At 44.6% G+C, this 69,575-nt stretch overlaps 1 protein-coding gene and 1 long non-coding RNA gene across 3 annotated transcripts; both read left to right on the forward strand.

The window, feature by feature from the left end:
• Positions 1–34,200: 34,200 nt before the first annotated feature.
• Positions 34,201–53,485, forward strand: CBR4 (carbonyl reductase 4). Its single transcript, XM_082842791.1, has 5 exons — positions 34,201–34,630; positions 36,214–36,334; positions 37,070–37,206; positions 39,816–39,950; positions 51,046–53,485. The coding sequence occupies exons 1-5, from the start codon at positions 34,489–34,491 to the stop codon at positions 51,222–51,224; spliced, it is 714 nt and encodes a 237-aa protein (XP_082698917.1). The 5' UTR covers positions 34,201–34,488; the 3' UTR covers positions 51,225–53,485.
• Positions 53,486–53,958: 473 nt separating this feature from the next.
• LOC309963629 lies at positions 53,959–56,205 on the forward strand. 2 transcript variants are annotated; one of them, XR_014326301.1, is made up of 4 exons: positions 53,959–54,040; positions 54,803–54,926; positions 55,500–55,545; positions 55,795–56,205. It is a non-coding gene; the product is annotated as an uncharacterized lncRNA (long non-coding RNA). The 2 variants fall into 2 exon arrangements; XR_014326302.1 differs by lacking the exon at positions 55,500–55,545.
• Positions 56,206–69,575: the final 13,370 nt, after the last annotated feature.

Below are 69,575 nucleotides of genomic sequence, written 5' to 3' on the forward strand. Positions count from 1 at the left end.
GCATTGCCGTGGGTGACGACAGGCGTCACTGTGGCTCCTGGTTGCCTCCCTTGGCTGGTCTTTAACAGCTCAGCTGAGCTCCTGACAGCCGCGCCCCACAATTTGGGGCAATTAAATGTAAGCGGAAGTCGGCCAGACGGTGTATGAGAAGGCTTTAACGTGCCTGCTCAGGCAGGCAGGGAGTTGGGGGTGGGAGACAAACGACATTCTGCCTTCACCCTGCCTAGAAGACGGATGTGATTGCTGGTGAGGCGGCAGCCATTGTGTGAACATAACACGAGAAGCCAGTCCTTAAAGATGCTGAGAGGAAAGGTCGAAGGAGCTGCATTTTGGTAACACAGCTGAGCCACTGCAGAGCCTCCGGATGCCTCTCCTGGTACTTCTTGTGCAAAGACCAGAAACTTCCATAATGATTTTAAAGCGTATCCACAATCTCTTTGATTCTCTTCCTCTCAGAAGGTAAAGGCTAATGCCCTTCCCTTCAATTATGGGGCAGCTCTAGCGTCTTGCTCCTAATAGAACACAGCAAACAGGGTGTGGAGGCCAGGTTACGGAGCGTGATTGGAGGCCAGGTTACGGAGCGTGATATGGCTGTGTCTCTCTGTCTCTGTCTCTCTCTCCTATGCCTTGGGGGCCCTCAGCGGACACACGGGATGTCCGGCTGTACTGAAGCCGCCATGCTGGAGAGACCACGTTTTTTTTTTTTACCATGAGCACGACCCTACTGCTGCTGACCGTCTAGGGGAGGGGACGGTGAATACGCGTCGGGGCTGGGGACAGATAGTGGAAAGTTGAGAGCCAGGGTTTGGATTACTCAGGGTTTAGCGTGAATCATTCTCGGGGGCCTGGGGAAGACTAAGGAAGGCTGCTAATTGGCCTGCTAAACAGTTCTCTGTGACTGGAGGCTATTTGGTTGCCGAGGCAATGATCTCTTTATTATGTACGGACCTATGGACATGATCCACGTGCGCATGTGTGGCCGGTTAGCCCAGGAGCACAGACATCCGGGATAATGACACGCTGCGGACTCCGGCCCTGCCGCTTCCTTCTGTGCCCGGGTCATCGGCCACCCTGTGGTACGAGGTGGCCGCCCGGTCTGGAAACAAAACGATCTCATTATGTAGAATTAATACATTATTTATCATCTGTTGATCCGTGCTGCCAGAATTTGGTGGCCACCCTGCAGACATTTTGGGGGGTGTCTTTACCAAAACTCAGCATGCCAGCCCTCAGTGCATCCCACCTTGTCTGAGAAGCGTCCGCTCCACGTGGGTGGAGACGGTCACGTGACTCGCCTGCCGGCGTTGATGGCTGAGCAGGGGTGGAGCCTGGGTTCAAAGCGGGGCCGCTTAGGAGGAGGGAGAGACAGCCGCTGGGGCGTGCTTGTGGCAGGAACGGCCACAGAGGGGCCGGCTGGCTATGGGGAGCTGAGAGGAGGAAGCAGGAGAGCCCGAGGGGACCCTCGGGAAGGCAGATGCTCTCTGCTTCCCGACTGCAGCCCCTCCTGCAGCCTGGCTGCGCCGCTGCCTGAAGCTCCCGGGGACGCTGCATCCTGGTCCCACGTGCCCCGGAGCCTGGGCGAGTCCAGTGGTTTCTGGTACTTGCCTCCAGACACCCTCAGCATACCTAGCACAGCTTCAGCCGCAGGAGAGGAAAAGTCATTTTCCCTCTGCCCCTCTGAGTTCTTCGCTGAGACTCCTGGAAGAAAAGTCAGGCTAGCAAGCACCACACACAGAAGTTGGGTGACATGCTTACCTCGTGCGTACTTGGCAGGTGCCGGGGGAACATGAGTGGCTGCCGCAGTGGCTTAGGAGCCGGGCTCAGACACCAGGTTAATAGGGAAGGGGAGGGGGCGGGACTCTGGGAGAGAGTAGGTGATTTTTAGGAAAGATGAAAGGGCCCTTACAATGGGATGGGAGGGGTGATGGTTTGTGACAAAGTTCTCCCGGGTGCGGTGTCGACTTCTAGTCACCTCCCCTGTGACAAGTGGGACCCCCTGGACTGATGGAACTCCCGGGGAGGGGATTTATGACAGCTGAGGTCCTTCAGGGGAGGACCAGTGTCTGGCGCCAGATAAGGAGGTTCAGGGAAAGCCTCTAGCTGCCGTCGCTCTTTTTCAGGTGCCTGCCTGCAGCTCAGAATAATCAGCACACCAAAGTGGCATGTTCTGGGGCGGGGGGCAGCATATTCCACCGTCTCCCCAGGGGCTGCCATGTCTCGAGGGTTAGGAACGGACAGGGACGTGTAGATAAGGACAAATCTGTTGGTGGAAGCGTTTAGGAGCCCCCTCTCCCAGAAAGGCACCAACAGCACCAGCTGCGAACACAAAGGGCCGTGCATCTGTCCTGCTGAGCACGGGAAGTCCCTCTTTCTACTCCAAAATTGACCTTTTTTGTAATAGAAAAGAGCTTCCCTGAGGTACTGAGGGAAGAATCTGCTCTTTGAAAAACAATCTCAAATGCTCACACTCCAGTAGATCTTTACTAAATGAACAGTTGTCCTCAGACACCCATGGCTAAAGTGTCCTCACCGGGTATTGGCACTGCCCTTCACTAAAACGATCTCCACACAGTATAAACCACAGAACGGCTTCCCCAGGCTTGACGCTGCGTGCAGTACCCCAAACCACATTTTATTTGATGTTTCTGGTGTTTTCAGTGGCGAGCAGAAAGGGGGCAAAACGTGGCTTCTTACTTCTCGCGTCTTACCTGGGTCAACTTCTGCTTTATCGCCGGTCACCTTATAAGGCTGGGCGAAAGTGGGAAACAATGGCAAAGGGCTTTAAATCTGAATGTTTAAGGCAAGAAGGACGGAAAGAGAAGGCTTACAAGAAGCAGAACGCGGGGAGCAGGTGGGTGGGTGGGCTCTTTAGGGCGAGACCGATTCACCCCAGAGTCAAGCATGTGGTCCGGAGCAGAGCAGGAAACGGGGAACGTTTATGGGACTGACGGAGCGAGCGAACAAAGGACTGGTCAAAGGAAGCCCCGACGACTAGCTTACCCGCTGCTAACGGGACGTGGATTCTTTTCCATCGAATTTCAAGTATTCAATCCTCCTGAGTTTGTCCGCTCCAAGTAGACTCTGATGTGGCCTCTGGATACAGAAAGTAAACTCCTGAGAGCTTGTCAGGGTCCACAGTTGATGCTCTTAATACTGTCTTGGATGTAGATACAAGTCACAGCCCTGACGCCCCGCCGTATGCCAGAGGAGGCTTCCCTGTGCCTTCAGGTGAGCCCTGGCTGTGACCGCCTGTGTTCTGACGTCTGCCTTACGGCCTCAAGCACACCGGGAGATGAGTGAGAGGCAGACCTCTGGCCTGGTCTCCAGGGTGACGCCAGCCTTGTCATGGGGCGTGGGGACCACTGCCACCCCTTCAGTTACCGCCTATGGAGGAGGAGGCCGGTTCTTCATCGTCTCAACAATAACGAGTCCCAGGGCTGCAGCAGTGACAGACTATTCCCGAAGCAGTCGAGGTGCTTATCTGAGAGAAAGACAGTATCCTTCCATAATGGATGTGAGCACTTCCTCAGAGCCGAGGGTGGGGTGTGTGCCCCCCGGGAGGGGACACAGCGATGGGAGATAAACCGCTCGGAGGGCCGTGTTCTCAGGATGGCCGCACGATCATTGTGAGAGCCAGGCGCAGGGAGGGGACGCAGGAGATTTTGTTGTAGTTATTCCGCCTGAAGGAAAACAGTACTTTGTTCCTTGTACACTGAAGCTTAGAGAGTCGTGAAGACGGGATGGTACCTGCCCTTCTCAAACTGGCAGACACGGCCGCCCTCCTTCTGCAGGAGGGGAAACTGAGGTCCAGGTGGGCGGAGCTTCTGTTCTCAGCAGAGTCTGCAAAGGTTCACATAGCACCGCATCCAGCAGACTTACATCTCTCCCCTCCTCAACTGCTCTGATCACTGTATCTGAAAATCCACCCGAAAGGGGAGAGATTAACAGAAGGCAGTGAAGAAGGTGCCAACTTCTTGATTCGCTGTGACGTGTGTGTGTGTGTGTGTGTGTGTGTGTGTGTGTGTGTACGCAGGTTTGGGTTCTGCGAGGCTGTGGTTTGGTGGTGAGCATCCTTTGCAGCCGGCGACCTGGGATGGCAGACATGGGAGCTGGGGGCCTGGGGGACTGAAGAAAAAGCTCCTAAGTCCCAGCTCTGTCGGCCGAGACACACTTGGAATAAAATCTTCAGATTTAAAGAAAAAACCTGTTTCCTTGTTGATACAGGGCCCCTGTCGGAACCCATGCGCTGCCCAGAGTGGCAGGTGAGGATGAATTGTCGTTCAGGGCTCGTGCTGCAGACCACCAGGAGGGCCGCTGAGACCACACGGAGAGGTCACGTCCCCCTTTGCCATTTCTAAAAACTGAAAATCAGATCCATTGGAAATCCACAGATAGGCGTCTGCAGCACTCCCCACAAGAAGAGCTAAACGTTCCTTGGGAGTCCACTTACTTACATTCCCAGGGATCTGTGACTGCAGCACTGCCATCCGCGCTTCTCAGACGAGCTCCTCGCTCAGGGCGCCAGGCCATCACGCTGCATTTCTGCACAGCGCTCAGCCCCGTGACACTCATCGGGGCTTGGAGGAGTTCCCCCCAAATTCAGAGGAGCCTTGCTTCAGCTCACTGTTAAAGGAGGAGGACACAGAAATTATTCTCCTTAGAAGAGTTTCTGGAATTTGGTTATTTATATGGTTTGATAGTTTTAAGGGAATCAGGTTGATTCCCTTAAATCACGTTGACAAAATCACTGGCTAGTTCAGTGAAGCCATCAGCTTACATCATTGTTGACAATCAAATCAATTCACTGCTCTTGTCTGGGTTTCTTGTTTCTGTTTGTTTTAGACCTCGTGTAGGCAGGGCTCAAGTGAAGCAAACCAGACAATCTTGTCAATGCTTCGGGAATAGAAGTGGACAAGAAATTTTAAAATGTGAGAGCCGTGTAGAAAACAGAGCCTCATTAAAGAATTAGATGGGATTAAATGGGTTACGTGCACCAGAAGGAAAAAAAATTGAAAGGCTTTTCTTGCCAGGGAATCAAGTCTCTGCAGAAGGTGATTGTGTGGAGGGTCCCTCTGGGCCTTGCAACAATTAGCTCTCAGAAAATGAGAAGACAGCCTTGTGTTTCTAGGGATTCAGACGTAGCGGGTGTGCCCTGCCTCTCAGCAGGCCGTTCACTCCCTCCAGCCTCTCGGTTTTTGGCTGCTTGACCCTGCGGGGCCAAACCCAAGCCCTTGAGAGTTCAAGATTTTGAGTCACGGAGAGTCTGAATAAAAATTGGATTCTTGGAAGACGTTACTTTGGTAAGAATTCTGCCCCAGATGTACTTCCTGGGGTGTTTTCTGTCAAAAGGATAATAAAAAAATCCCTTCTCGGTACTGAGAAAAGGCAAGAACTAAGAGGCTGTATTTCCTAAGGTGGGCACTGCGGAGGGTGCTGTTTCTGTCCCTTCACCGACTTCTCTCTGAGGACAGCGTGAGCGACGAGAGAAGGTGACCAGGCTAATCTCGCCGCTGCTGGGGGATCGTCACGTGTGGAGGCAGCATCTCCAGTGTTTAGAGAAGGGCAGAGGCGAGGTTGGGGGCGGGCCCGGGGGAACGTGGCCACGTGGCCACGTGGCCGGCCAGGGTGAGTGCCGCTCTCGCTGCACCTGCTGGGTGTAGGCCAGGGTGTGTATCGTTAGCCGATGAGAGGCGGCCTGACAAAGGTGAACAAGGGATGGGGCTGGGCAGTAAGTCAGACGGGAGGGCGAGGGCCCCCCCAGCAAGCAGGCAGCTCCTTCCGTCGTCCGGTAGGGTGTGAGATCTTGAGGCAGAGGCGCCCCTGAAGCTGGGAGGCCGCGCCGGGCTCCAGGGCCCTTACCTGCCTGGTGGCGGAGTCCCCGAGCAGAGCAGAGGCTCAGTGCAGAGGGATGGCGTGTTCCAGTTGTACTGTCTTGTAATCCGACGTCTGTGTGCGCTGCAGAGCGACCACCAACTACGAAGAGGGCCCTAGGACGGGCGCCGTGTCTCTCTGTGGTCCTCGTGGCCCAGCTCTCACGTGGGGCTCCTTCTCGGTCCCCCCGGGACCAGCACGATGGCCCGTCCCTGTGGCTCTGGGAACCTCAGCTTTGTTTCTGAATCTGAACCTGGCAGACTCGGGCCGCTGGTCATCGATTTGGGAATATTTAACGGGCTGTGGAGACGGTGAACAGAAAGCACGGGTCCACCTTCCTGACGAGAAGGAGGCAGTTGTGCATGAAAAAAGACCGGAGTTCGCCAAGCCTTGCAGAATGAGAAGAGAATATTGCACGAGTGCGGCCTTGTCAATTGGAAGGTTTTAAATCTCAAATGCTGCAGACCCAGCAGAAAAGGAGGCACATAGACCGCATTTTGCTAGCTTATATTTTCAGACACTTAAAGGATGTCCTGTATGCTTGTGTTGATTGAGGGAAGTGATCAAGAAGGGTCACGCAGGGCTTGGCATCTTCAAAATGGCGACGGTGCTTCTGAGAACGCCGCAGAAAAATTAAATGTGTTGTGAAGGATAAATTACAGCTGGACGTGGGTTGTTAAAACGTCATACCTCTTCCCCGGTAGCCTCCTCCTGTCTCATTAAGCCAGCTGACTGGCTCTATCGAGACAATTACGATGGTGATTTACTGCATTACTGCTCGGTTGTTTCTGGGAGCTGAATGGGGGTGGTGGTGTCCCATCTTCTGTGTCTCGTGGTGGGGGATGCTCAGGTCTCAGCTGCAGCATTAAACACAGCACCAGAAAGCAGAGGCGCAGGAACGCACTTTCCCTGCTGTTATGAGCCGAGACATAAAATGAGATTTATTTGCAACAGTCTGATAGAGAAAACTGAGTCCTGGGAATTGATGTCCCAGAAGGCCTTTCAAGTCAGCCAGGAGTTACTGCAGGATGTGAGTCACAGAATAGGCAGGGGTCAGAGGAGAAAAAAATTGGCCCCTGATACCTTCTGTGGCCACTGTTAAGGGTAAAGTGATTGACCAGTTTGCACAATGTGAATCACTGTCTCAGTTACAGACTGCCCTATCCACTCTCTCCTAACAGTTGCATGCCTTGGGCCCTCAAATTGGTGCCGTAATTCAGCTTTTTAAAGATGTAATTCTGGGCTTCCCTGGTGGCGCAGTGGTTGAGAGTCCGCCTGCCGATGCAGGAGACACAGGTTCGTGCCCCGGACCGGGAAGATCCCACATGCCGCGGAGCGGCTGGGCCCGTGAGCCATGGCCGCGGAGCCTGTGCTCCGCAACGGGAGAGGCCACAGCAGTGAGAGGCCCGCGCACCGCAAAAAAAAAAAAAAAAAAAGATGCAATTCTTCCGCAGACTTGCTGCCAGATAAAACCCCCCGATAGCTCTCTCCTTTTCCCGAAAGTTTTCATCCTAGTAAATCATTTCATATTATTGTGATGGTTCTTCTAGCATCTCACAGTTTAGTTCTTAAATTTTCTGAAAGTTACTGTTGGAATTTGAGGATGCAGCAATCCCCAGTTCATGTGTTTAAATTCCTGTGGAAGTTAGACGTTTATGTTCAGTTTTGTTTACTCGGGTGTTTGTTCAGCAGCCAGTATTTGTCACAATTTTAATGTGTATCTGGCCTTGCAGGACCACGATCAGAGAAGGTACATGGGATTTTTCAGTTGGTACAGCTTTGCTTCCAGAATATCGTGCAAGTCTCTACGTGTTTGCACACTGCCAAAGGTGGCAGGTAAAGCTAAAAAAAAAGTGGAGGTTCATGACTGCACGAGGACTTCACAGAGTCAGGGGACCCCTTCCCTGCAGGGCTAATTTCAGGGCTTTGGAATAAGCCAGCGTCTGAGCTCAGGACAGCTGGAGAGGGAAACCAGCTTCGCTGCTGAATCCTCTGTTCCCCCCGAAGGCAGTCCCACCCCTGCTCCCCCTGCCTGGGCAAGAGAGTCATTGTTTCAAAAGTTACAGCAATCGGGACACCCCCTCCAACTCCTGCGATTTTTGTCCCTAATTTATAGCCACTTCCATGAATAACCAGATGATGACTTCCAAAGAGAAAACTTTGGACAGCTTTATTGCCCCCTCCAGACAGGAGTGAGGGTGGTGACAGCCTTCATGGTAGCTGGCACATGGGACTGTCACTCACTGCCGTGTCAGCTGCAACCAGGGTGGCCCCGGGAAGAGTCTGTGTCAGAATTGTGCAATCGTTTCTTCTGCTTGTTGCGAATATGTACAATTTCTCTTTCCAGGGAAAGTGCATGAAGCTTTTGTGTAACTTGCCTAGTAGTCACAGTTTGGTCATTTCATCTTATTTTCCCAAGAGAGGTGGGAAAAAAACAGTAAATTGTGTGTTAGGTGACAGGGTCTTTCTTTGGCACATAAAGGGTAATTGAATCAAGAATTTCTCAGAACATCGATGTTGACTTAAAAATTCAAGTCTGCACTATATTTATGTTTACTTTTTTTTTTTTTTTTTTTTTGGCCGCAACACGCAGCCTGCGGGATCTTATTTCCCTGACCAGGGATTGAACCTGCGCCCCCTGCAGTGGGAGTGCAGAATCTTAACTGAGGGAAAGGCAGGGAAGTCCCTGTTTATCTTATTTTTTGACCCATTGCTCTACTTGAATAAGACCCTCAAGGTCAGTTTTTTCACTAAGAATTTCAAAATATTGAAAATATTTTCATTGTTTCATTATCGCCCTCCTCTAAGTCCGAAGGATATGTATTGTTCCCTGCTTTCTTCTTCCGTGCCCCAAACTTTGTCTTCCTACAGTTATGCCACGTTAACTTCGTTGATGGAAAAAGATGCGCTCCCCAGAGGTAAGAGAGGAGCCAGGATGTACAGGAGGTTTTGCAACAAAGACCAGGTGGTCAGAACATCAAAAGATTACTGTTAATTAAAGAAAACCAGACATCTCAAGTTAAGGAACTTAGCGCTTTTCTGTGTATGGGAAGATGCAAGAGTCTGGGCTCACTGGAATCATTCCTTTGATGTGCACCTCAGCGCTCTGGGGCCAGCGTCCTGTGCTTTCCCATCCTGAGTGTCCTCGGGGTGCACCATCGGGAAGTGGGGTAGAGGGAGGTGGGGAGTAGCTGCAGTGGCTGAGGGCTTGATGGCCGGCATCCCGTCTCCATCCTGAGTTCCCTCAGGGCTCACCTTCGGGGCGGCTGTAATGTGATGGCTTGATGGCTGCAACGTCCTTTGTTTACTGATACGGCAGGTGATATTTTTTCATTCACAACTTTAATAAGGCAGAGTTTCTATCCACCTTAAACTGTATGAGAAATTTGAAGGAAAATGATTGTAGATTCCATTCAAGAAAGATATCTGCATAGTCAGTTTTCTTTTCTGCTGATTACTAGGACTGATTTTTGTTTTGTTTTGTGTTTTGAATGTTATTTATTTTTTTATACAGCAGTTTCTTATTAGTTACGTATTATATACATATTAGTGTATATATGTCAATCCCAGTCTCCGAATTCATCCCACCTCCACCACCCTCCCCCTGCTTTCCCCCCTTGGTGTCCATACGTTTGTTCCCTACATCTGTGTCTCTATTTCTGCCTTGCAAACCAGTTCATCTGTACCATTTTTCTAGTTTCCCCATATATGCGTTAATATACGATATTTGTTTTTCTCTTTCTGACTTACTTCACTCTGTATGACAGTGTCTAGATCCATCCACATCTCTACAAATGACCCAGTTTCGTTCCTTTTTATGGCTGAGTAATATTTCAGTGTATATATGTGTGCCACATCTTCTTTATCCATTCGTCTGTCTATGAGCTTTTAGGTTGCTTCCATGACCTGGCTATTGTAAATAGAGCTGCAATGAACACTGGGGTGCATGTGTCTAGGACTGATATTTTCAAAAGCTTTTGTGTTGAAATAATCATAGGCTCACAGAAAGTTGTGAAACTAACACACAGGGTTCCATGCTCTCCTCTCCCATCTTCCCCAGACAGTGACATCTTAGGTCTCCGCAACCCAGTATCAAACCAGTCAACTGGTAACAGTCTGGGAGCCTTACTCGGTTTTCACCAGTTTCTACAGGGGTGTGTGCGCACGTGTGCGTGTGTGTGTGAGACTGGCCTTTTCACTCAGCGCAGTGCCCTTGGGTCCATCCAAGCTGTGTGGTGTTCATCATATGGACGGTTCCAGAGTCCATTTAACCACTCATTCTTTGAAAGACATTTGGGTCATTTGCAGGTTTTTGTGATCACAAATTAACCCTCTATGAACATAGGTTTTTGTGTATGTATCTGTGAACGTGAGTGTTCATTTCTCTGGGGTAAATGCCCAAGCATATGGCTGTTGGGCTCTTGGATTGTATGGAAAGTGCATGTTTAGTTTTATAAGAAACTGCTGAACAGTCTTCCTGGGTGGCTGGACCATTTTCTATTTCTACCAGCAGTACAGCAGAGGAACATATTTTCCCAGGAGCATCTTCTGTTTTGGTCACATGTCCCTGGATGTAGCCAGGTCCCTCCTGGCCCGAGTGGTGGAGGGAGAGGGGTCTTGGAGAACCGCTGAGCCAGGCAGCCCTCTTGTCCATGCAGGGGACAGTCCATATCACCTGTGGGCAGCGTCAGGCCTCACCTGCTGGGATCGCCGTATCCTCAGGGGTTTCTGGGCATTACTGGGGGTCGTTGGTCTGGGTGTGTCTGCACAGCTCTGACACGTGGCCCTGCAGTGATCTGGTGGGCCTGGAAGACTCGATGGTGTCCACAGAGCCCAGGCCTCGGCCATGGTCTCCTCACTGTCACCCTCGAGGAACGAGCCCTCCCAGTGCTGGGCTGCGGTTCTTGCCCATGTGGGAGGACAAGGCAAGCGTCTCCTGAAGCCCCTCAGGGACCCGTGTCCTCACATGGCTGGCTAACCTGCACTCCCCAGTGGGTCCCACCTCATCCACGAGCTGGGCAGCAGGGCGGCCATTGGCCACCCTTTCCACTGATGAGTCTTTCTCGGTCTTGACATCACACAAAATGTACGTGTGGCTGCCCTTCCTGTGGTAATCCTCTAATGTGAATAGAAGCTGCGGAGAGAACTCACCTGGCAGACGGGAATCTCAGCTTAAGCCTGGAAAGGACCCCTGTGTGCCCTTCCTGTCTGATCACCCGGGAAAGGACGCCCGTGCACCGTCCTCCCACCTGATTACCTGGGAAAGGAGTCCCATGCACCGTCCCCCATCTGATCACCTGGGAAGGGACCCCCGTGCGCCGTCCCCTGTCCGATCACCTGGGTAAACTCGCCTGGTCTAACTCTGTGGGTCACTGACTCACTGCTCCATAACTGCTCAAGGCTGTTCCCCTGGGGGTAGTATTAGAACAAAAAAGGGGCATTTTCCATTGAAGGGTGGAGAGCCAGTTGGGACCTTCCTTAAATTCCAGTAGGACAAAGAAAGCTCCTCCTGTCTTAAGCTCTACCTTCTTGACTTAGTGCCTGTGCCACTAGTTGGGATTTACCTTATTTAGTTAAGGTGCAAATGCCAGTTGCTGTAACAAAGGCCCCAAGGTAACAGTGGTTTAAGCGAGACGGAATTTATTTTTCCCTCTGGCCGCACACAGGAGAGGACCCAGCTGTGATGCAACGGCACTGTGGTGAGAACCCTTGTCTTAGGGACATGTCTTTAGAAAGCCTTAGCCCACCATGTTCTGGGAAATTTTCTAAGGCTAGTGTCCTCTTAGGTGAAATTAGGGAGGTATCAGTGTGCTTCTAGTAAGTTAGAATTAGAATTTGCTATGGCCTGAATGTTTGTATGCCCCCAAATTCATATATTGAAAATCCTGCCCAATGTGATGGTGTTCGGGTGCGGGGTGGGGTTTGGGAGGTGCTTAGGTCATAAGGGTGGAGCCCTCCTGAATAGGATTAGTGCCCTTATACAGGAGACACCACAGAGCCGCTCATGCCTTCTTCCATGTGAAGACACAGAGGAAAGGTGCTAGCTATGAATCTGAATGAGGCCCCCCCACCCCCGCCAGGCTGGCCCCTTGATCTTGGACATACAGCCTCCAGAGCTGTGAGACATAAATGTCTGTTGTTTATAAGATGCCCAGAACGGACTGAGACAGGATGTAAGGTGCTGTGGCTCCTTTTGCCATAGGTAACTTTAAGGATGGAATGAAACTTTGCCACCCACCAGACATAGTTCTGCAACAGCTGTTACCAACCCAGCTTCAGTCCTGAAAGTGAAGGCTTCCTTGTCTGGGTTTTCCCAAGCTGTATAATAACATGCAACATCCCACTAACCCAGAGGAAGGAAGGAAATCTGTTCAATTAAAGACAAGTGTAATTTTGTACACTTAATCATAGTCTTCTTAAGTGAAATAAAATAATTTGTTTTTAGTAAGAAGAAACCAGTAATTATTTGGTGAGGGAGGAAAAACCACCCGTTAGCACATTGTGTTTACTTTGAGTGTGCGGAGACACACTGCAGCTTTTGCTGTTAGTCTTGGGCATGAAATACTGTGTGTTAAATCTTGTCATTTCTGGATCTGACAGTCTGCTTGGATGACAGATTAAACATGCCGTTTGGCATTTCAAGACATAAATCTCAAATAATCAGCCTGAGAGGATGGCACCAAACCCTCCCTGGAGGTTCCTACCATGAGACAGTGACCTCCTTAACAAAGCCAGTGTAGTGATGTGACTTGTCTGTGGTTCAGCTGGGAGGAGCAGAAGGTGACCACTCAGAAGCTGTGTCCTGTGAATCTGGAAAACCAGCCTCTGGAAGTTGTCCCCTGGAAATAGGACACGCCATGTGTCAGCCGTGCCCCACGGGCACCTTATATTACTTCAGGGAGCTGCTGGGCATCACACGGTTTGCTGCCCAACAGAAACAAGCCGAGTTCCTCGTTCCTGTTTCCCTGGCTCTGAGAGACCTTCAGGTCCTTCATGGGATGTCATGGTCACCTCTGTTAAAACATCCATTTCACAGCGAGTCACACACACGTCTACATTTTTGTTCCACCTCTAGCCTCTACTTTACTCTTCGTCTTTCCAGTTAGGCAGTAAAAGCCTTGGGAGGAAACTTCTCTTCTTAAGGTGGTACATATATACAATGGAATCCTACTCAGCCATAAAAAGAATGAAATATTGCCATTTGCAGCAATAAGGGTGGACCTAGAGATTATCAAAGTGAAGTAGGTCAGACAGAGAAAGACATTTAATATCACTTATATGTGGAATGTAAAAAAATCATACAAATGAACTTATTTACAAAACAGAAAATGACTCAACAGACATAGAAAACAAACATACGGTTACCAAAGGGGAAGGACAGAGGAGAGATAAATTGGGAATTGGGGATTAACCCATACACACTACTATATATAAAACAGGTCTTACTGTATAGCACAGGGAACTATATTCAATATCTTGTAGTAACCTATAATGGAATATAATCTGAAAACAGTATCTAACTGAATCATTGTGCTTACACCTGAAACTAACACAACATTGTAAATCAAATATACTTAAATAGAAAAAAAAAATTCCCTTTGTATACGTTGTTTCTCCCATGATACCTGGTACAGATCCTTACACATAGGATACCTCTTTACTGATTGTTATGTTAGCTCGCTTAATACCACGGTTACTAAGCGTGTTCTCAGAGTCACCATGACACTTAACAACCGTTAGGTGACTGTATGCAATTAAATTGTTCTTAATCAGGAATACAAAAGAATTTGCAACATAACCGAACAGAGAATAAAAGATCCGGATTTGATGTGACGATGAGATGTTTTATATAGGGAAATAATATATACATTAAAACAATATCTAGAACTTTAATTTGTTGTATCTGCTGATATGTAGTAAAGGTCCTTCAAAGCAGAAAGCATCTGAGATGTTGAGCTTATGGGGCAACGAAGGGAATTTTGTTTTATTAAAAAAAAATCAATTGACTTTATTTTTTAGCAGGGTTTTAAAGACCTGAGAAGATAGTTCAGAAAGTCCCGTATACCTCTGCCCTTCACAGTCTGCTCTATTATTAACATCATGCATTAGTGTGCTGTATTTGTCACAATTAATGAACCAATGCTGATATATTATTAATTTACATTAGATTCACTCTTTGTGTTGTACAGTTTTATGGGTTTTGACAAATGCGTGTCACGTATCCATCATTACACTATCATACAGAATAGTTTCACTGCCCTAAAAAACCTACACTTCAACTATTCATCCTGCCTCCCTAACAAAGGGAACTTTTTTTTTTTTTTAAATGAGAATGGTTTCTTTTTTTTTTTTTTAAATATTTATTTATTTATTTATTTTTGGCTGTGTTGGGTCTTCGTTTCTGTGCGAGAGCTTTCTCTAGTTGTGGCAAGTGGGGGCCACTCTTCATCGCGGTGCGCGGGCCTCTCACTATCGCGGCCTCTCGTTGCGGAGCACAGGCTCCAGACGCGCAGGCTCAGTAGTTGTGGCTCACGGTCCTGGTTGCTCCACAGCATGTGGGATCTTCCTGGACCGGGGCACGAACCCGTGTCCCCTGCATTGGCAGGCGGACTCTCAACCACTGCGCCACCAGGGAAGCCCAAAGGGAACTTTTTAATATCCCAGCTTGTCTGTGAGCTGGAGGAGCCTGGCTCCTGCCATCCAGTGAGGTCCTCATCACGCTTCGTCCCTCGTTGGCGGTGTGTCGGTGAGTAAGCAACTCTAACCTCCACGGCCTCTTGTGCGTAACGTGGGATCAGGGTATCTTCCCCTCAAGGAGGTTTTGAGTACAAACTTAAAGACATTCCCATATAAAGCACCTAGCACCTGCCTGGCAGTGTCAGAGTGCTCGGGTTACAAGCAACCCACACCAGCACTGCCAAGCTGAAGGGAGAAAAGTGCTAGAATGATACTGGGTCCCCCGCATGATCGAGGAAGAGGGTAACAGCCAAGCGTCAGGACCGGGGGCTCTGGGCATCCCGGCAGCAGGGGGTCCTGACTGTTTCCTGGGCGCAGCTGTTCCCCTGGGTGAGTGGATTCATCTCCGCCTCTCCTGGCTCTTCTCAGGAGTGAAATTCACGGGAGACACACGCGTATTTTTGCGGATTAGGTCACCTGACTTTACAAGGCTGGAGGGTTGGCACATCACTGGCAGCCTGGCCAGGACCGTAAGGAGAGTGGGAATGCCATTCTCTGTAGGAAATAGGAGGTGCTGTTGCCAGAAGGAAAAGGGAAGGTGCGCTGAGCAGGCAGACATAGCGCCCCAGTGCACCAGACATACAGGGTGCTAGGAAGTGGTGATCTCCTTTTGGTCTGCCATTTTGACGACGTGTGATTTATACCTTAGTGTGAAACTTGCAGTGTGTGTGTGTAACATGATAGTTTCTAACCAACTGCACTTGCTGAGCTAAGCACCTTCCCCCTCCCCTTGGCTGTCTGCTGTCTCATCCTTGCTGCTCTCCACCCTCCAGCGGGGGCTGTGGCATCTGGCTCGCAGCCCCCCTCCTCTGTGACTGGCTCGCAGCCCCCCTCCTCTGGTTTGGCTGACCCCCCACGTCCACGTGGTCACCCCACCTCACCAGCACTAGTGCTGCCCCGAAAACCAAGGTCTTGGCTTCGTGCTCAGAAAATAGACTTTCTCAATTAAAAAATTTTCCTCCAATTATTATTTTTGCACTCTGGTTTGGGTCCTCACAAATGCCTAGGTGATTCCCCCAAATTAACAAAGAAGTACCAATCAAATGTCAATAGAAAACTTGAAAATAGCTGATCACACGTAGTTTTGGAGTTAGCCTTCCCTCCTTGATGTGGACCTGTGTTTGTGATACATTATTTAAAATATTAGATATGCATAATAGGCAGTATGTGTTTTCTGCTACTAAGGTTATTCTTAGATTATGTAATGCAATTAATACATTGCTGTTTTGTGGTGCTTCCCACAGAAATCCCATGTTTTTGAGGTGCTGTTTATACCACTACTGTAAGGCTGGTTTGTGTTGACATTTCTCCTTTACAGACAAGATGAGGATGAGCTGACCCTTCGGGGAACTCACAGCCAGTGCTCATGGTGTTAAGCACATGTCATTGTTGTTTGATTCACCACTTTATCCATAGCTTCAAAACAGCTCCAAGAACTCTATATAGGGAGGATGTGCTACATGTTAATAGAAAAATACACTTCACCATGTATTTCAGTGTCATTCTGAGGACCAGAGCTTTAGAAACATATGTGAGATTCATCCTTTACAAATAAAGAAATGTGTCTGAGTTGAGTCCTCAGGAAACAAATACTCTTTTATCCATTGATTTGAAAGGAATGAAAGGGGTAGAAGTTAGAAACCAGGAAGGTGGTCGATACATTTTGTCTGAGATACAAGAAGGAATTGATAGATATTGGAAGAAAAAAAAAAACAACTGAGGGAAAGAATGCTTTTTAAATGGAGAAACTAGAAGAACGAGCTAAGGCGAGACCACAAATAGTGATTACAGAGCTGTGGTTTGCAGTGCCTGTGCTGGAATTCCCACTGGAAGAAGGTCCTACTAATTATTGATAATGACTCATCTTCTGCTTGTGAATCACCTCTCATGAATGTTATTTTCCCCATTTCTCTGAAGACACTTTTACCTGGAGAGTTTAATAACTTACGCAAGCTAACACAGTTTCTGGTACAGCTAGGACAGTCTAATTCTAGTTAAATGTGATGCTGTGTTGCCAATCTCATATTTATGTATCGAGTCTTGTCTGAAATAGCAGACCGAGTCTTCACTTTGACTGAAAGTATCCATATTTCAGTTTATCACCTTCTACGCAAATTCTTTTCCACTGATTTATTCTCTCTCTATTCAGCAAAAAGGGGAAAGGATATTTTCCAGGGTGTTGGTAGAGGATCAGCCACTTTGCATTTGTTTATTTTAAATTACTATGGTCTAGGGGTTAGCCTAATAACATAGCCAAATAAATGAATGTCACTTTTTAAAATTAGAAGGTGATTTCTGACACATTGTTTTTCCTGCTTATCAGTTGTATAGGGACCCATAAATATTTGCTCCTTAAATTCCTAACCTAAGCAAATTCTGAGCGCTACTTCCCAGAGGGGACAGATTCTTATTCCATGGAAGAGTTGGCAGCTGTCTCACTTTTTACAAAATTCATGTCTCTCTCCTCAGATGTCATCACCTCCTATTCCGTTTCCCTGCATGTTGTATGTTACGTGCTACGCCAGGCCCATTACTAGTTACCTGGAACAAAACATTCATAGATTTCACGGGGCATTGAGCTCAGCTACTTTGCGAAGAGAACAGCACAGTAGTCTGTCCAGGAGACTAGACGATGTCCGTTTGGCACTGATCACAGAGCTCTTGCTTGGCACTCCCCACGGAGGGTGGGAGTTTGTCTGAGCTGCTGAGGGTGCCTTCCCAGCCCAGCCCGCCCCCTCACACAGGCCCCGGGCCCAGCCCTGCTGGGTGCGTGTGGCAGTGATGGCCCCTGAACCCATCACTGGGCTCACATGTGCACGTGGTCCATGTTCGGGCTCCTGGGGAGAAACCCCAGTTCTGCCACTCGCCGCTGTGCAGTGGACTTGGCATGTGGTATTTAAGTATCCAGTGAGCATTAGCTGTTTTTTTAGTAATGGCTTTTACACACATACACACTCACAAACATATACACATATATGTACACATATACATACATATAATGGTGTACACATGCCTATAATATAATAATACCTATAATAAAATGTTATCTATTTTATGTGTGGGTATGTGTGTGCATTTGTACATATAATGTACACACTCACATACACATGTGTACACATATTCATACATATGTACACATGCCTAAAATACATGTCTATAATAACATCTATTTTACGTGTATATGTATGTATACATATACACATGTATACACAATGCATAAATACGATAATGTACATGTGTCTATAATATAATAGTACCTGTAATAATATCTGTTTTCTGTGTGTATGTGTGCATACATATAGAAGTACACGCACATGCACATGCACGCACACCTTCACTCCCTGGCCCAAGTCGGAAGCCCTGTGCTCCCACAGCACCTGGTCCACAGTTACATTAGTGCCTTCGTCACGTGACATCATCACCTACTGTGTACCATCTCTCATCACCTGGGGTTCCACGGTCGAGGTGGCTGCTTCTCCGTCCTCTCATCCCAGAGCTTTGTGCTGCTGCTGAGAGTAACCCTGAGCTCACAACAGAGTTATGTGTTGGAAAGGTGGATGCCAGATATTACTTCACGGTTAGATTGTCATTCCTTTAGCTTAACACTGGGCTCTCGGTTAAATTCTCATGTCCTCTAAGCAACTTCGTGCCCCGTGCTATTAATATTATGACAGTTAGAGGGAAGGATTTCAAAGTCCTCCCTGAAAGGAGCTTTGGCCAGCAGACGGGAGAGGTCTTAGGGGTCTGGATGTCTGCGAGTGATGGCGAGTGACAAGAGTGAGGTCCATGGTCTTTATGCTATTGATCTCATGGTGACACTTTCTCTTCCCAACTCAACTCGCGTGTTCAGCGGGCTGCGTGGTATTATCCTGCAAAGATGCCGCTTTGTGTTTGTGGCTCGGTTGTCGGAAGAAGAAAGTGATAGTCCTATGTGTTTAGTTACGCGGGGGGGGGGGGGGGGGGGGGTGGCGGCCGGAACAAAATCTAGCAGTTCTGGAGCCTAGGGATCCAAGACCGGGTGCCGTCAGGTTGGTTTCTGGTGAGAGCTAGTCCTGGCTTGTGGATGGCGGCCTTCTTTCTGTCCTCACATGACCTTTCCCCTGTGTGCTCACAGAGGGACAGAGGAAAAGAGAGGAGATCACTGGTGTCTCTTCCTCTTTTTACAACGACACCAGTCCTGTAGGATTGGGGCCCCACCCTTGCTATACACTGGGTGTTTGTCTCCCCCCAGATTCATAATGTTGAAATCCTAACCCCCAGTATGATGGTATGACGGCGGGGGGCGGGGGGGGCGGCTTTGGAGGTGATCAGGTCTAGAGGGTAGAGCCCTGGGAATGGGGTGTTACCGAGTCCAAGCTCACTCTGCTCACCTCACAACAGGCCAATACATCGGAGACGAGGTGTTGAGGCATGAATATGACTTTATTGGGAAAGCCGGCAGACCTTGAAGATGGCAGACTAAAAGTCTCAAAATAACCATCTTCTCAGGGTTTGGATGCCAATTTCTTTTATAGCACAGAGAGGGGGAGATGGGGAAGTAAAGTAAAAAGGCCATACATTTTGCAAATATCACCTGGAATGGCCAGCCTCGGGGAGGGTATGTGTTAATTTCTTCTTTCTTGCAGCCATCTGCAGGTGGGCAGGGTCTGTTTCCCTGAACAAAGGCACTTTGGTTTAACATTCAGGCAGAGGGGCAGGGTTCCCCGAGGCAGGCCATTATGTATAGACAGTATCCTTTTAGTGAACAAAAGCAGCGGAAAGCAAACGTTAAAGTAAAAGAAACAGATCCAACACGTAGTCAGATTTCGCTCTTCCCTGTTACAATTCCCCACTGTCAATGTCCATTCCACAGTCTTGTGGAAAAAGGGGTGACGGCCCGTCTAATTGCTTCGTCAGATGGATCTTTCTGGCAGTGTCCGCCATCGGTGCCAGTGTTCTGTTCCTCTCTGGAAAGTATCTCCTTTACACCTGTAGCCTTAAAAAAAACAAAAAAAAAACTCAACCTACAAGTTGAGAGTTATGATCTATTCAGTGAGAATTTTGAGGGCTTCAAGCCTGGAAGGCAGCATCTCAAGTTAAGGAATTCAGCATTTTTCTCTGTATGGGAAAACGCAGGAGTCTGGGCTCACTGAAATCACTCTCTTGATATGCACCTCAGCTATCTGGGGCCTGTATCCTGTATTCTCATATCCTGAGTTTCCTCAGGGCTCACAGGCCCACGTTGGAGGGCTGAAATCGCTAATGACTGATGTGGCAGGAAATATTCCATTTCTCATATCCTCTCCTCTTGGTCAGGGTTTTGACCAATATTTGGGAGACATTTCAGGATCAAATTTTGTCCCACAGCGCTGGGAGGCTCATCCCAGGTCAGGCGAAAATTCTTGATATTGCACTCCAGGTGCTACACTTTGGATTAGGCCCTACTGATAATTAAACATTCTCTGGATCCTCTATCTAATTATGATCCAGGAGACATTTTCCCTTGTTGCTTCTTCCCACAGCTAGAATCAAACTATTACAATTATCTTATGTTATAAATGTGATCTACTTCCTCAAGGTGTTTAGCCATAGAAGTTTTGTTGGAAGCCTGGTTACACACTGGGTACTGTAAGAGACAACAATCTTATAACATAGACAGGATCGAAGTAATGCAGCTAGTAACATTGACAAAGACATAGTGCAGCAGGGAGATACAAACAATTTGGCTTACAAAGGTATAATTTACCAAATTATTGTAAGCCATAATTAGCTTAAGGGGAAGGTTTTCCTTACACCTGGAAAACACAGATTTAACCAGTCATTTTTCAGATAGAAACCATAAAAATTATAACCATATTCACCACTTTACTCAGTTCTATGTAACTAATCGTTCTTGTTAACAGCTTTATGAAGCCATCAGGTTTCCTATTAGAATTCTTCAGTTTCTTACCCAGTTCAGCATTATGGTCTGAAAGCCAGAAACTTGTATTTATCTAGAGGTCCTTTCTATAAATCTTCTTGGAGAGGAAGCATTTTTGCCAAGGCATCAGAATGAAACCATAACTGTCTATAATGACAAAAGACTTAAGAAGGCACGTTTAAATCTGATTACCATGCAATTGACAAAGTAACTTGGTTACTGTTGTGACATGTAACACTTTTAGATAATAACTAGAATTATGACTGATACATTTTACCAGGACATACCAAATTTTAGGAACTCCATATAATCTCTAGAATACGTGTATCATTTGCCATAAAATATAACCTAAGAAGATTTATTACTTATTTGACAACACTTCCCATGTAATTTAACATACCAAGTGAACCTAATTAGTTAATATCTCTCTTTAGGGTGTTTCAGGGGCCCTTTGAAGCACCCCAGAGTTAGCCAGAGGTCAAAGGAACTTTATTATAATTTGATTTGGGAAGTTTTGTCAAAAAAATATCAAAAAGGTCTAAAACAGTCAGATAGGGTCACTGTGAAACAATAGTTATTCACTTAGCTGAAGTAACAATAAAAGATTTCAAAGGCAAATACAGAAGCAGATCACTTAAAAGGTAGAGAAACTTAAAATTTGTTATCAAAGGCAGTTCACAATCTTAAGAAACCTTGTCATCTTAACAGAGAGAAAAGCCAAATTCAAGTTTTGCATCAACTTGCTTTTAAAATTTATTTACTCAGTTAAACTTATTTTAAACGTAGTGAATCCTGACCATGTACAAAACTCTTTTCTTGGGGTTCACGTTCCATAAACCTTCCATCACTTAACTTATTTTAGCACTATTCTAACTTTCAAGTTGTTGAATATCTGGAGAGATTAATTTTAGTTAGACATTCCTAAAAGATAATTATTTGTAAAAGTTCACCTAAAGCTCTTATTTCATTTGCATTTTCTTTCCTTAAAAGTTTCTTCACATCAAGTTACTTTCCTTGCTGACAAATTTGCAAGAGACATAACAAGATTTTATTTAGCTTATATAAAACGTAGGCACAATAAAAGTATTATACTTAATGCTGATGACCCTACTGACATGTCTATATTAATTGGATTAACAAACAGTAATACTGAATATTTCTCAGTTCATGTGAACCTGAAACTCATTTAGCTTAATTTTTCTTATATTTAGAATTGTTTAGTTTGTGAGTGCTTACTTTTCTTTAAGCCAGTGAAATAGAGTTAATCCACAAATCAACCTCAGCAATGTTATACAAATACAAAGTCTCGTACAAGGAGACAAACAGAGACATCACAGTTTCCATTTCAAAATTTCAGCCCTGAGTCAGGTACAGCAGTGTAAAGCCCATCAGTTTACAAAAAGAGGTTGAATTAAGATTAGGTTTCTGGCAGATGGAACAAATCAAGCTCACTTGTCTAGATGGCTGAAGTTTTACAGAAAAGACACTTAGGTTTTCTATTTATCCTTGACAAGTCAATTTCTAAATTACCTTACCCTCTTTTTAAAGATTGCATTTTAAAAAGATGGAAGAGATGAGGGTTCCTGAGAAGACCAGGTAGGACATTTGCATCTCGAAGTTACAGGCAAGTTTTTCCTAGCATGACTTTGTTTCCCCTTTGTTTAATATGTACAAGCCTCTTAAGATAAATAGGCAAGGTAGTCAATCAACTTGTTCCCCACTGTCAAAGTTACCTGGGGCTCCTGTGGGGAAATTAGAATCGGATGCCCCAAGTCCAAGGGAGTCCCCTGGCCTCTTATAGGATGTTGGCACAAGGGAAATTGCCATGCTGCAGAAGTGGCTCTCGGTCCAAATTGTGTGTCCTGTCAGGTCTTAGATGGTGATACTAAATCAGGCTCCTGTGCTCTGGAGGTTAACATAGAAACTTCTATTTGATCCCCATGGGTAGGGGAAACAGGAGCAGTGAATATGATGGCAGCATGGGGTGGGGGGGCAGTTGGAACAACTGCCAGTGCAGCCTGCTCTTTTGCAAAACACTTCTAACTGTGAGATCATGTAATAATTGAGTGAGCCATTCAGGGGCCATTGCTCTTATGATCTTAAATATTGGGCCCACACCCTATTACAATAGTACATCATGTCTTTCTTAGTCATAGGCTCATGGCTATGTTTCACCCATTTATCTAATATACGTCCCAAAGGGCTCTTCTTCAGGATAGATGGAGTATTTCCCATTTTTATAAGTTTGATAACACCAAAACACAAAAGGCGCAAACAAATTCCAGCACAAAAGGTCCAAACAAACTCTGGCATTGATGCACACAAAACCAAGATGAAAACCAACAAGCCGGTTCCCGAATTGGGTAGACTTACCCTACAAAACCAACGAACTAGATCCCAACGAACTGTCTCCAAATCAGATAGAGTCCAACAACAATTCCCCCCTGGAGGAATTGTACCTGGTACCTGTTGGAACAGTGTACCCCAATCAAACAAACTGGCCTGTCCCGTAAAGAAAAAGCCCAAATTGAGAGGGGAATATGTTCCCAGTATGCACGCCAGAGTGACTTACCCTACAAAGTCGAGTCCGTCAACTCGCAACACAAAAGGATACACAAAACCAAAACAAGACCAAGACCAAAACAAACGAACCGGTTACCAAATTGGGTAGACTTACCCTACAAAATTGAGTCCAAGGACTTGCAAAAGTTGGTCGGTTCCTTGCTTCAACTGCCAACCGCTGGGGTAGCCGGTGCTGCTTCAGGGAATTTTGAAGGGAAGATCCTCAGGACAAATGGACCTGGCAGCTGCTAGGGCCTTGCCCCAATGTTCCCTCACTGGGGCCAGCTATCCACAAGCAGCAAGGTTCCTGGCTGGCTCGCCAAATTTGTTACCAAGTTCATGCTGCTCTGCTCACCTCACAACAAATAAATCGGAGACAAGGTGTTGAGGCAATGAATACAACTTTATTTGGAAAGGCGGCAGACTGAGCAGATGGTAGACTAAAGTCTCAAAATAACCATCTTCTCAGGGTTTGGATGCCAGTTTCTTTTATAGCACAGAGAGGGGGAGATGAGGAAGTAAAGTAAAAGACCATAAGTTTTGCAAATATCACCTGGAGTGGCCAGCCTCAGGGAGGTGATGTGTTAATTTCTTCTTTCTTGCAGCCATCCGCAGGTGGGCAGGGTCCGGATGTTTCCCTGAACAAAGGCACTTTGGGTTAGCATTCAGGCAGAAGGACAGGGTTCCCTGAGGCAGGCCATTATGTATAGACAGTATCCTTTTAGTGAACAAAAACAGCGGAAAGCAAAGGTTAAAGTAAAAAAAAACAGATCCAACATGTAGTCTAATTTGGTTCTTCCCTATTACAGGGTCAGTGCCCTTACAACAGAGACTGCAGAGAGGTCCCTGCCTCACTGCCAGTGAGGACGTGGTGACAGATGGCTGGCCGTGAACCAGAAGATGGTTCTCAGCAGACACTGAAAATGCCTGCGCCTTGATCTCTGACTTCCAGTGTCCAGAACTGTGAGAAATAAATGTCTGTTGTTCATAAGCCACCCAGACAGACTAAGGCAGCCCTTAATTACCTCCTGAAAGGCCCTATTCCAAATACAGTCCCATTGTGGGTGAGGGCATCAACAGATGAACCTTGTGCGGGGGGGGTACAGTTCAGGCCCCAGCACTGAGGCCTATTTTAGTTAGAAGTTTTGTGTGTGTCTGAGGAGCCCCAGTTTTCTGCTCGTCATAACTCAGGGGATGGGTCTCTGCAGCTGTGGATGAGGAACAGCAGGCTGTGATCATTCCAACAAGACCTGCAGCCACACGGCAGGACCTGGAGATGCAGGAGCCATGGGTTCAGGCCCATCTCAGATGCTGACACACGGTGTAGAGTCTGGCTTCCCCAGGAGAACCTGGAGGGGTGGGACCGCGCAGAGTCCCAGTGAGTCAGGGCACCGAGGAGGGGCCTGAGCCAGCCAGGGCCTCTGACACAGACCTGTCGGATGGGGGGCTGGGATGGGGAAGCTCCCGTGAGTCTGAGAGATGCAGCAGGTGAGCTGACCCTCCAGCCAGAGGGCAGAGGTAGAAATGGGATGCTGGGGGCAGTGGGGCGGGGGGGTGGTCAGAGGACTGAGGCCAGACTCAGAACCCCTTCTGGGACACTGAGCCTGGCAGACATGCTGCCCTAAGGGCTTGATCTTAAGTATCCAGAGCTGGCCTTACACTATTAGAAAATTGGGGGCAGATTTTTTTAAAAAAGGAGTTTCATAAAATTTCAGGGTTACACTCTTCCATGGTACTTCCTGGTGAAATGTCCAAGCTAAGTGATCTCATCAAGGAGGAACATTTGCCTTCACTAGCAAATCTCCTTCATCAATCAAAGGGATCTCTTAAGTCAAGATTTGTATTCTTTATGTATAAATAATGCTGTCTCCTAGCTAACCCTGTAACATACTGATGGATAGTAACTGTAGTTATCGCTCTTGGTAATATTCCTTAGATATTATTCTTTTACTTTATGAGCATTAAGACCTCAGAGGAGCCTTCTCTGACCTCAGACCCCCACTAGCAGACTGGATCAAAGCCCTCTGCTAGCACCCTGTCCTTCTTCCTTACAGGCCTTCGCACTATTGCAATGAAATAGCAATTGCATGATTAATTGTTTCATGCCTGTCTCCCTTGCCAGATTATTTTCCCAATGAAAGCAGCAACCAGGTCTATTTTAATCATAGCTACAGGCAACACTGGTTCTTACCCATAGTAATAAATTCTTTTTAAATGAGTTATTTCATTCCCTCATTTATTCAACCATTAGCTAATGCATTTAGTGTTCACAAGCCCTAGGAACTAAGGAACAAAACGTAATGTGATCGTGTCTGCGTTCAAAGAGCTCACAATTTAGTGCAGAGAGTTCTTAACCCGTGAAGGTAAAGTTCCCCTTGAGAACCTGGTGAAAGAAGTGGTCCCTCTTCCCGGAAGCTACTTATTTGAAATGGATGCAAGATTTTATATGTGACTTGCGGTGTTCACAGATCCCCGGAAGTCTATTCAGTGTTTTCCTAAAATTTCCTGAATTCAGAGGTCAGGATCCTTCCACGAAACACAGACTTAAAGACACACACACAAGTTAAGGAGAGGGAGGAAGGAGGGCGTCAGCGTGTCCTGCTGGATCGGGAAAGGCTTCCCTGGAAGAGATGCTTGGGCCGTGTCTTGAGTGATAAATCTGATGTCACCAGGAGAAGAAGGAGAGCCCTGGAGGTGGGGCAGACAGCATTTGGAACCACACAACCCAGAGTGGGACGTGAACCCACTGTCTTTTAATTGAGATCACACACCTGGCCTCAGGACTTAATGAAGCTCAGGTCCTTTATGTCTCATTGCAGAAAGAATTCAGTGAGAGAGAAAGTGATAGGTAAGAGGTGGGTATTTTTAGAGAGGTACACATTCCATAGACAGAGTGTGGACCGTTTCAGAAGGCGAGAGGCCCCAAAATACGGGGTGGTTAGTTTTTTAGGCTGGGTAATTTCATAGGCTAATGAGCGGGAGGATTATTCTAACTATTTGGGGGAAAGGGTGGGGATTTCCAGGAATTGGGCCACTGCCCACTTTTTGGCCTTTTATGGTCGGCCTCGGAACTGTCACGGCACTGGTGGGTGTGTCACTTAGCTGATGTGTTACAGTGAGCGTGTATATATATATACACGGAGGCTCAAGGTCCACTGGAAGTGGAACCTTCCTCCATCTTGAGCCTAGTCGGTTCTAACCAGTTTATGTCCTATCCTCAAGGGCTATGTCCTTCTTTGAGAGGTTGTGCCCTTCCCTCCTGCCTCACGTTTGGAACAGCACGGAGGTGGGAAGGGACATGTCACTCGGGGAATTGCAAAGCCCTGTCCCATAGGAGCAGTGATGGGAAGAGTGCAGTGGGCGAGGGTGAGCAGGCGGGAGCGGGGACCAGATCGGGAGGGCGCAACCTTGTCGTGCGCAGGGTGGGGAGCTGCTACAGAGCCTTCGTGGTGGGGACAGAGGAGCGGACGTGACTTCAGGGGGAGCCCTCTGTGGAGGGGAGGGCAGATGGGAGGGCGTGATCCTGGGGGACCGGCGCCCAGCTGTTCCAGTCATTCAGGCCCAGGGCCCAGACGCGGGCCCGGCTCTGCTTTTGGAGAGGGTGCAGGCTGGAGCAGCAGCGGGACTCTGCTTGGAGGTGGCCTGGGTGCCGGAGGGTAGGACTAAACTCCAGGTTTTCGCCTTAAGCAGTTGAGCGCTCAGCGGGGTAGGTTCAGAAGGCGTCCTTGGGTACAGATGCCCTTCTCTGTGGCATGGATTCCAACTCAGCAGAATAAGAGTTCTCAAGGACACATTTTCCCCATTCAAGATGAAATAATCTTCTGTAAATCGTGAAAAGGACGTTCCTTACAACTTAGATGACCTGGCAGACTGGCTAGAAGAATGTCAAGAGAAAACCGATGCTGCTTTTTCATCACGAAAGTTGTATCTAAGGCAGCTTTCTAATTTCCCTCTTGGGAATAAGAGCACGGGCTGTACTGAGGAGCTGGGCTGTCCACGCGCCATCTGGGCGCTACGGGTCCCCACGGCCTAGACGGCTGGGAGGAGTCGTGGGCCTGCTAAATTGGAGATGCTTAGTACAGCACGTTATGTAGAGATTTTCCCCCAAATATCAAACCATAATTATGAATTTCTTATTAATTTCTGTAGATTAGGAATCTCGAGTGTTGTAAATCTTGGCTTATAAGAATGCCCCTGAAAGAAACCCACTTACAGTTAGCTGCCGTTTTAAACTTCATGTACAAGGACAGTGGGCTTTCAATTAATTTTTTTAATAACAGTTTTATTGAGATATAATTCACATACCATATAATTCATCCATTTAAAGTGTACAACACTTTCAATTAGTTTTTGTTTACCTTAAAAATATAGTTTTTTCTAAAATTCTTCTTGCAGTTAAATGGTATTCTGTTTGTAATAAGAAAAAAGAATACAAAGTATGTACATTTAAAACTGTGTACAATAGTCTTTATACATAAGGAATTTTCTTGTGTTACTCCAGTTATTGGAGTCAAGAGAAAAAATATTCTTAGGTTGGTTTAGATTAAAGTGTAAAATACAGTCAACATGTTATCACAAAAGTGACATGTGGCGTGAGAAGGAAAGACCAGAGGTGACCCATCCTCATGGCTTTCTTCACTGTCCTGCTGGGGAAGGAGACCCAGATTAATTTACAGACCCTCATTCTGCTCTCAAGGGATCCGGGAGACCCTCCCCTGCTGCAGCCCTCCTGCCTGATGGCTGATTTGTTGTGATGAGTGTCCTAAGCTGGGATGGTAGTGACATTGCACTAAGGGGGGGAAATTGCCTTGGGGTTTAAACCGAAGTAAGTGGCAAAAGAGCAGCTCCTCCTAACAATTTGTGTGTGTACACAGAGAGGAACATCGGAAAGCTGAGAATTTGAATGTCACCTCGTCTCCTCAGTCATAATCTTCGTGGTAGATGCAATACATCTAAAAATCAGGGTTTTTGCTAAAACAACACGCAGAAAAAAGTATAACCTATTTCCTATTGAAATTAACCTTCCTATTGAAATATAACCTTTTCCTATCGAAATTGACAGAACTTGTCACAAGGATTGAACCTCTCTGCTTTGCCCCATGATGCTGGATGCCAGGAATGTGCTGATAATTGGCGTTTAGACTGACCCATATACCGGTAATTTGTCTAAGACAGGTTTTCCAAGGTTGCATATAAGTGTGTAGTCGCACAGAGGCTTAGACAAATTTGGTGTAACCCACCCTGATATACACCATGTTCTTAAATTCAGCTTTTATCTTGTGACTTCTGGGGTTAAAGCGCCTCCCGGTTTAATGCCTGCATCTGGTTTTAAAGCCTCTGTAACCCAGCACTATCCCAACTTTCCTGTAATCAGGCTTATCTCCTCAATGTTTCAAGTACCCAAAGACCCATTCTTGTGTCTGGATGTTTGTTTATATTGTTTACATTCCTATTGCGCTCACTTTTAATAAAGTCTGTTCTGGTGTTCTGTCCTTTAATAAAAATAGATGCTATAAAATGACCTTACAGTATAGTTTTTTCATGACAAGCAAGGCCCACTATAATGCTTAGGGTGCCTTTTATGAGACCCACGAGGAGGAACCATCACTTAGACCTCTTTGCTGTGCAACCAGTATATTCACTTCTTATAGAAATTACAACTTGTAATGAATCGTGTGTCCTTATTTTCTTTGACCACTAGGAATCTCGGCATCACATATGCATCTCTTCTTTAGTACTGCAGAGATTCTTACAGCACGGCTTGATTTTTATAACCTTTCCACTGATCCCATGTTATTTTCCTTGCCTTGAGGGGTGAAGGTGGTCTCCTTTGCCTTTTAAAATTTACCCATGTATTTTTTTTTAAAGGGAACACACATTTGTTAATCTGACAGCTCCTGTGGGTCAGCAGTCCTGGTGCCACGCCTCACATACTTGGGGTCCAGGTATGGCTGGTGCCGAATTCTCACGCGAGGCTTGGGTCCTCTTCCTATCTCACTGTTGGTTGGCAGAACACACCTCCTTGTCCCTGTGGAACTGGAGTCCTTATTTTCTTGATGGTTTTTAGCTGGGGCTTGCTCTCAGCCTCCAATGAGCAGTTCACAGCATAGCTGTTTGCTTCCTTCCTGGACGCCGGCAGGAACATGTCTCAGGCCCTGAATCCCCCTCAGGCTTCAGTGCCTTTGTCTTTTTTTTTTTTCAAAAACAATTTTTTTTATTGCAGTCTAGTTGATTTACAATGTTGTGCCTATCTCTGCTGTATAGCAAAGTGACTCAGTTATACACATTACATTATAGACATTCTTTTTTTATATTCTTTTCCATTTGGTTTATCACAGGATATTGAATATAGTTCCCTGAGCTGTACAGTAGGACCTTGTTGTTTATCCATTCTAAATGTAATAGTTTGCATCTACTAACCCCACAGTCCCAGTCCATCCCTCCCCCTGTCTCTGCCTCCCTCTCCCCCTTGGCAACCACAAGTCTGTTCTCTCTGTCTATGAGTCTGTTTTGTAGATAGGTCTTTGCAGTGGCTTAATGTTTGAAATTACTTTGTGGCTTTTTTTGGTAAATATTGAAATGTAGCAATAATGTCTTTTGAATATTACCAAACCCATGAGTCCTTGAAAATATTTTTTATATATACAGTAACTTTATGTGTAAATATGTAAGCAGTGCAAGTGTATTAGAATCCATATTTTAGATTCCACATATAAGTGATGTCATATGGTATTTTTCTTTCTCTGTCTGACTTACTTAATATGATAATCTCTATTGCATCCACGTTGCTACAAATGGCATTATTTCATTCTTCTTTATGGCTGAGTAGTATTCTATTGTATATATGTACTACATCTTCTTTATCTATTCAGCTGTTCATGGGCATTTAGGCTGTTTCCATCTTTTGGTTATTGTGAATAGTGCTGCTGTGAACATAGGGGTGCATGTATCTTTTTGAGTTATAGTTTTGTCTGGGTATATTCCCAGGAGTGGGATTGCTGGATCATATGGTAATTCTATTTTTAGTTTTCTGAGGAACCTCCATACTGTTCTCCATAGTGGCTGCACCAACTTACATTCCCACCAACAGTGTAGGAGGGTTCCCTTTCCTCCACACCCTTTCCAGCATTGGCTATTTGTAGACTTTTTAATGATGGCCATTCTGACCGGTGTGAGGTGATACCTCACTGTAGTTTTGATTTGCATCTCTCTAATTAGTGATGTTGAGCATCTTTTCATGTGCCTACTGGCCATCTGTACATCTTCTCTGGAGAAGTGCCTGTTAAGGTCTTCTGCCCATTTTTCGACTGGATTGCTTGGTTTTTGTTGTTGAGCAGGCTTCAGTGTCTTTGACTTCTCCTCTGCCACCAGCCAGAGAAAATGGTCTGCTTTAAGAGCATCAGCTGATTAGACTAGGCTCACCCAGATCATCTACATATTTTAAGGTTATTGAATTGGGATTTAATTACGTCTTCAAATTCTCTTCCCAGTGGTTCCTAGGCTAGTGTTGGATTGAATAGCTGGGGTGGGAAGGGGAGGGTCGTCTTTAGGATTCTGCCAATCACAATCCCTATATGGAGGACTGTGCAAGTGTGAAAAGAAACACGGCATGATCTCCAAGATATATTATTATCCTGAAAAAAGCAAGGTGTGGAACAGTTGTTGTAGTGTCTGACCTTTGTATAAGAAAGAGGGTAAAACAGGAAAGAGACATGCATTTTCTAATATTTTCAAAAAGAAAGAATGGAAGGATAAATAAAAATTTAACATTTTATACGGGTAGGAAGAGAACAGGAAACAGAGGCAAAGATGAAAGCTGTGCTTCTCTGAATGTACCTGCTTTGTGGTTTACACTTAAGAACCATGCAAATGTTTTATATAATTAAAAGACAAAATTTAAAAATCATAAAATAATTTCTAAAAATTGAAAACAACCCAGTATCAAGTTTGTGCTATAACTCCTCAGAGAAGAAATATTTAAAGTGCTGTTAAATCACAGTATTTTGACAGGATTGCTATATGCTTTAGGGACAAAAGACAACCCCATTAAGAAACTTTAAACTGCATTCAGTGTTCTTGTTGTAAATGTTAATATTTGTATGGCAGGGCTTCCCTAGTGGCGCAGTGGTTGAGAGTCCGCCTGCCGATGCAGGGGACACGGATTCGTGCCCCGGTCCGGGAGGATCCCACATGCCGCGGAGTGGCTGGGCCCGTGAGCCATGGCCGCTGAGCCTGCGCGTCCGGAGCCTGTGCTCCGCAACGGGAGCGGCCACAACAGTGAGAGGCCCGCGTACCGCCAAAAAAAAAAAAAAAAAATTTGTATGGCTGTGGTTGTTTTCTTCCCCAATTTTAAAACTTGTGGTAAAATACACATAGAATTTACTTTCTTAACCATTTTTAAGCGTACAGCTCAATAGTATTAAGTAACACCCATATGGTAACCTCCATCACCACCATGCATCTCCTGAACTCTTTTCATCTTGCAAAAACATTACACCTGTTAAACACCAACTCTCCTTTCCTTCTCCTCCCCAGCCTCTGGCAATTTCCATCCTACTTTCGGTCTGTATCATTCTGACTGCTCTGAGTGCCTCGTATAGGTGGAATCATACAGCATTTGTTGTTTTGTGACTGCCTTATTTCATTTAGTGTAATGTCCTCAAGGTTCATCCATGTTGTAGCATATTGCAGAATTCCTTTCTAAGGGTGACTAATGTTCCAGTGTGTGTGCATGTGCGTACTACATTTTGCTTGTCCACCATCCATCAGTGGTCACTTAGGTTGCTTCTACGTTTTAGCTATTATGAATAATGCTGTTATGAACATGGGTTTACAAATATTGCTTCAAGACCCTGCTTTCAATTCTTTTGAGAAGTGGAATTACCCAGAAGTGGGATTGCTGGATTATATGGTAAGACTGTATTTTTTTCTGAGGAACCGTGATACCATTTTCCAGAGCAACTGTACCAGTTTACATTCCCATCAACCGTGCACAAGAGTTTCAATTTCTCTACATCCTCGCCAATGCTTATTAGTCATTTTTTTTTAATAGTAGCCATCCTAATGGACGTGAGGTTTTACTGTATATTTTTGCAAGCCACTTCAAATCCCTCCAGGAGCTAGGTAGGACAAAAATGATGCTCAGTTTGCTTAGGAATTTTGTTTTGTTTGGGCTCTTCCCCTGCCTCCATTCAGTCTGCACCCAGCCCTCAAATCCAGCTTCCCCAGGCATTTCTTCGTCCTTCACTGACCTCCCTCTCCTCTGAGCTGTCCTGTTAAGATAACTTTGCACTTCATGATTGTGTGCTGCTCCTTTGTGTTTCATGTGTAGTTGTCCTGTTGCCCCCAGACGGTCTACTTTTTAGTAGTAGGGACCACGGTTTACTTTTCTGCAACATTTAATATAAAGATTGTATCAAGTAAAATTGTGTCAAATGCTCAACTTTCAGCTTATTAACCCAGAGAGCACTGAGCACATCCTCTTCAGAACTGCAGTGAGTATTTTTGTTTGTTTGCAGCAGCCGAGGATGCTGAGGCAAGACCGTTCAGTTAGCCTTTCTTGAGCTCCTCCTGTATGTTCTTGACTGGGCACCTGCCTCAACAACAGCTCCCTTTGAGAACAGTGTGTCCGGGTGGGGCAGGGGGAGGGAGGGCGGGGTCTGGGCTGAGTCTGACCCTCGTGTCCCAGTCCTTCAGGCGGGTGAAACCGAGTCCCTCTAAAACTGCGTTTATGATTAACCCCTGTCCAAAATGTTATTCCTTTTCTTGTCTAACACCGGTTCCCCTGAAGATGCGGGAGAATCAAAGAAGGAGGGGATTGAAACTGAGCAGGACCGTGTGGGAACCTCCCGGGTATAAAAGCTTTTCCATGTCACCTATTTCTTGTTCGTAGAAAAAAGGCTTTCCGCTTCCTAGACCTTTCCTGAGTTCCAAAGGGCAGATTCAAACAGTTACTTATTAGCGGAGGGGTGCAGAAAGAAACAATAGCGCAAGATGGGGCAGAGTCCTGGTTTCTCCTCAGGGGACCTGCATAACAGCCTCATACATGTCTCTGAGCTCTTCTGCAGGAACTAAGGTCCCACCCGGTGGAGGATGGTGACTTCAGGCTGAGCACAAGCACGGCGACCCAGACTGTTTGGAACCAGAGGCTGATGATTGAGATTGCTGGAACACCACCCTGTTACCTCACCACCAACCAATCAGAAGAGGGGTACACACTCCGCAGACCTCCTAGCAAATTGTGCCCATAAAACCTCCTTCCCTGAAACTGTTACCGAACCAAGTTCATGTGCCAGACACACAGTGAGGTCAACAATACTGACACGTCAGACTCTGGAGCAGAGAAGGGTTTATTGCAGGGCCATGCAAGGAGATGGGTGTCTTGTGCCCCCAAAACAGCCAAAGCATTTTTAAAGGCCAAGTGAGGGAGGGGGTGTGGCTGGTTGTTGCACATTTTGTGTAGGAATCCCTTGTTCTTGCAGTTTCTCCACAAAGGTCAGGTCACGATGTTCCTGTAAACCTCCAACTAGAACAACGTTATTCTTTGTTCTGCAACTTTTTATCTCTGTATGAATGGAAAAGTGGTGTCCCCTTAAAGGTCAGAGCCTTGCGCACTGGCTCTCCTGTATATTTCAGGCTGCAGGCAACATTCTTAAATCAAAGTAACAGCAACAGAATACAAAGATTAAAGTGGAAGAAACAGACCCACTATGGAGTCAGGCTTGTTCTTCCCTCTTACAGCCCTATACGAAACATTTCTCTGCTCCAGACGCGCCCACGGTTTAGTTTGTTAGGCCTCACCCTGCGTGGGGCACATGAGCCAAGCTGGACAACAGGAAGACCAAGGTCTGTTGTGACGTTGACTCCGGTGTCCACTCCTTCACGGGAGGACCTCAGGTCTCAGCCAAACACAACCTGGAGAGTCCATCCCGGGTCCTAACGCTGTGATCCCCGTGTCCCAACCCGGCACGGTCCTGATCTTACGACGGAACATCCAGCGTCCAGGGTGTTGGCAAAGCCGGAGCCCAGGGCCCACCGACTGCAGGGCAAGCCCCACCCCACCCACCGCACCGCTACCGCGCCCTTTCGCCGGCACCGAGACTACAAGTCCCAGCATGCAGCGCGGCCCCTTCCAGCTGGCTCTCGCTCCCCGTCTCTCTCGCCCCAGGTCTCCCCCGCCCACGCTCGCGTCCGCGGAGGGCGTGGCGCCCGTAGCCTCTGCACACTGCCGTCGGCGCGCCGACGTGACGTGCTGACGCGGCGCTCTGGGCGCCTCCGCCCTTCCGGGCTCCAGTCCGGCGGCGGGAGGCCTGGGGCGGCGCTTCGGTTTGTGGGAGCCGCCGTGGTGTGAAGGCGCGAGGCCGGTGGGAAGGGCCGGGCCTTGTAGTCTCCTCCTCCGGGTCTGCGGCTCCCCGTCCCAGATGGACAGGGTGTGCGCCGTGTTCGGAGGCTCCCGGGGCATCGGCAAGGCGGTGGCCCGCTTGATGGCCCAGAGAGGCTACCGACTGGCCATCGTCGCCCGGAATCTGCAGGGGGCCAGAGCCGCGGCCGGGGAGCTGGGCGGTGGGTACCGACCGGGGGCGCCCCGCCTCCGCGCGGCGAATGTGCACCGCGGCCGGTGCGGGTCCGAGAAGCCGTCGTGGGCGCCCTCCTCCCCGGGCCGGTCAGGCTCACCGTGTGGGGAGCGGGGCAGTGCGTGCCGCAGGTGCGGCGCCGTCTGGCGAGTCTTGCCGCCGCGCCTGCGTGTTCTTGCGCGTTGGTACGTGTGCGCATGCGCAGGCAGTGCCGGCCCTGGACGTTTGCGGCCCTTCCAGTCCTGGTTGTACCCGGTCTGCTTTCCTGTGCCCAAGGCACTGACGTTACTACGGTGCTTTGGTGACCATCACCAAGGAACAATGAGATTTGTTCCGCCAGATTCCTTGTCATTGCACTTAAACTCCATTTACCCCCGTTTATTAGGAATGGATTGTCAGTTTCTCTGCGAATTTCAGTTTCTGGAGGGTAGGGAGACCGGGTGCTGTGACGGTCCGAGCTGGCAGCTGTTGTTGAGGTAGTAGGCGGGCCGGGAGCAGGGGCACCGGTTTCACCGTCGGGGGCGGGGGGGGGCACCTTTACAGGAACGTCACCGACGGCTTCACCGAAGTGATTACGTGGGCCGCTGGTACGTTATGGACCAGAGAGCATCTCAGCCATGCTTCTTGCTCAGATTCAAAGGGGTGAGAACGTGGGGGTCCTTCTGGGTCACCCCACACCATCAGTGTTGGCTGGACAGGATGAAATCTGCTGGTTGGGTTTCAGGGGTTGTGGGTCCAGCCTGCTTTCAGGTAAGAGCCGAGAGAGAGGCAGATGCTCTGGGGCCTTGCATTTCCTTGAATTACGTCATCCATGAGTGACTGACTGGTTTTCACCCAGAGAGTATCACTTTCCGGATGACCTACTGTCTTCGAATGTTTAAGGAGATAATTTTAATGTTAATGTATTAGGCAGGGTTAGCCAGAAGATAAACAATTGTTTAGTTTTTTTAAAAATCTACAGTTTAGAATGTTAAAAAGGTGTATTATTAAATAAAGAATGCTTTCTTTGAAGTGTAATTTTTTTGGTATTTAAACACTTCAAAAAAAGTGGATATGTTTAACAAGCAGGCAAGAGTTGTTTTTAGTAAAAAAGTTTTAGCATTTTTTTTTTAACAGCTTCCTGCTTTGTCTTATCTCTCCTAATGGTCAGGCTTGAACAATAGTCATTATAATATATGTGACATAGTTAAACAAACAGAAAAATCCTAGAGTTTATTTCAGGGCCAGAAAACCAATTCATCAAAAACCTAACCGAATTAGACGTTAAGTTTCAAAAAAAGGAATATAAAACAGAGAAAACTGTTGAATTGCATAGCATGGGGTCAGTGTCAAAGCTATAAATATTGTTAGATGATCATACAAAGTACTTTATTTCTTGTTACCCACCTGCCCCCATCCAGTGTATTAGACTGATCTCCACAAAATCAGGAATCGGGGACATAATCATGTTTTATCTCATGTTCTGGATAGAACAGATCTAGCTCATAGTAGATGCTTGACAAATGTGTATTGAATCATTTTTAAATTCAAGTTATACTTTATTAGTAATTCTGATCTAATTTTGTTGTATAGGAGATCATTTGGCGTTGAGCTGTGATGTTGCCAAAGAACATGATGTTCAAAATACATTTGAAGAGATAGAGAAGAACTTAGGTCGAGTTAATTTCTTGGTAAACGCAGCTGGAATTAACAGGTTGGTCACAAAGTTAAGTACGTTTCTATATGTCTTTTTTTCCTTGTATGTCTTTGAATAATATGAATGAACATATTAATTAACTTGTTTTACTTCTCATTGGAAGAAAAACTATGTATTTTGAAACTTGATCTGTCAGTCCACACACTTTTCATTCTTTTATATTGAGATTATAGTAAGGGTACACTTCGGTTTTAACATTGTAATCACCACCCATATTGAGCTGCAGAACTTTTCCAGAACCCCAGCAGGCTCTCTCAGTTTCTTCCCAATTATTACTTCCTTATAGGTAACCATGGTCCTGACCTCTGCTACCATATATGTTTTCTCAGTTAATATTAATGGAATCAGAGTGGGTATTCTTTTTTTTTTTTAATGAATTTAGGACAGAATATTTAGAATAATATAAAAATTTACTTTCTAATCAAGGCATAGTGTGGCAGTTACTTCATTCAAGCTATTTTGGCCACATGGCCCTACTTTGAGCAGTTAGGGGTATGTGCCCCTCTACCTGGGTAGGGCCAGGGCCTGTCCTCCAAGGGGTCCTTTCTGGCTTATCAGTTGTTATTTTAGTGCCTCAAACCAAGTTTAAAATGTGCTCTCTAGGTGTTCTAGCTCAAATATAAAGCACTTCTTGTATTCTGCATTCAGGGAAAATGTTTCATATTTCTTGACTTTTTAATTTGTTTTGTTATATCCCAATTTTAAAGTACATAGTTTTTGTTTTTTTGATAGGGATAACCTCTTAGTAAGGACAAATGCCGAAGATATGCTATCTCAGCTTCATACTAACCTCTTGGGCTCCATGCTGACCTGTAGAGCTGCCGTGAAGACAATGATTAAACAGCAGACAGGGTCCATTGTGAATGTGGGTGAGTCTGAGCTCTGTGGATTTATTATTATCTCATGTACCATAAGAAAGTTATCAAGTAATTTGGAACATATTTACTTGTGAAACTTGGACGGAATGTATCTTTATTATCTGCAGAAAAAGGATTAGATTAACCGATTAATCGGTAAAACAGGAATCACCCATTTACATCCTTCTAGTGGTCAAGCAGGTGTTATATGAGTGACACCACCAGGTATTGGGAAAGTGACTGCACGAGCCAGGTGATACATGACAAAAGGTGCCCAGTGGGGAATGGCTCAGATCCAGCAGGTGGTTGCTGTGCACAAACATGGTGCAGTTTGGCCAGCTATTTGGATTTTTTTAAGAGAAATTGGACACCCTGTTTTTTTTTTTAATTTTTAAAAATATTTATTTATTTATTTATATTTGGCTGTGTTGGGTCTTTGTTGCTGCGCGCAGGCTTTCGTTGTGGTAAGTGGGGGCTACTCTTCGTTGTGGCACATGGGCTTCTCACTGTGGTGGCTTCTCTTGTTGTGGCTCACGGGCTCTAGGCATGCGGGCTTCAGTAGTTGTGGCGCACTGGCTTAGTTGCTCTGCGGCATGTGGGATCTTCCCGGACCAGGGCTTGAGCCCATGTCCCCTGCATTGGCAGGCGGATTCTTAACCACTGTGCCTCCAGGGAAGTCCGAACATCCTGATTTTTATGTGAAACTGAATTTTCAAACTGGGCAAGAAATTAAAAACTTTTTGATAGTGGGGGCTAAAAAGTGATTTCTACAGTGCTTGCATGGGTCACTAATAAATCTAGTTCAGAGGTCTAAGAGGAGGTTTACTTAAGAGAACAACCTTTTCAGTTTTTTAGGGTGATGTAAGTAACTCCTAGACTTCAGTTCACCTACCCACAGGGCAGACAGACTGTAGAATGTGCATATAGACCTTAAAATGCAAAGTGGCTTGAAGTTGTATTTCAGTCTGACAGTTTGAAAATAGCAGCATGCCATCTGCCTTTTAAGTGGTGATACCGTAGAAGGCCACAGAAGGGGGATGCTGCTCTGTTACAGTCAGTGACCCTGTTCTTTCTAATGCAGGAGATGTCTTTCCAAGCCAGAATATAGGGTTGATATATAGTTTAAACCAGAATATAAGGGTTTTTAAAGTCAGAATATAGGGTTTTTCTTTTTTGAAAATGAGGAAAGGAAAGAATACTGTGCTAATAAGAAGTAGAACATTTTTGACATTTGCCCTTAAAAATGTGAGAGGTCAGTTTTCTTATAAAAGCTTAGTAAATGAGTTGACCTTTGCCTTCTAACACAGCCAGATATGATTTGGGTTCTTGTAAGCTGGTACACTGGCCTGTATGTTTCACCTGATAAAGTGGGGTGTATTTGTTTAACTCTAAAATATCCCCCTTTTAGATATATATAAAAAGCCCATATCAGTCCTTTGTTTACATGCAAACTTTTAGACTCATGCTGAAAGTAAATAAAAATAGAGTATTGAAAATAAACTAGGGGACTCTTATCACAGAGGGGACTACTTTAAACTGCGAGCAAGTCCATTGTATTTCAGAAGTTATCACTCTGACAGGTGAACTGTAGCGTATGGCGTGAAATACAGCTGCCCCAGCCTCATGCTCGGCCTCTCCTCTTAAGCCTGCGTTGTTCTTTCTTTTTTGTGTCTCTCCTTGTTTTTCTTTCTCCCCAAACCCCTTTCTCTCTCCACGTGCGTTTCCTGTGTCTGATGTGTCTTTTCTCTCTTTCTGTGCTTCATATTTCTCTTCCTTTGTCATTAACTGGCATGGGACATCTGACGTGGTTAAATATTTTAATATTGGACCTGTTGATTGTAATTTGAGAAGTATTTGGAATGTTCTCTTTATCTAAAATTAAATTACTTTCTCAAAAATTTTCTGAGGCTCTTGGTTAATTTTTATATCATAAGTACAGGTCACTGGTGGAGAAGATTATTTCCCCAATTTCTCTTCTGCAAGAATTTATTTCCATACAGTTGATACTTGAATTATAAATTATTCTTTCATATTCATATAAATGAAGCCACCCAAGAATCTTTATAGTAGGCAGTACAGGTTAATACATCACTGAAGGTAACTAGATTGCAATTTTACAGATAGTGTGCAATTGAAACTTTGCTAATTTAGATTGATAGTAGTTGAAATGTAGTAAGATTTATCATCAGATGAACTGTTGTTTTTAGGTGGAAATAAATACTTATGTTTGTGGTAGAATCATAAAATCAGCTTTTATCTGACTTTTTTTTCTGCTTTTAACCTTTTCCTATTGGAAGCCTTTGTAACTACTGTAGAATTTTCATCATGTTTGTCCTCCTCAGAGATGAGAATGGGTTCCTGTCACTTAAAGGATCCGTTCTCAACCCCTGCCTGGCACTCAGGATTTCCCGTGAGCTTCTTTTGGATCCTGTTTTCTCTATGTATCTGAGCAGACTCAGACCCTAAGTCTTACTACTCAAATGACAATGGTTAGGATTCCTAATTTTAGCAAAGGACAGGGTAGAATAGTTTGTACCTTGTTTGTTTACTGTAGAGCATCTGAACATTCAGAATAGTAACCCCATTAATTGGTTTGAATTTGCTCTCATTTCTTTTTCCAGGAAGCATTGTAGGTTTAAAAGGCAGTTCTGGCCAGTCCGTGTACAGCGCCAGTAAAGGCGGGCTAGTTGCGTTCTCACGCGCTCTTGCTAAAGAAGTAGCAAGAAAGAAAATTAGAGTGAATGTAGTTGCGCCAGGTAAGTGGAAACTTCTTTTTTCTTTTAATGTATATGCATCTATGGCTTTTTACGACAACAGTAAAGACTGTTTTTGTGTCTGTAAGTACGTCATCATCATCAGGCACTTCTCAGAGGTGCTGGGACAGGAGCAGGGGACCTGCACTGTTACTCAGTCCTGGAGCAGCGCTGCCCAGGAGGGCATGACCTTGGTCTGATGGGACTCAGGGGGCCGGGATGCTGCATCTGTACTAAAACCACAAGAGAAACTTCTCATTTAAAGTCAGTTGTATTTAAGTTAAGGACTCTCAAGAGCTGAGTGTAAGAATTTCAAGTAAGCGGGCTGGGGAGTGCTGGTAGCCTACACCCTGCAGGTGAACGTGTCCAAGCTGTGTCCCTTTGGAGAATGTTTCCATTTTAATTGTCTTTCTCCTCTTCTTGGGATGTTGCATTGATTTGCTGCTCGCTGGGATACAGTATTTGTTAATTTAGACTTTGTCAGTTTGTCAAAGCAGAACTTTCCAAGTAATGCATCTATTACCTAATGTATTCCATACGTCTAGATTAAAGAAATAACACATCTTTATATCTAAAATATCTGAATAGCTCTATAATACAATGTGCTTTTAATAACAGTGTGAACCAGAGGAGATAATCCAACAAGGCTATGTAGATGATGTCATTTGCACATTTCATGCAGTAATCCCCTACAGTAACTGATGTACTGATGACCTCAGAGACACCGCTGGTTCGGTTCCAGGCACTGCAGTAGAGTGCATGTCACAATAAAGCGAGTCAACAAAGCTTTTGGTTTCCCAGTGCACATATAAGCTATGTTTACACTATGCTGTAGACTATTAAGTGTTCAGTAACACTATATCTGTAAAAACAGTGTTCATACCTTAATTGAAAAATATTGCTAAAAAATGCTAACCATCATCTGAGCCTTCAAGTCAAGTTGTAGTGCGGACATCAAAGACCACTGATTACAGATACCACAGCAAATACAGTAATAATGAAAAAGTTTGAAATATTTTGAGAATTACCAAAATGTGACACAGAGACATGAACTGAGCAAATGCTATTGGAAAAATGGCGCCAGTAGACTTGCTTGATCCAGGGTTGCCCAAAACCTTCAACTTGTAAAATACGCAGTGTCTGCAAAGCGCAATAAAACAAGGTCTGCCTGTACTGCAGAAAGCCAGTGTTTGTACAGAGAAAGAATGATCAGAGGTCACATATGTTTGTTTCCAAAATGGAGAAGACACCTTTCACTGGGTGTCACTGTGCCCCAGAGAGCTACCCCGTATTCACGTTAGAATTTCAATACAAAGAAAAATTTGAAGGAGAAAATATATTTTACGCAGACTCAGGAGGAAGAAACATCTTTTGAAAAGTCACTCTGGGAAGTAGTAGGTTGTAACAGTGATTTTAGCTGTGGTTGCCTCTTTAGTGAGCGAAGGGGGCACTCTGAGGCCTGCTGTGTGATGGTGCGGGGAGCAGTGGTGGCACGTGGTAACAGAAGTGAGGGCACGCACGCCGGCCACCGCAGGTTCTAGCCTGTGTGCGGGAGGTATTCCTCAGAGGAACTCAGGCTGCTAAAATCCGACCTGTTTGGGAGTGGCCGACAATGAACGTGGTTAGAGAGGTGGGAATTTAAGGAATCTTCAGGAGTGGAAGTCATGGGGCGGGAGGTGGGGGTGGGGGTGGGGGTGCGCGGGGGTGGGCTCGCAGTAGAGCTGGCCGCCTGTGGAGAATCCATCGGGAACACTGGTGTTCTTGTGAAGCCTGTAGGAAGACCAAGCCAGCAGGGTGCAGGTCACCTGGAAGACAAAGCAAATGTGATGTGGGCTCAGTACCGCAGCAGTCAGAGCCTCCTGAAGAAGGCGAGGGGGGCATTTTATAAAGTGCACCTGTTCCTTTCACTGTGCTGACTTGAGGCACTCCACACGAGTTGAAAATATTGATGGATTAAATAGGACGCAAAGCCAGTTTAGCTTGGTTGGTCTGTTACAGGTAATTGGAAAATATTGAAACAGAATGATGGGAATTATAGTTTAAGTTGCTAAAGGCTAAAGAAATTCTCCAACTTGTGCTAAGACTTTTTAAATAAATTCGAATGTACAACGTAGAGCTGGTTTGTTGCTTTTCAAATTAGTTGCCCCAGTTTGTAACCAAGTTTATTCCATTTGGTAGCCATCTGCACCCATGAACACAACGCATTCTACAAATGACTGAAGTCCCATTTTAAACTTGGATTTCCACTGTGTGCTGAGTGACCTTCAGGGCAGAAGGGAGAGGGGGTGGAGTGACTGTGGACGCACTCCTTCAAGGCAGAGCTGCAGAACCAGCCTCTGCCTGGACCAGAACAGGCACAGGATTAGGAGGAAAAACTTCTGCTGAAGCGCAATTCAAAAAGGTTTAAATGCCCCAAAGCTCCAGTTTTAAACACACGTCTCCCTTTCTGATGTTCACACGTTTTGAGGCTCCCGGGAGTAACTGAAACAGCCAGCGAGCACGCAGGCGCCAGAAGACAGCACTGTGGGTGCGCGGAGTCCACAGGATGGTGGGGGCAGGTGCGAGCGCTTCAGAGTACGTACGTGAAAACGTATCAGGTGCTCCCAAACCTGAAAGGCAGAGTCTCCGGGACTGTCCTGTCACTCCTGTCAGAATAGGCCAGAACCACTGAGAGTGTGAGTACTAAGTACGGTGCTTCTAGGATGAGTCAGAAACGTACCAGGTAGCGTCCCAAGGTGTATAAACCAGTTAAGCACATATAAAGTTAGTACTGGTCCAGTTAGAAATACAAAATGAAAATTATGGAAGCTGCCTCAAATATCTGGGGTTCCACAAATTTACAAGCAGACCTGTGTAACAAAGTAGACTCTGGTTTTAAGAAAACATTGCAGTTCAGTATTCCAAACACAGTCTCCGGTCCCAGCGGTAACCTCAGAAATCACGTCTCTGGAGAGTAGAACCATTTATATGTTTGTACAAATTTGCAGATAACAAAATAAACAAAAAAGTAGAGAAGACCTGTCCAAGGCTGACGTTTAGTCTGTTTTTTTTTTCCAAAAGAGTTGACAAGTCCACGAATTGCGCAGGTTGATATTGGGCTGTTGGTTCTCCTGTGAGTGTGTGGCAGTGGAGCCGGTCCCAAGCTGCTTCCTGGAGGTGTAGGCAGAGCTGGGGTGGCTCACAGAGCACGGGGGAGACGAGAGCGTGGCAGCGTGAGAAAGTGTGCACTTCGCCCAGCCCAGATGCATGCCAGAGCGCGTGTGCGTGCGCAGGTGCGCATACACGATTACATATTTGTCAGACAGACACACGTTTGTGTGTTTATCTAAAACTTATTAAAATAACTATTGATTATGGCTTTTGCTTTATGGAGAAGGAAGCCGTTAATTAGCCTGTGAGTTGATACTCATAGATAAGAGTAGTTTAGAACCTGAATACTTCTAAAACGATTAGAAATAGTTCTAAAATGATTAGAAAAAGTTCTAAAATGAGTAGTTCTAAAATGATTGCGAAAAAATCAAGTAATGGACTGGTGCCTAGAAAAAAATTTCTTGTACCTTATATTTTATATAAGATCTTTATTTTAAAATTTTGCACTGATTATGGGATAATGTTAGATGGACAGGATCTTAGTGATGATTTATTCTAGTCATCTCAACTGTTTAGAAGACTGGGCCCCAAGAGACAGAGTGAGTTGCCCAAGGTTCCACAGCTAGTTTTTGGTGGAACTGTTACAAAAGCTTTATCTTTTGATTGTCAGCTAATAAGGCTTGAAAATTATGGCCCCTTAAATTTGTTTTATATCATTACAAGATTTAGGTCTTTTTGTTCTTTTGCTATTATGTTCTGTCTAAAATATCTGGAATCTTCCAATTTTATAACTTTTACCTTTACATTATTTGCCTTTTGACAAATTACTAGTTGATAAAAATCGCCTGGATTAGTTAAGAGACTAATAAAAAGGTGCTAAAACCCAAATCTGCATCATCATTCATTAGCTGGTGTGATGGAAGGTTTGGTTAGTGGATTGTTGAGGACAGTGAGTGTTCTCCTGTGTCTCTGCCAGTCGCCGTGGGACCTTTGACCCAGCTTGCTGTGGGCACTGGGGCTGGCCCGCTGGGGGCTCGTAAGGCCACCCTGGCCGCTCTGCTCCGTGGGCCCTAGAGCTGGTGTTGCGTTTGGCACCGGTGCTGAACCAGCAGGGACCAGGGAATTGTTGGAATGTCCTGGCAGGCCTCTTGGTCTACAGCCTTCCATCGTCCCAATTCATTGTTTAGTCAGAGACCAGCTGAGTTCAAGCATTCCAAATCCATGAACATTTGATAAATGACTTGATTTAGATACATTCAGTTTTGCGGGGAAAAAAAGGAAAAAAAAGAAAATCTCAAAGCTGCATTGTGGTCTTGGCACTGCTTTCTGTGTGTGTGTGCTTTGTGCAGCCCGATTGATTTTCGTGTTAGCTGAGTTTAACCATGTGTAGAGTAGATGGTTTGGGGCAGCATGTGTGTGCTTCTCTCTTTTTTAGGGATTGCAGTAGTGTGGGTGATGAAGAGTTAACTCTAGGTCACAATGATCTCGAAGCTGGATGGTTTCAGGGTAGTGCAAGTGTTCCTAATCCTGATTCTAATCATTCATTCAGCAGATTTCCTGAGTGTCTCCTGTATGTGAGCGCTGGCGACGCTCCAAAATTACAGACACGAAAGCTATTTCTGCCACAAGGAAAGAAGTACAGTGGGAAAGACAGGTGTATAGACAAATAATTACAGTGCCATGTGATGAATGCCAAGCAGGTACCCCTGTGATGCTATGGAAACGCTGGAGAAGGAATGCTTAATTTTGTCAGGGTTAATTAGTTGTCAAGGCAACAGGCTAAATAGTTCAAATCCAGTTTGTATATAAAGGGAAGTTTTATGAGTGTTAGGGATGTGTGCTTGTATAGCCTTTCCTAAAGATCTTACTTTCTAGTGCAGTTTACACTGAAGGAAAGAAAAATCCTGTTGCTAAAAAATGTGGACACTGAGTAGGGTGACCTTTATTATCTTGGCTGTAGTGTAATATATTGGCTGTGCTATAAGCATGGTATGAACATGCTTCACTAATTAGAAGCAAAGTACAAGTTGAAATGGTAGCATTAAATTGAGTCTATGGATTATTAACTTTATTTTAGATAGTAATTTCTACTAGATTCTTCAGATCCTTTAACGGAGTTGATAAACATCAGAATTGATATGTTTATTTTTAATGTTAGTTTTCCTCGTCACCTGCAAATGGAGTTTCCAATTAAGTTAAAAACAGTTAAAAAGCAAATCATAATAGGAAAAACAAGGGACAAGCACAGTAATAAATTAGGCTATCATTTGCTGCCTAATATTTTTAAAGATGAATTAGTTGCTAAGTTTTGGTATTACATTAACTATAAATTTCTCATCATGGATAAATGTTACTGATTGGAAAATACTGAATATGAGAAACAGAATATTTGATAAATTGAAACTATATTGGATACAGTGCTTTTTTTTTTTTTTTTTTGCGGTACGCGGGCCTCTCACTGTTGTGGCCTCTCCCGTTGCGGAGCACAGGCTCTGGACGCGCAGGCTCAGTGGCCATGGCTCACGGGCCCAGCCGCTCCGCGGCATGTGGGATCCTCCCGGACCGGGGCACGAACCCGTGTCCCCTGCATCGGCAGGCGGACTCTCAACCACTGCGCCACCAGGGAAGCCCAATACATTGCTTTTAAAAATGTGTTTTCAATAGATAACACAAATGTGTACAAAATTCAAAAGTAGAAAAAGGCATAGAGTGAAAAGTGAGTCTTCTCTAGCCATTCAGTTCCTTCCTCAGAGGCACCCAACCACAGTCAGCTAGTTCTCTCTGTATTTCATATATAAGTCAGTAGAGCATACATATATATATATATATATATATATATATATATATATATATACTGTCGACTGAAAAAAAAGCACAACCTAAAAATTGAGAATTAGGTTTTATTTGGCAGACTTTCTGAGGGCTTAAGCCTGGGAGGCAGCCTCTCAGACAGCTCCGAGGGGCTGCTCCCAAGAGGTAAGGGGGAGCCAGGATGTAGAGGAGTTGTTGCAACAAAGGCCAGGTAATCGGAACATCAAAAGATGACTGTTAATTAAAGAAAACCAGACATCTCAAGTTAAGGAATTTAGCGCTTTTCTATGTATGGGAAGATGCAAGAGTCTGGGCTCACTGGAATCATTCCTTTGATCTGCACCTCAGCTCTCTGGGGCCAGTGTCGTGTGCTTTCCTATCTGTCCCATCCTGAGTCCCCTCAGGGCTCACCGTTGGGGGCAGCTGTAGTGGCTTGATGGCTGCAACAGCCTTTGTTTACTTTTTTTTTGGCGCCGAGGCTTGTGGGATCTCAGTCCCCAGACCAGGGATTGAACCCATGCCCCCTGCAGTGGAAGCACAGAGTCCTAACCACTGGACCACCACTTTGTTTACTGATATGGCAGGCAGCGTTTTTCATTCACAATACATATTTTTAAGAAAACACAGATTGATCATACTATTCACAATGTTCTGTACCTTGCTTTACTCATAGAACAATCTATTCTGGAGTTGATTCCATATAGAGAACTGCTTCACTTTTTAAAATAACAGCTCTATGGAAATATAACTCACGTACCTCATAATTCACCCATGTAAAATGTCCAATTCAGTGGGTTTAGTGTAGTCACAGAATTGTTCCATCATCACCCTGATACATTTGAGAACATCGTATTTTCATCATCCCAAAAGAAACCCTGTAGCCGTGAGCATTCACTCCCCATTTCCCTCAAGTCTCCCCAGCCTTTAGCACCCACTCATCTACTTTCTGTCCCTGTCATATGGAGTGTGGTCTTTTGTGACTGCTTCGCTATTTTTAATAGCTGAGTTAAAAGACAATAGTGTCTGTTTTATGGGTGCACTGTAATTCATTTAACCTGTGCCTCTCATTGGGCACTTCGGTTTTTTCTGATCTTTTGCTGGTCCGACTAGTAATGCAGTGACAGTACTTGTAAGTGATTTATTTTGCACATGTGTGAGTATATATATGAGTGTCGTCTTGGGACTGAACCTGCCAGGGCTCAAAGGGTACGTGCCCTTAACGTCTGGACAGATGGTAGAGCAGTCATGTGTTTCTACAGGGCACCCTGAGTGTTTTGCGCCCTCTCCTCCCTTCTTTTAGTTGCAGAGCTTTTATGTTTACTCCTGGGACAAAGTCTTGCTGGCAGATGCTGGCAGAGGCTTGCAGGTGCTGTTGTGTGCTGTTCAGTGTGGTGTTGATTTTTTACACAGCTTCCCTGTACACTTTTACAAGCGTAATATTAGAACATACACATTTGTTCTGGTTAAAATCTCGGTCTGGATTTTGGCAACAGCCTTGTTTTATCTCCCTAAAAAAGGGTCTTGGATTATTTTAATTCCTTCTAGGTCCTAGGAACTTATATCAGAGAATGGACATCTAAGCAGAGAGCCATATTAGACAGTGCACATCCCACAATGGGTAGTACTGGTGTCTAAAACTGGCTAAAGTCCTGGCATCTTATTTAAATATGAGCTCTCTACTGTATATCAAAATATTCAAAACTAAAATAGTGACCAAGTCATATGGAAGTGAGATGCTGTTTATTTATACTCTATAGGTAGCCAAAAATGGGTCAAGGAAGTACATTTCCTTGGGAGCTGACCAAATATAAGCTCTCACTGGACGAGAACCACACACTTGCTTTTCTGAGAAAGGGTATCCTGTTCCTAAAGAGCTCCTACCTCTCGGAAGTGTACTGAGCGTGCCATCACCGATGTGGGACTGCAGCAGCCGTGTCCTGTTCTGTTGGCCGAGCGCCTGGTGCTCAGTTATCTCTCTGGCTTAAGGAGTGACAGCTTTGCAGCCCGCCGAAGCCTCTGACTCCCATAGGTGATCCACAGTGACGCCATCTGTGGGCAGTGGCACCAACTGGGAGTTTGTAATTTTTATAACCCAGCTTGAAAGGTGTTGTAAATATATATGTAGTAAAGTGAGTAGTAAAGTGAAATTTCCAGAGCTTTATAAATAAAGTGGGAGAATGCTATGGGAGAGCATCCTCTGGGGCCGAGGGGAGATCATAAATTGGGAAACAACACAAGCACAGAAACGGGTGTGTGCAGTGTTTACAAACGACTAATATCTCTGCTCAGGTCCCACGAGATTTGGTAGAGAGTCTAGGAGACTTTATATGCAGTGCCCTGGCTGTGGATGTGTTTATAATTCAGGATCATGTAATTCATGAGCTGTAGCATAAAATGAGAGTGAAATTTGGTAGAGCCTGGACTACTTTATCACTAGAGACGAGCTTCATGTTTTTCTTGGATTTCTGATAAATTAGGGGACGATGTATATGAATTTGAAGAAGCTGCAGATAGAGTTTTAGTTTTAGTAAAACCGCTCTGCGTGAGACTAGTGGTGGATACATGATGAGATGCATTCGTCGGAACATAGACCTGTCCAACCCAAAGGGCTTCCCCTGGGGTAAACCATGACTTCACTTAATAGCGTATGAGTGTTGGTTCACCAGATGCAGTGTGCTAAGGCAGGGAGTTAATAATTGGGGGGTGCAGGGGGAAGGCAGTGTTTTATGAGGTATGTGGGGACTCCCTCCACTTTCTGATCAGTTTTTTTGTAAACCTAAGGCTGCTCTAAAAAATAAAGTCTATTAATTTAAGAAGAAAAAAAAAAAGCTGCTGACAGTGAGAGGACGGTGCTTGCGTTTGGGACAGGTTCCTGCTCTCTGTATCCGACATCATGGTCCGGGAGGAGAAGCCAGCGTTGGGGACGGCTTCTCTCCCTCTCAGCCTGACCTCCGCCCGCCACTGCACTTTTAGGCTTTCAGCTCAGAGTCCAGCGCTGGCCGGCAGCTGTGCTGTGAGGCCTGTCCGTCCAGCTGTCCGTTCCCAGTGGGAGAGGCCCTGGAACTCCCCCTGTGAAATGACGCCCTGATCCTCCACTTGGTGGGAGCAGTCGAGGGAGAGCCGGCCCGCGGGGTGGGGGCCCGAGCAGCCTGACGCTGTGCTGGACCCGCGGGCTCCGCTCTCTTCTCGACAGATCTGAGCCCTCACGGATATGAGTCCAGGCCGTGGTGTCGGACGAGGCCTGTCTCCTGTCAGAAGCACGCGTGTCAGTCTGTCTGCCGCGGTGGCTGGCTCCCGTGGCTGGCTCTGGAGGACCGGGTCTGTCCCACGGCCGCATCTCTGTGGCAAAGGCCTGCCTTCTCGCCGTTTCACTGCCTGAATCTCCCTTCCTGTCTGCAGTCTGCCTTCCCGCACCTCGCGCCCTGTTCCAGATCTGCCTTTTTCCCAGGGTGAAAACACTTCTTGGTGGCCTCTCACAGACCGTGTGGCCTTACATTCCCCCAGAAGCTGGGCACCTCAGTTCCCTTCAGCACAGCCTGAGTAACGACCCGGATGAGCATCCACCGGTGCTTGCTGAACAGGAGCTCTTTCAGCCACGCGGCTGCAGTGTAAGAACTGGGGGCCTTTGAGGGGAAATACGACGACCCGTGACGAGGCATACCTTCATCCTGGAGTCGTAGCTATGTAGAGCTGAAGTCTGCCATTCTCAGTCTACTGCCCCTGTTTTACGAGACAGGAGCAGCCTGCAGTTTAGATGGTGCGTGCTGCCCAGCTGTTAGCTTGCAGAGTACAGCAGAGCGGGGGACGGAAGCTAGTGGGGGGTGTCCTCACCCAGTGCCCTGCTTGCCACGAAATGCCACCTCTGAGAAGACGTCAGCAGAGCCACTTAGAAGTTGAGCTAACCAGTAGTCACGAGGTCTTTCTTGCAGCGCGTTTTTACTGTAGTTTATTAAGGTCTGTTTTGTTTTTTAAGATTAAAATGCATCATTGATTTTCTGCCGAGGGTTGAGAGTTAGTGGGAAAATATTTTATGCCAATTTTGCTAGAATTCAAAATAACCTTAGAGTAAATAATTGTATCATGAACTCTTTGAGAAGATGACCTGGATATTTAAATGTTAGATTCGTGATTTATTCAGTCGACGTTGTAGGCATGTGGAGTGCGTTCTCTTCCTGATTCACTTTCTGAGGCACCTTTGACCCTGAAGTGTGTCCAGAGACTTCGGATCCGGGAGCCCTGCGACCCTGCTTGTTGGGTAGCCGCAGCCCGTGCAGTACTTGGGTCTTCCTGTAGGTGGAGCTCCGCTCACAGCGCACCCATGACGCGGTTTCATCACAGCTGTACTTTGCCTTCTTTTTTTAAGTCTAAATGATGAGTAGCGTACAGAATACTGATTATAGAAGTTATTGGTAATATGTATTCATATGTATCAGACTAATCTCACAAGATTTCCTTAATAGATATGCAGTTCTTCTGTTCTGTGAACCATTTAGAACTGGAACTCCATATATTATGTCACTTTAACTACAGCTCTTGCTACTTGAGAACATGTTCTCTGCAAACCTTATTGCACACAGCACTGCCGTGTTAACTTTAAAAATTATCTGTGTATACTTGCATCAGGATTGGATAATTCCATTAGGTTTTTTTTCTTATAGGAACATTGGAAATACTGGTCTTTCTAATCATCAGCTATCTTAGATATAGCACATGAAACTAATTTTTGTCAGAACTGCCGAATCAGGTCATGTGACCATGTTTGTGATGCTTTCCTTCCCTCTACTCCCCCACTCCACCCCTAATCAAGTGAAAATTAATCACTTGTGTGGTTCTTTGTGTTCACCTCTATGAGGATATTCACCCAAGTTCCTTTTGTTATAATTAGGGGTGCAAGTGAGTGTTTCCTCCCTAGGTTACAGGTTCGTTAAGGAATGGAATTTTTATTCATGTTTATATCTATCCAATCATATTGTGCTACGAGTTGGGTCAAATATTTTAGTGTTCAGTAAATGTTCATTGGGTTAAATTGAATAAAAATTGAGTACTTGGGTACTGATTGCTAGCAAAACTCTGTATTTCCTAAACAAGGTTTATTAATCATCTCAAATTTTCAGCAGCGAATTTATTTTTTTTGAAATTGAGCAAGTGTCTTAGCGTCTGCCCTTTTCAACCAAATGAGCAAACATTTCTCTTTCAGGATTTGTTCATACAGATATGACGAAAGACTTGAAAGAAGAACATTTAAAGAAAAACATCCCTCTTGGGAGGTTTGGAGACCCCATTGATGTGGCCCATGCAGTCGTGTTTCTTTTAGAGTCTCCGTACATTACAGGGCACGTCCTGGTGGTGGACGGAGGCTTGCAGCTCACCATGTAGCCGACTGATACAGCTATTATTAGAGTCAAGGGTACACACTGTTATACCTGCATTTGCTAATCAAACCTACTGATGCTACAAATGTTGATTTCCATCTTTATGTGAATATGTCTGTAGAGGACAGTATGTGACCAGCCGTGCTTTCTAAATGACACGTACCTTCCAGGCTGCAGCAGTGTTACTGTGTAGTCGCCCCTCGGTACCCACAGGGATCTGCCCTAGGAGCCCCAGAGTCTTCAGATGCTCCGGTCCCTTACATACCGCAGCCTGCATAGTATTTGCATATAACCTACGTATACTTTAAATTATCTTTAGATTATGCATAATACCTAACACAGTGTCAATGCTGTGTAAATAATTGAAGTACAGTGGAAATGCAGTGTATTTTTGGAATTTGTGGAATTTTTTTTTAATATTTTCTATCCGTGATTGGTTGAATATGGATGTGGAAGTCATGGATGCAGAGGGCTGACTGTATAGGCATTTTGCAAGTGATATAAACAGATGTTATCTTAATTTATACATTTTGTGGCAAAAGTGGGAAAAATTATGTGGTCTAATTGTCATTAGTTGTTTCGTTGTATCAGGCTGAATACTCCAGAAGTTAACCCTGGAGGCCATTGCCAAAGTAAGAGTATTTACAGGGCATGGGTAGCTGTCAATACCTTAGCAGCCCTGCTGGAGTTAAACATTGTATCCCTTTTTCCCCTCGGACAGTCATTTGATTTACAGGTTGAAAATGAATGTGGAGTTTGGTTTCTTTGAGCTCCTCCTTGAGCCACTGGGCACAATAAACTGCAAGTGCAGGTGTGGACGGTTGACCCATCCTGTGGAAATTCTCAAAGATAGTGAGAGTTAACCCTTACTGTTTTAATACCTGGTACAGTTGTGAGCTGCATAGATCTCATCAACTTAGGAAGTGGAAGTGTTTTGTTTTGTTTTTTTAAATGCACAAAAATAGTTTAGCAGGCTACTTAAAAACAGCAATAATAATATTCTTGCCTGACATTTTAGAAAACTAATAATTATGAACAACCATAAATAAGTAAATGTGCAGTAACAGTGAGTTAAATGTCTTTACAAGGAACAGGTTAAGCATTAGTCTTAAAAGAAGATGTTTGCCTGAGATTAGAGATGAAGACACAAACTGAGTGAAAACATCAGATGACGTCTACTTTGCGTTGAACTGTTTTGTGGGGAATACTGTGATCATTTTAAATGTCACTGGATTCATGTTGATTTTTATAATTTGTCATTTTAAAATATTTTAAATATTTATTGCACCTTAAACAGCAATCTTTTTACAGTTTTATTGGAGCCGAAATGATTTTATGTAAAGATTTAATTTTGTATTGAAAGTCAGTGCAAACGTATTAATAGGATATATTAAATAAATGCAGAGTAATAAAAGTAAAATAACAAAGTCAAATCTGTGTTCCAAATCAAGATTCCTGATTCCTTAAAATTCTTTTGCACTGATCTGCAAAATAGCCTTCTTTACTTCGAGAAGTCTGTTTAGGACGTGAGCAAGCCGGTTAAGTGTAAGTTACTATTGTAACCGGACGGTCTGCTCACCGCAGACACGGCGGTGCACAGACCGCGCTCAGGCGTGCACAGTGCCCGGCACTCGCAGGGAAGCAGCGGTCGGGGCGGTGTCCGGCGTCCTGCGCACGGAGCACGCGCTTCTCCAGCGCCGCCTGCCCGCAGGCCTTGCTGGGCGGCCACGGGCCAGCGCCCTTCTCAGACTCCCGTGTTCCAGACCCCGTGGGGCCTCCTCGGCTGGTGGTCGGCAAGGAAGCAGGTGTCACTGGAACGAATGGCGCTGAGGTGTGGCTTACGGATGGATTTAACCTTCAATTGTGTATATTCACACGTCAAGACATGACCCCTTTTGAAGCGTCCACCCGCTCCCGCCCACATGGAACTTCTGTAAGGTGGAGCGAGGCCTTAAACAGGTGCAGCCAGCCGCCCCCGCCCCGCAGGTGACGTCTCCATCAGCTCTCACCGCCTGGGTGGGACGTGTTTCGTGCTCTCATCCTGGCGCTGAAATGGGTTGCCAGCTGTTGCTCATATTCAGAGATTCAAGAACTTCAGCGAATTCTTAACAAGATAACTCAGCTGCAGCTCTTATATGGCTCTTAGGAGCCTGCAATCCAGTCTGTGTTGAGTACTTGTTAGGAAGTGGTTTATGGTTAAAGCCAGTGTTAACATGTTTGCATGGGACGTTTTTAAATTTGTGCTTTTCATATTTTTTTCATATTCAGTTTTTTAAAAAATAAATTTATTTTTGGTTGCATTGGGTCTTTGTTGTTATTCGCGGGCTTTCTCTAGTTGCAGCAAGCGGGGGCTACTCTTCGTTGTGGTGCGCGGGCTTCTCATTGCAGTGGCTTCTCGTTGCAGAGCACGGGCTCTAGGCGCCTGGGCTTCAGTAGTTGTGGCACGAGGGCTCAGTAGTTGTGGCTCGCGGGCTCTAGAGCACAGGCTCAGTAGTTGTGGTGCACGGGCTTAGTTCCTCCGTGGCATGTGGGATCTTCCTGGACCAGGGCTCGAACCCGTGTCCCCTGCATTGACAGGCGGATTCCCAACCACTGTGCCACCAGGGAAGCCCCCATGTTCAGTTTATAAGAGGGTTTTAAACTGCTTTCTAAGAGAGAATTATATGTTGTAAATTTCGGGGCAATAATTTATGTGAAGAAGATGATTTAATGTGTATGTTTCTGTTATCTGGAATAAAGGGAGAAGATTACTCTGGACATTCAAGAGTTATGCCTTATATTGCTGAAACATTTTTCCAAGCTTTTTAGATGGAAGTATGTGTAAGTTGAAAGTCCTACCACTGCCCTAACTTGACAAACATACTACAAAGTATTTAATAATTTTTAAGTTTCTTTTATATTAATTTTATCTTTCAATTACATTGCAAGCTCCTGAGGGTAGAAACCATACGGTGTTTTCATTCTTTTCATTTTAGTTAAATAACTCCGTAAATGTTGGTTGAATACCTACTAAGTGTCTTGTACATCTTTTGATCCCTCCACCTTACCCACTCAGCTCTGAGAACATCTGGTACATTCCAGAACTACACTGATAAATCCTTTTATATGTTTTGATTCAAGGTCAACAGTCATTAATTACATTGTGCTATAGTGGAGGGAGGGGTGGGTCATTGAAATATTAATACATCTGTTCCCTCAGTACACATCCTGGAATATTCTGTGACTCCTTTTTTTGGCCATTTATCTCTGATGCTTACTTTCAATTTATAACTGAATTTGAAATGCTAAGCCAATCAACTATTTTCTCTTAGGCAACATGACTGACTTGGAGGAATTACCACCAGTTTAATTTGGAACCCTTGGACTAATAATCCAAATGGGGGTGCTATTGGTATCACCTGGAGAATATTTTTTCCCCCCAAATTTAAACACAAGTCAGGAGCCCTGTCCCTGGGAGTTTTGCTATGGGTAGGGCGGGGTGAGGAAAATGTGGAGGTGCCTTTTAGGAAAAGTTTTCAGTGATGCACAATGTTAATTACTTCATTAAATAAGTATTATTCATTCATTCCTACTGCACACCAGACACTGCTAGTCATGGGAGGTATAGTGGAAACGAACCCTGGTTCCCTGGAGCCCACAGGCTAATTGGTTTGCGCCGTGGGCAAGCGGACCTTAAACCATCACCAAACGTCGGATTACAGCTGAGGTGAGCACGGGAAGCGCGGGGAGCTCTTGTTGCCACTGAACCCTCTTGCTCTTGCTGGGGGTTTGAGCTGCCCTGGAAGGTCAGGAGGGGCTTCTCTGGGGCAGGATAGTTGAATTAAAAGTGAAGCCTTCGTTCAGAGGGAGCAGCGCGTAGTGCTACTACGGGGAGAGGGAAGATGCCGAGTTCGATTTTAACCAGGCTGAGTTGAGGTGTCTTGCCGATACCTAAGAGGAGACCTCAAATACGCATGCGTGAGGACCTCCTGGGGTTGGGGGCCGTGGGGGCAAAGGGCGCACGGTGACTCGCCTCCGCGTGAACGGTAATTAAGGAGTGAAGAGCGTGCCCAGGTGAGATCGCGGAGTGAGGAGCTGACGCTGGCAATTGTAGATCCGTGTAGCACCTGACAGGTGCCGCGTACAGTCCTCAGGGAGGGAGGGAGGGAGGGAGGGAGAGAGGGAGGGGCCGGGGGAGAGCCTGAGACGCGCTGGTCGGCGGTGGGTGGGAAGAAGGAGACGCCGGTCCTCATGCCGCCGCCGCCGCCGCCGCCGCCGCCGCCGCCGCCGCCGCCGCCAGGTTTTCTGGAAGGAAGGCGTCCTGAGTGTCGGCTCTGCTGGACTCGGTGAGTCGCGAGTAAAAAGGGTCTCTAGTGACGCGGGGATCTTTGGTTACGTGAACAAGAATGAATTTGCGGATTGGTGGGGACAGAAGGCAGAAGCTTGTGGGGGAAGAAATTAATTTGGGGCTTTACTTCACATTACAAAGATCAGTTCGGCAAGGAAAAAAGCTTTAAGTGTCAAAATGCTTAGCAGAAAATACAGCTGACCCCTGAACAACGCGGGTGTTAATCTGCGTATAACTGTATCCCCAGCTCCTCCGACCACGGGCCGTGTGGTAACTTTAGCATTTACTACTGACAAGCATCTGCGTGCAAGTGGAGCCGCGAAGCTCAAACCTTTGCTGTTCAAGGGTCAAGTGTATACAAGTGGATATTTTTCAGACCCCGGTATGTGGCAAGCGTTCTTAAACATGGAAAGAAAAGATTGGTTAAACAGATTACGTTAAAAGTAAGACCTTGTGTTCATCAGAAAACACCTTAAAATTATCAAAAAGGCTGATTACAAACTGATGGAAGGTTTTATGCAACATAGATAAGTAATAAACAGTTGAGTATCAAAAATATGTACTGAGGGGCTTCCCTGGTGGCGCAGTGGTTAAGAATCCGCCTGCCAATGCAGGGGACACGGGTTCTGAGCCCTGGTCTGGGAAGATCCCACATGCCCCAGAGCAACTAAGCTCATGAGCCACAGCTGCTGAGCCTGCACGCCTAGAGCCCGTGCTCCGCAACAAGAGAAGCCACCACAATAAGCCCGCGCACCACAACAAAGGGTAGCCCCCGCTAGCTGAAACTAGGGAGAAGCCCGCGCATGGCAACAAAGACCCAGTGAAGCCAAAAATAAAATAAATTTAAAAAATATGTAATGAACAAATCAATAATAACCCAATGGGAAAATGGGCAAACGATACAAAACAGGAATGTTACAGAAAAGGAAACATAGCCAACAGGTGTTGAACATATGTTGAAACTAATTAGGGGAATGCAAATCAAGACCATAGTGAGATTTCATTTGACCTTCAAGTGGCGAAAATGAACAAGTTTGGTAATTCCAAGTGATACAGAGCAGGGCTTCTCAAACTTTAACATGAATGCCTTAAAGATCTTTTAAAACTGCAACTTCTGATTTAGCAGATTTGGAGTGGGCCCTGAGATGCTGCTTTTCTAACAAATTTCTGAGTTGATGCTGATGGTCTCTGGACCACAATTTCGGTTGCAATGTTGTGAAGGGTGCAGACCAACAGGGTCTGTTAAATGTGACATTGCCGTTGGGAGTATAAATTGGTAGACAGTTTGGAAAATGGGTAGGTAACTTGTAAAGTTGAGCACACACGTCTAATCCTACTATTAACCCAAGTCATTTCTTGCACCCGTGTACCCGGAAACATAGCAGAAACTGTCAGGTCTCTAACCAGATCTCCTCGGAACCCTTGCCATTTTTTTGCTTATTGGTCTTGGTGTTGCTGTGCTTTCACTCCCAGTAGCCAATCACCTTTGTCTCTTTGTTGACCGGCTGCCCTAGGGCTGTGCCTGCCTGCACAGAAAACTAGATGTGCCTGGGAATTCTTGTCCCCCGGCAGGTGGGGAGGAAGTCAGTGACTGACTGGTGTTGGGGGGGCATTAATACACCAGAACCCTTGTCCCCTGGTGGGGCAGCTCTGAGGTATGACTCTGTCTCCAAGGTTCCCACATCGGATTCAACCACAGTTACCTTCTGTAGGATTTTGCTTCATATCACAGCCTTACTTGGGCTTCCTTGTTCCCTGGTTCTACTTCCCCACTCTGTTACTGGTGTTCCCTGGATATACTTTTTCTTTTCTTTTCTTTCTTTTTTTAACATGGTATACCTCTCTACTGAGGGGTTTTTTTAAGCAAGTTTTTGTAGTTTCAGCATACACATCTTTCACGTATTTGTTAATTCTATCCTAAGTATATTGTGGGTTTTTTGAGACAAAATTGATACGTAACATTATATTAGTTTCAGGTGTACAGCATAGTGATTTGTTATTTGTATATATTGCAAAGATCACTACAATGAGTCTAGTTAACATTCTTCACCACAGTTAAAAAAATTTTTTTTTTCTTGTGATCATTGCCAAGACGAATATCAAGGAGTTTACCGCCTATATTTTCTTTTAGGAGTTTTATGATTTCAGTTCTTATTTTCAAGTCTTTAAAATCCATTTGGGATTAGTTGTTGTTAGTGGTATAAGATAATAGTCCAGTTTCTTTTTTTTTCCATGTGGCTGTCCAGTTTTCCCAGCACCATTTGTTGAAGAGACTGTCCTTTCATCATAGTATATTCTTGACTCTTTTGTTGTAAATAAACTATATATGTGTGGGTTTATTTATGGACTCTCTATTTCTGTTCCATTGCACTACATGTGCAATGTGCTTTTAATAGTTTTGATTACTATAGCTTTGCAATATAGCTTATAATAAGGGCATGTGATGCCTCTAGGTTGGTTCTTCTTTTTCAAGATTGCTTGGCTGTTAAGGGTCTTTTGTGGTTCCATACAAATTTTAGGATTGTTTTGTTTTGTTTCTGTGAAAAATGCCATTAAAATTTTAATAGAGATTGCACTGAATCTGTAGATTGCTTTGGGTAGTAATTTTTAACCATATTAATTCTTGCAGTCCGTGAGCATGGGTTTCTTTTTTATTTTTTTGAAGTACAGTTGATCTACAATGTTGTGTTAATTTCTGCTATAAAGCAAAGTGATTCAGTTATACATATACATACATTCTTTTTTATATTCTATTCCATTATGGTTTATCACAGGTTATTGAATATAGCTCCCTATGCTATACAGTAGGACCTTGTTGTATATCCATTCTATATGTAATAGTTTGCATCTACTAACCCCAACTTCCCACTTCATCCCTCCCCCACCACCCCCCACCCTTGTCAACACAAATCTGTTCTTTAAAGACATCACTTTTTGATGGATGAGTGGCTTGCTTGTACAGGGAGGGGAGAAGTTAATGATGGTCATTTTGCAGACTATCACACTTAACAAAAGCCTTGAAAATGTGCATCTCATTATAAAACCAGTGATTCTATTTCTGGGGATTTTTCTAAGCACATGAGTAAAGACATGTCAAAGATTTAGCTACATGAAAGTTTATTGTAGAATTGCCTGTAATGGTGAAAAATAGGAAACAACCTAGATGTACAAAGATAAGAAATAAGTATATTTATTGTGGTCCTAATATATGCAAGACACTAAGTTGAGCCTAAGGAGATAGTGAACAGCACAGAAAATCTCTGGCCTCAGAAATCTTAAAGGCTAAAGGGTCAAGGTTCACATTAAACAGATAATCATACATTTGACTAATTGAGTATAAGTGTGCTAATTACCACAAAGGAAAACTACTGGGTGCTATGGAATCACCAAGGGATCTAAACTACTAAGGGCTGGTTTAGGAGAAGGGGCAGGAAATAAAGGGAAAGGATGAGGGAAGAGAGTATGGGGCAGAGCAAACAGCAGAAGGATTCTAAATGTATATTTATTTACATGGAAATGTGATCATAATAAGCAGGTATGAGATACTCATTAGACCTCCAAGTGGCGATGTCAAATTTATTTATTTAAAAAAATTTAAATTTTATTTAATTTTTTTATACAGCAGGTTCTTATTAGTCATCGATTTTATACACATCACTGTATACATGTCAATCCCAATCACCCAATTCATCACACCCCCACCCCCAGCCCCCTACTGCTTTCCCCCCTTGGTGTCCACACGTTTATTCTCTACATCTGTGTCTCAATTTCTGCCCTGCAAACTGGTTCATCTGTACCATTTTTCTAGGTTCCACATATATGCGTTAATATACAATATTTGTTTTTCTCTTTCTGAATTACTTCACTCTGAATGACAGTCTCTAGATCTATCCACGTCTCAACAAATGACCCAATTTTGTTCCTTTTTATGGCTGAGTAATATTCCATTGTATATATGTACCACATCTTCTTTATCCATTCATCTGTCGGTGGGCATTTAGGTTGCTTCCATGACCTGGCTACTGTATATAGTGCTGCAGTGAACATTGGGGTGCATGTGTCTTTTTGAATTATGGTTTTCTCTGGGTATATGCCCAGTAGTGGGATTGCTGGATCATATGGTAATTTTATTTTTAGTTTTTTAAGGAACCTCCATACTGTTCTCCATAGTGGCTATATCAATTTACATTCCCACCAACAGTGCAAGAGGGTTCCCTTTTCTCCAGACCCTCTCCAGTATTTGTTGTTTGTAGATTTTCTGATGACGTCCATTCTAACTGGTGTGAGGTGGTACCTCATTGTAGTTTTGATTTGCATTTCTCTAATAATTAGTCATGTTGAGCAGCTTTTCATATGCTTCTTGGCCATCTGTATGTCTTCTTTGGAGAAATGTCTATTTAGGTCTACTGCCCATTTTTAGATTAGGTTGTTTGTTTTTTTAATATTGAACTGCATGAGCTATTTATATATTTTGGAGATTAATCGTTTGTCCGTTGATTCCTTTGCAAATATTTTCTCCCATTCTGAGGGTTGTCTTTTCGTCTTGTTTATGGTTTCCTTTGCTGTGCAAAAGCTTTTAAGTTTCATTAGGTCCCATTTGTTTATTTTTCTTTTTATTTCCATTACTCAGGAGGTGGATCAAAAAAGATCTTGCTGTGATTTGTGTCATAGAGTGTTCTGCCTGTGTTTTCCTCTAAGTTTTATAGTGTCCAGTCTTACATTTAAGTCTCTAATCCATTTTGAGTTTATTTTTGTGTATGGTGTTAGGGAGTGTTCTAATTTCATTCTTTTACATGTAGCTGTCCAGTTTTCCCAGCACCACTTACTGAAGAGGCTGTCTTTTCTCCATTGTATGTGCTTGCCTCCTTTGTCATAGATTAGTTGACCATAGGTGTGTGGGTTTATCTCTGGGCTTTCTATCTTGTTCCATTGATCTTTGTTTGTTTTTGTGCCAGTACCATATTGTCTTGATTACTGTAAATTTGTAGTATAGTCTGAAGTCAGGGAGTCTGATTCCTCCAGCTCCGTTTTTTTCCCTCAAGATTGCTTTGGCTATTGGGGGTCTTTTTTTTTTTTTTTTTAACATCTTTATTGGAGTATAATTGCTTTACATTGGTATGTTAGTTTCAGCTTCACAACAAAATGAATCAGTTATATATATACATATATTCCCATATCTCTTCCCGCTTGCGTCTCCCTCCCTCCCACCCTCCCTATCCCACCCCTCCAGGCGGTCACAAAGCACCGAGCTGATCTCCCTGTGCTATGCGGCTGCTTCCCACTAGCTATCTACCTTACGTTTGGTAGTGTATATATGTCCATGCCTCTTTATCGCTTTGTCACCGTTTACCCTTCCCCCTCCCCATAGCCTCAAGTCCATTCTCTAGTAAGTCTGTGTCTTTATTCCTGTTTCACCCCTAGGTTTTTCATGACATTTTTTTTTTTTAAATTCCATATATATGTGTTAGCATACGGTATTTGTCTCTCTCTTTCTGACTTACTTCACTCTGTATGACAGACTCTAGGTCTATCCACCTCATTACAAATAGCTCAATTTCGTCTCTTTTTATGGCTGAGTAATATTCCATTGTATATATGTGCCACATCTTCTTTATCCATTCATCCGATGATGGACACTTAGGTTGTTTCCATCTCTGGGCTATTGTAAATAGAGCTGCAATGAACATTTTGGTACATGACTCTTTTTGAATTATGGTTTTCTCAGGGTATATGCCCAGTAGTGGAATTGCTGGGTCATATGGTAGTTCTATTTGTAGCTTTTTAAGGAACCTCCATACTGTTCTCCACATTGGCTGTATCAATTTACATTCCCACCAACAGTGTAAGAGGGTTCCCTTTTCTCCACACCCTCTCCAGCATTTACTGTTTCTAGATTTTTTGATGATGGCCATTCTGACTGGTGTGAGATGATATCTCATTGTAGTTCTGATTTGCATTTCTCTAATGATTAATAATGTTGAGCATTCTTTCATGTGTTTGTTGGCAGTCTGTATATCTTCTTTGGAGAAATGTCTATTTAGGTCTTCTGCCCATTTTTGGATTGGGTTGTTTGTTTTTTTATTATTAAGCTGCATAAGCTGTTTATAAATTTTGGAGATTAATCCTTTGTCAGTTGCTTCATTTGCAAATATTTTCTCCCATTCTGAGGGTTGTCTTTTGGTCTTCTTTATGGTTTCCTTTGCTGCGCAAAAGCTTTTAAGTTTCATTAGGTCCCATTTGTTTACTCTTCTTTTTATTTCCATTTCTCTAGGAGGTGGGTCAAAAAGGACCTTGCTGTGATTTATGTCATAGAGTGTTCTGCCTATGTTTTCCTCTAAGAGTTTGATAGTTTCTGGCCTTACATTTAGGTCTTTAATCCATTTTGAGCTTATTTTTGTGTACGGTGTTAGGGAGTGATCTAATTTCATACTTTTACATGTAGCTGTCCAGTTTTCCCAGCACCACTTATTGAATAGGCTGTCCTTTCTCCACTGTACATTTCTGCCTCCTTTGTCAAAGATAAGGTGACCATATGTGCGTGGGTTTATCTCTGGGCTTTCTATCCTGTTCCATTGATCTATCTTTCTGTTTTTGTGCCAGTACCATACCGTCTTGATAACTGTAGCTTTGTAGTATAGTCTGAAGTCTGGGAGCCTGATTCTTCCAGTTCCTTCTTTCGTTCTCAAGATTGCTTTGGCTATTCGGGGTCTTTTGTGTTTCCATACAAATTGCAAAATTTTTTGTTCTAGTTCTGTGAAAAATGCCAGTGGTAGTTTGATAGGGATTGCATTGAATCTATAGATTACTTTCGGTAGTAGAGTCATTTTCACAATGTTGATTCTTCCAGTCCAAGAACATGGTATATCTCTCCATCTATTTGTATCATCTTTAATTTCTTTCATCAGTGTCTTATAATTTTCTGCATACAGATCTTTTGTCTCCTTAGGTAGGTTTATTCCTAGATATTTTATTCTTTTTGTTGCAGTGGTAAATGGGAGTGTTTTCTTGATTTCACTTTCAGATTTTTCATCATTAGTATATAGGAATGCCAGAGATTTCTGTGCATTAATTTTGTATCCTGCCACTTTACCAAATTCATTGATTAGCTCTAGTAGTTTTCTGGTAGCATCTTTAGGGTTCTCTATGTATAGGATCATGTCATCTGCAAACAGTGACAGCTTTACTTCTTCTTTTCCGATTTGGATTCCTTTTATTTCCTTTTCTTCTCTGATTGCTGTGGCTAAAACTTCCAAAACTATGTTGAATAAGAGTGGTGAGAGTGGGCAACCTTGTCTTGTTCCTGATCTTAGTGGAAATGCTTTCAGTTTTTCACCATTGAGGATGATGTTTGCTGTGGGCTTGTCATATATGGCCTTTATTATGTTGAGGAAAGTTCCCTCTATGCCTACTTTCTGCAGGGTTTTTATCATAAATGGGTGTTGAATTTTGTCAAAAGCTTTCTCTGCATCTATTGAGATGATCATATGGTTTTTCTCCTTCAGTTTGTTAATATGGTTTATCACATTGATAGATTTGCGTATATTGAAGAATCCTTGCATTCCTGGAATAAACCCCACTTGATCATGGTGTATGATCTTTTTAATGTGCTGTTGGATTCTGTTTGCTAGTATTTTGTTGAGGATTTTTGCATCTATGTTCATCAGTGATATTGGCCTGTAGTTTTCTTTCTTTGTGACATCCTTGTCTGGTTTTGGTATCAAGGTGATGGTGGCCTCGTAGAAGGAGTTTGGGAGTGTTCCTCCCTCTGCTATATTTTGGAAGAGTTTGAGAAGGATAGGTGTTAGCTCTTCTCTAAATGTTTGATAGAATTCGCCTGTGAAGCCATCTGGTCCTGGGCTTTTCTTTGTTGGAAGATTTTTAATCACAGTTTCAATTTCAGTGCTTGTGATTGGTCTGTTCATATTTTCTATTTCTTCCTGATTCAGTCTTGGCAGGTTGTGCCTCTCTAAGAATTTGTCCATTTCTTCCAGATTGTCCATTTTATTGGCATAGAGTTGCTTGTAGTAATCTCTCATGATCTCTTTTATTTCTGCAGTGTCAGTTGTTACCTCTCCTTTTTCATTTCTAATTCTATTGATTTGGGTCTTCTCCCTTTTTTTCTTGATGAGTTTGGCTAGTGGTTTATCTATTTTGTTTATCTTCTCAAAGAACCAGCTTTTAGTTTTATTGATCTTTGCTATTGTTTCCTTCATTTCTTTTTCATTTATTTCTGATCTGATTTTTATGATTTCTTTCCTTCTGCTAGCTTTGGGGTTTTTTTGTTCTTCTTTCTCTAATTGCTTGAGGTGCAAGGTTAGGTTGTTTATTCGAGATGCTTCCTGCTTCTTAAGGTGGGCTTGTATTGCTATAAACTTCCCCCTTAGAACTGCTTTTGCTGCATCCCACATGTTTTGGGTCGTTGTGTCTCCATTGTCATTTGTTTCTAGGTATTTTTTGATTTCCTCTTTGATTTCTTCAGTGATATCTTCATTATTAAGTAGTGTATTGTTTAGCCTCCATGTGTTTGTATTTTTTACAGATCTTTTCCTGTAATTGATATCTAGTCTCATGGCGTTGTGGTCAGAAAAGATACTTGATACAATTTCAATTTTCTTAAATTTACCAAGGCTTGATTTGTGACCCAAGATATGATCTATCCTGGAGAATGTTCCATGAGCACTTGAGAAAAATGTGTATTCTGTTGTTTTTGGATGGAATGTCCTATAAATATCAATTAACTCCATCTCGTTTAATGTATCATTTAAAGCTTGTGTTTCCTTATTTATTTTCATTTTGGATGATCTGTCCATTGGTGAAAGTGGGGTGTTAAAGTCCCCTACTATGAATGTGTTACTGTCGACTTCCCCTTTTATGGTTGTCAGTATTTGCCTTATGTATTGAGGTGCACCTATGTTGGGTGCATAAATATTTACAATTGTTATATCTTCCTCTTGGATTGATCCCTTGATCATTATGTAGTGTCCTTCTTTGTCTCTTCTAATAGTCTTTGTTTTAAAGTCTATTTTGTCTGATATGAGAATTGCTACTCCAGCTTTCTTTTGGTTTCCACTTGCATGAAATACCTTTTTCCATCCCCTTACTTTCAGTCTGTATGTGTCTCTAGGTCTGAAGTGGGTCTCTTGTAGACAGCAAATATATGGGTCTTGTTTTTGTATCCATTCAGCCAATCTGTGTCTTTTGGTGGGAGCATTTAGTCCATTTACATTTAAGGTAATTATTGATATGTGTGTTCCTATTCCCATTTTCTTCATTGTTTTGGGTTTGTTATTGTAGGTCCTTTCCTTCTTTTGTGTTTCTTGCCTAGAGAAGTTCCTTTAGCAGCTGTTGTAGAGCTGGTTTGGTGGTGCTGAACTCTCTCAGCTTTTGCTTGTCTGTAAAGGTTTTAATTTCTCCATCAAATCTGAATGAGATCCTTGCTGGGTAGAGTAATCTTGGTTGCAGGTTTTTCTCCTTCAACACTTTCAATATGTCCTGCCACTCCCTTCTGGCTTGCAGAGTTTCTGCAGAAAGATCAGCTGTTAACCTTATGGGGATTCCCTTGTGTGTTATTTGTTGTTTTTCCCTTGCTGCTTTTAATATGTTTTCTTTGTATTTAATTTTTGACAGTTTGATTAATATGTGTCTTGGCGTATTTCTCCTTGGATTTATCCTCTATGGGACTCTCTGTGCTTCCTGGACTTGATTAACTATTTCCTTTCCCATATTAGGGAAGTTTTCAACTATAATCTCTTCAAATATTTTCTCAGTCCCTTTCTTTTTCTCTTCTTCTTCTGGAACCCCTATAATTCGAATGTTGGTGCGTTTAATGTTGTCCCAGAGGTCTCTGAGACTGTCCTCAGTTCTTTTCATTCTTTTTTCTTTATTCTGCTCTGCAGTAGTTATTTCCACTATTTTATCTTCCAGGTCACTTATCTGTTCTTCTGCCTCAGTTATTCTGCTATTGATCCCATCTAGAGTACTTTTAATTTCATTTATTGTGTTGTTCATCGTTGCTTGTTTCATCTTTAGTTCTTCTAGGTCCTTGTTAACTGATTCTTGCAATTTGTCCATTCTATTGTCCATTCTATCTCCAAGATTTCGGATCAACCTTACTATCATTATTCTGAATTCTTTTTCAGGTAGACTGCCTATTTCCTCTTCATTTGTTAGGTCTGGTGGGTTTTTATCTTGCTCCTTCATCTGCTGTGTGTTTTTCTGTCTTTTCATTTTGCTTATCTTACTGTGTTTGGGGTCTCCTTTTTTTTTTTTTTGCAGGCTTAAGGTTCGTAGTTCCTGTTGTTTTTTGTGTCTGTCCCCAGTGGCTAAGGTTGGTTCAGTGGGTTGTGTAGGCTTCCTGGTGGAGGGTACTAGTGCCTGTGTTCTGGTGTATGAGGCTGGATCTTGTCTTTCTGGTGGGCAGGTCCACGTCTGGTGGTGTGTTTTGGGGTGTCTGTAGACTTATTATGATTTTGGGCAGCCTCTCTGCTAATGGGTGGGGTTGTGTTCCTGTCTTGCTAGTTGTTTGGCATAGGATGTCCAGCACTGTAGCTTGCTGGTCGTTGAGTGAAGCTGGGTGCTGGCGTTGAGATGGAGATCTCTGGGAGATTTTTGCTGTTTGATATTATGTGCAGCTGGGAGGCCTCTTGTGGACCAGTGTCCTGAAGTTGGCTCTCCCACCTCAGAGGCACAGCACTGAGTCCTGGCTGCAGCACCAAGAGCCTTTCATCCACAGGGCTCCTTAATTTGGGATGATTCGTTGTCTATTCAGGTATTCCACAGATGCAGGGTATATCAAGTTGATTGTGGAGCTTTAATCCGCTGCTTCTGAGGCTGCTGGAAGAGATTTCCCTTTCTCTTCTTTGTTCTCACAGTTCCCAGGGGCTCAGCTTTGGATTTGGCCCCGCCTGTGCGTGTAGGTCGCCGGAGGGCGTCTGTTCTTTGCTCAGACAGGACGGGGTTAAAGGAGCCGCTGATTCGGAGGCTCTGGCTCACCCAGGCCGGGGGGTAGGGAGGGTCACAGAGTGCAGGGCGGGCCTGCAGCGGCAGAGGCCGGCGTGACGCTGCAGCCTGAGGCGCGCCGTGCGCTCTCCCGGGGGAGCCGTCCCCGGATCCCGGGACCCCGGCAGCGGCGGGCTGCACAGGCTCCCCGGAAGGGCGTGTGGCTAGTGACCTGCGCTCGCACACAGGCCTCCTGGCGGCGGCAGCAGCGGCCTTAGCGTCCCATGTCCGTCTCTGGGCTCCGCACTCTTAGCCGCGGCTCGCGCCCGTCTCCGGAGCTCTCCCAAGCAGCGTTCCCAATCCCCCCTCCTCGTGCACCAGGAAACAAAGAGGGACGTAAAAGTCTCTTGCCTCTTCGGCAGGTCCAGACCCCTCCCCAGACTCTCTCCCGGCCAGCCGCGGCGCACCAACGCCCTGCAGGCTGTGTTCACGCTGCCAACCTCAGTCCTCTCCCGGCGCTCCGACAAAAGCCGGAGCCTCAGCTCCCAGTCCCGCCCGCCCCGGCGGGCGAGCAGACAAGCCTCTCGGCTGGTGAGTGCCGGTCGGCCCGATCCTCTGCGCTGGAATCTGTCCGCTTTGCCCTCCGCACCCCTGTTGCTGTGCTCTCCTCCGCGGCTCCCAAGCTCCCCCACTCCGCCTCCCGAAGTCTCCACCCGCGAAGGGGCTCCTAGTGTGTGGACACTTTTCCTCCTTCACAGCTCTCTCCCGCTGGTGCAGGACCCGTCCCTATTCTTTTGTCTCTGTTTAGTTTTTTCTTTTGCCCTAACCAGGTACGTGGGGGGTTCCTTGCCTTTTGGGAGGTCTGAGGTCTTCTGCCAGCGTTCAGTAGGTGCTCCGTAGGAGTTGTTCCACGCGTAGATGTATTTCTGGTGTATCTGTGGAGAGGAAGGTGATCTCCGCGTCTTACTCTTCCGCCATCTTCCCGGAACTCTGGGGGTCTTTTTTGTCTCCATACAAATTTTAAGATTTTTTGTTCTAGTTCTGTAAAAAATGCCATTGGTAATAATGATAGGGATTGCATTGAATCTGTAGATTGCTTTGGGTAGTATAGTCATTTTCACAATATTGATTCTTCCAATCCAAGAACATGGTATATCTCTCTATCTGTTGGTATCATCTTTAATTTCTTTCATCAGTGTCTTATAGTTTTCTGCATACAGGTCTTTTGTCTCCCTAGGTAGGTTTATTGCTAGGTATTTTATTCTTTTTGTTGCAGTGGTACATGGGAGGGTTTCCTTAATTTCTCTTTCAGATTTTTCATCATTAGTGGATAGGAATGCAAGAAATTTGTGTGCATTAATTTTGTATCCTGCAACTTTACCAGATTCATTGATTAGCTCTAGTAGTTTTCTGGTGGCATCTTTAGGATTCCCTATGTATAGTATTATGTCATCTGCAAACAGTGACAGCTTTACTTCTTTTCCAATTTGTATTCCTTTCATTTCTTTTTCTTCTCTGGTTCCCATGGCTAGGACTTCCAAAACTATGTTGAATAATAGTGGTGAGAGTGGACATCCTTGTCTTATTCCTGATCTTAGAGGAAATGCTTTCAGTTTTTCACCATTGAGAATGATGTTTACTGTGGGTTTGTCCTATACGGCCTTTATTATGTTGAGGTAGGTTCCTTCAATGCCCACTTTCTGGAGAGCTTTTATCATAAATAGGTGTTGAATTTTTTCAAAAGCTTTTTCTGCATCTATTGAGATGATCATATGGTTTTTCTTCTTCAGTTTGTTAATATGGTGTATCACATTGATTGATTTGCATATATTGAAGAACGCTTGCATCCCTGGGATGAATCCCACTTGATCATAGTGTATGATCCTTTTAATGTGTTGTTGGATTCTGTTTGCTAGTATCTTGATGATTTTTGCATCTATATTCATGAGTGATATTGGTCTGTAATTTTCTTTTTTTTGTAGTATCTTTGTCCAGTTTTGTTATCAGGGTGATGGCGGCCTCATAGAATGAGTTTGGGAGTGTTCCTTCCTCTGCAATTTTTTGGAAGAGTTTGAGAAGAATGGGTGTTAGGTCTTCTCTAAATGTTTGATAGAATTCACCTGTGAAGCCATATGGTCCTGGACTTTTGTTTGTTGGAAGATTTTTTTTTTTTTTTTTTTTGCGGTATGCAGGCCTCTCACTGTTGCGGCCTCTCCCTTTGCAGAGCACAGGCTCCGGGCGCGCAGGCTCAGCGGCCATGGCTCACGGGCCCAGCCGCTCTGCGGCATATGGGACCTTCCCGCACCGGGGCAGGAACCCGTGTCCTCTGCAACGGCAGGCCAACTCTCAACCACTGCGCCACCAGGGAAGCTGCTGTTGGAAGATTTTTAATCACAGTTTCAATTTCATTCCTTGTGATTGGTCTGTTCATATTTTCTATTTCTTCCTGATTCAGTCTTGGAAGGTTATACTTTTCTAAGAATTTGTCCATTTCTTCCAGGTTGTTCATTTTATTGGCATAGAGTTGCTTGTAGTAGTCTCTTAGGATGCTTTGTATTTCTGCGTTGTGTGTTGTAACTTCTCCTTTTTCATTTCTAATTTTATTGATTTGAGTCCTCTCCCTCTTTTTCTTCATGAGTCTGGCTAATGGTTTATCAATTTTGTTTATCTTCTCAAAGAACTAGCTTTTAGTTTTATTGATCTTTGCTATTGTTTTCTTTGTTTCTTTTTCCCTTATTTCTGCTGTGATCTTTATGATTTCTTTCCTTCTGCTAACTTTGGGTTTTGTTTGTTCTTCTTTCTCTAGTTCCTTTAGGTGTAAGGTTAGATTGTTTATTTGAGATGTTTGTTGTTTCTTGAGGTAGGCTTGTATAGCTATAAACTTCCCTCTTAGAACTGCTTTTGCTGCATCCCATAGGTTTTGGATTGTTGTATTTTCATTGTCATTTGTCTCTAGGTATTTTTTGATTTCCTCTTTGATTTCTTAAGTGATGTCTTGGTTATTTAGTAACATATTGTTTAGCCTCCACATGTTTGTGTTTTTTACTTTTTTTCCCCTGTATTTTATTTCTAATCCCATAGCATGTGGTC

The sequence above is a fragment of the Leucopleurus acutus genome, assembly GCF_964270905.1.
Source record: "Leucopleurus acutus genome assembly, chromosome: 7".
NCBI lineage: Eukaryota > Metazoa > Chordata > Mammalia > Artiodactyla > Delphinidae > Leucopleurus > Leucopleurus acutus.

Bases quoted from the DNA above. Each gene is read 5' to 3' on its own strand.
- CBR4 (XM_082842791.1), top strand. From the start codon at position 34,489: ATGGACAGGGTGTGCGCCGTGTTCGGAGGCTCCCGGGGCATCGGCAAG. The intron at 37,207-39,815 runs GTGAGTCTGAGC...TTCTTTTTCCAG, and splicing joins AGGGTCCATTGTGAATGTGG to GAAGCATTGTAGGTTTAAAA. The intron at 39,951-51,045 runs GTAAGTGGAAAC...TTTCTCTTTCAG, and splicing joins AGTGAATGTAGTTGCGCCAG to GATTTGTTCATACAGATATG.